Here is a 72,089-nt window from a genome sequence, read left to right on the forward strand (position 1 = left end):
GGGGTGAAAGTAAGATTTTCGTCCAGTATCAGACCCAAGTTTTTGTGAACGGTTTTAAAGTTTATTACGTTGCTATCAATATGTACATCGGTTAGTGAAGAACTAATTCCCCCAAGCAAATGTTTCTTACCGATTAACATTCCTACAGTTTTAGATGGATTTAGAATAAGAGAGTTGTTACTTGACCATTCAGATATGCGATGCAGATCTTCATTAATTAAGGCAGTTGTATTTGAAAGCTGATGTGGATAAAACGAATAATAAATTTGATTATCGTCTGCATAACTGTGGTACTGACCGTGGTGTACACATCTACCGAAGTCGAAAGTAAACAGGGAGAAGAGAAGTGGCCCTAAAATTGACCCTTGTGGAACTCCAGTAAATACTTGCATGGAAGACGACATACTTTCTCCACACACCTCTTGCAACGCAACATACTGACATCGACCGGTTAGGTAATTTTCAAACCACGCTACCGCGGATTCACTACTACCCAGGTATGATAGCTTAGACAACAGCACTTTATGGTTTAGTCCATCAAAAGCCTTCGAATAGTCCAACATCAGAAGTAACGTTATTTTTCCTTCATCCATCGCTCTAAGCATATCATCCGTAAGATCCAGCAAACACGAGAAGGTGCTGAAACTGGTAAAAGATCATTTTGCAAAAGATAACTTTGCAACTGCCTCAGTACAACACGCTCAATAATCTTTGATAGCATTGGCAAGATGCTTATTGGTCGAAAATCAGAAAATGTTTGGGGTGCTTCCACTTTAGGAATTGGGACGTATTTTAGCTTGCTTCCAGATCGAAGGAAAGGTATTTGTTGAAAAAGAAAAATTAATTATATGAGTTAGTGCGTCTAAGCAAAAAGGCAAGCATAACCGTATCATGTACGTGTTTATATTATCAGTTCCAGGGGAGTTAGATTTGATGGAATACGCGATACGTTCCACATCGTCCTTGGATACACACACAAGACTAAATGGATTTTTTACATTTGGATGAACTGACGTGGAAAATTCATTCATGGTTGGGAGGAATAGCTTTAATAAAATTAATAAAATATTTATTTAAATCTTCCGCGTTTCTCAAATTAATTGGTATAGTGTCAACCGGATCGTTACTGTGAACGCCTAGTGTTTTCAAATTTGACCAAAACTTTTTGGGGTTGTCCACATTTACCTTTAGCACATGCTCCATGTAAGCTCTCTTTTCCCTCCTTATAGAAGCAATAACAAAATTTCTTAGCGACTTATAAGCGATCCATTTACGATTAGATAATTGAAGATTGGCGTTAATATCTTTTTTCTATTTCGGTGTCACAATGATGATTTTGTACAACTGTTTTCGGCCGAAAACAGTTGTACAAAGACAGTGATTATAGTCGTTTTTTTTTGGTAACTCATCTCTTAAGTTGGCAGTTGCTAGTTAGTACAAGTAGGTACTTCGTTGGGTACTTCATTGTTTGAACTTCAAAATGTCAGTCTTACTACGCTGCCAACCTAAAACTTAACGGCATAAAAAGTGTTCCCAACATAAAACTTGTTAGTTCTAATGTTCCCTATAGTTTCTGATAATGATTTTTTTTAAATTAAACCACCGAAATAGAAAAAATAGTATGAAAAACGCGTGTTACAATGCTTTATTGTAATACTCCTATCTTGCGGACACTCGTGGCTACGCTTCGCGTCGCCACTCGTGCCACAAGATAGTCGTATTACAATAGGTCGCATTGTAACACTTGTCTTTCAATATACTATTAAGCTAGCTTTGTATTCCTTGAGGGCTTTATCCCGTAACGACATCATTACACGAATTACATCGGTGATCCAAAGCCACCGTTTTCTAGTTATTAAAGCAGTTCTAAATGGAGCAAATACATCAAATAACTCAGTGACACACAAATTGAAGTATTCTTCTTTAGAGTCAATATCCCCAAGGGCGTGACAGTATGCCCAGTCAACTTGCAAAGCAGCTCGTTCAAAATCAGCCATGTTCATGTTTTTGAAGTCTCTGAACGTTATATATTTAGGCTTATTTTCAGGAGACGGATAGTCAAGACATACAAATACAAGAGCATGGTCTGAAATTTATATATGTTAAATAAACAAATTAAAATTCAGAGGCGTTTTATTGTTAAAAAAACAAAACTTTATTAAAAAATTGATTCGGTCTTTGGTGTATTGTAGAATAGTTTGAATAGTATAGTATATTTTATAAAAGATGAATATTACCAAAAATTCCGGAATATTCTGGAAAGTTCCCAAATATTCGCAGCGATAAATAAATTTTACAACACTATCTACTACAATACAAATAAATGTTCAACATATATCCAAGATTAGTTACAATAATATATTACAGTTCAATAGTACATACCTACATACAGGGTGATTCCTATAGTACCTGCCACCGTTTGGGAGCGTATAGGGGGTGCCTAGGGGAGTATTTTGATATAGGACACTTGGGGTCGGAAATCTAAAATAAGGCCGCCAGAACCAAATTTATCTTCTGGAATTTCACGCCTGTATGTAGGCAACCCAACCGACCGACGTTTCGCGCGGAGCGATGCAGAACGAGTTAGCGCGAGGAAGCGACATGGGAGGGAAGGAGGGAAAACGACAGTCAAAAGCAATAACGTTTACAAGTGTTCAACGTGGCCACCGTTGTTCTCAATGCACTTCCTACATCTAGCCAACTATTATTATATACTATTGCCATAGTGTTTATTCACTTGATACGCGTCGTTGCAGACGGGATTTCGTGGGTTTAAACAAAATTCTGATCAAGTGTCAGCCACACATCGCCGCCTGAGATCGCCCCGTGTGCACCGCCGGCCGGTTGGGTTGCCTACCTACAGGCGCGAAATTCCAGAAGGTAAATTTGGCTCTGGCACCCTTATTTTAGATTTCCGACCCCAAATGTCCTATATCAAAATACTCCCCTACGCACCACCTACACGCTCCCAAACGGTGGCAGGTACTATAGGAATCACCCTATATATTTTAAAATATTATTTACAAATTTAACTTAATCTTGAAAATTCAAAATTGTTAATTTGAGGTAAGCAACTACGATTTTTTGAATAAACACGGAGAGGGGGCCGAATCCCCTCGTGCACAATTTCTGAGATTATTCTACAGCGTTACGGCAGAGTTCGTTAGCCCGAGATGGTTTGCTTTATAGACTCACTTAGACTCACCCGTGTGAGTGAGCATCTGAGCAATGTGTAAGCGACAAGAACTCCCCCGTGATTGACCCACAGTGTTCAATTACACACAAGCATGCATTTGCTTAACGCCATGCAGTCCGATTTATGTGGAACTCGCCTGACAATTTTTTGTTTTATTTCATACTTTGGTCAAACACTTTTACACTCTAAACTCGAAGTAGTTAGATTCATAACATTGGACAATAAGATAAATTCAAATGCATTCGCGGTTGTACATTACGCGAATGTTATTTTCACTTAAAAAAATTCTGAAGAAAACATTGTTAGTTATGAGGTTATGACAGTTTGATTAGCAACAGAAACTTTAAAATCAATGCAAATGATCGGAAGGTTGTTATAAAAATTTAACTAAATTAATTGCGACTAGAAAAAAATGCACGTAATGATCTTTTGAGTGCGAACTTTGACCTATGAGTCGCCGTGGCGCCCAAATTCAGTCTCAATACGCCAGCAATTATAAATGAATGGTTTTTGTGACCTCAGATGGAATTAATTTAAAATATTTACAAGGGATAATTACCGCCAAACTTGAAAACTAAATTAACATCACGAGTACAAAGTCGAAGTTTAAAATTATCGTCGCCTTGAAATGTGATACAAACAGAGAGATTATTTAAAAACTTAATATTCAAGGGGGGAAGGTGAGAAGCGCGCTAATTGTTTAAAGGGCAAAAAACAATTGCAGCTGGCGAACTAAAATGAGAGGATGAAGGTTCACTCACATTTAGGTTTGGACTTATCCATTAACATGAGGTGGTCGTGCTTATGCCACGCCATGGGCTCTTGGGACATCATAGATGAGGCCCCGCAACGGGCCGGGGCTCCGAAATTGTCACTGTAAGCACATCACTCACGAATAGCCGCCTTCCATGTTGTCGCAGGGTAAACAATCCGGCGTGCTCGGGGCACTAACCTCCGTGCGCTCAAGGCCAGCACTGGATGCTGATGCCTCGACAGACACTGCCACTTCCGCCCCGTGCTAGAAGGAGACGGAACGACAACAAACAGTCACCGTGCGTTCAATTAACGTCCGCTTCCGGTTATAAGCGAAGCACCGACTCAAAACAATGTCGCATCCTTCCGATCAAGGAAACGGGCACTCATTATTTTCATTAGGACCATAAATTGTCATGCAAGAGTATTCCGCGCGCGGTGGCAAAAGAACACAACGTATACCGTGCACCCCTCGTCTGACCGAAATGGACTAAACCGCGAGCTACCACAAGGCGCTGCCTCGGCGCTCGGGTCAAAAGCACACGAGCAAAATAATAACAATTGCGTGCGAGATTGCCGATTTGACACCGCAAATACGGCTTCAACTCACTCAAAAAACACCCGCCAATACTGAGCCACAGGGGAACATGGCGTCCTAAATACACTTTACATAGAAAATCTTTCTCGAACGCGCAAGCACTCACTTTACAATGTTTATAACCCCTATTATCTTCTCCACGTGTGTATTTCGACGCGTCCAACGTCAGTATTTGACACGGCACACTCTGACGCTTCGAAACGAAAACTCGACTCACTTCACAAACTATCGTTAAATTGGGGAAACACGTTTATAACGCAAGGTACAAACAACTATTCCGTAGAACGCCCTGCATACATAACAACATGGCAACTACTACTGGGCGCAGGCGATTGCCTCGTCAAGGCGTATCACGGCCAAAGCTGCGCGAACTGCACAAAATCTTTAACCGAACGTCCGCAAGAGGCGTCAGTTGTCGGGCAACAAAACGAATGAATTTTAAGGACGAAGGGGGTACGCCGCCGCTCGGCTCAGCAACAGCATCTGAAATGGCTATAAAATAAAATTTCGTTCTCCGACCGCCATAAAACTGTCCTCGCAAAAGTGAGTCCCATTGAAAATTTCTTCGCTCGCACCGCACACGTTTGGAGGGAATTTACGTAAATGACGTCCAATGATGCGCACTTATTAGCCGCCTACGCTCGCCATTATTATGACGTAGTAGACGCCGACGCTGCCGCACGTCACACGAATGACGTTTGATCGCCAGGTGTAATTATTCAAATTGACAAAACAATACTCTTATTATTATTAATTATAAATCGATTCGTTTAGTTCTCCCGCATTCGATAATTAAACCGCGCGATAGAGAACGAATCGATCCGTTAGGATACTTTTTTTTCGCTTAGTAACCGAAACGTAATTTGTTTATATCTTTACTTATGCATTAATGAGGTTAATTACACGGTATATAACTGCCGCCACTCATTTCGCTCGTGGCCGTAAGTAAAAATACTTGTTAAAAACGGAATTATTTAGGAAAGTTGAAATTGGGTAAATGAACTTGTGCCGCTGAGTTTTATACCGTCGTAAATGTCGGAATCGATGTTTCTTGTTATGTTTTATTACTTATCTTACATTGTTTAGTACTTTATCAAATTGCGAAATTTGAATATGCTTGTCGTTCGCGGTTATACGATGAAACGTACGCAATGCAATATGAGGCTATCGGATCTAAAAAGTAGTTATACGTATAAGTACAACAAACGAACAGCTTATAATCTAAATTTTTATTTGTGTGAAAAATATGAAGTCAGACAATTCAAGGTTATAATATGTACAAAGTGTTTCGTGCAAACCGCTACCTAAAACAAAGTATTCGGGCTGTCATTGATAATTTAAATCTGAAAATGTGCATACCAACATAGTTGCTTATTAGCTTAAAATTATTAGCTTAAAATGTTTCAATCACCTGCCAAATGATGTAAAAGACTTAGCATTTCCGAGTTTTAAACTGAAGGTTAAGAAATTCCTTAAGGAAAAGGCTTTCTACTCTGTTGAGGAATTCCTTAGGATTACTATACCTACCTTAATTTAATTAGTAATTAGATGTAGTTATCTTCAATGTATTGATGTTTGTTGTTTTTGACTAGTGCAAGTATTATTTTGTTTTGCAAAGCACGTAATATATTATTATTATTATCGGTGTATCTTGTGAGAACTCAGGTCTAGCCTGGTTAACTAATCGCACGGATTAAAATCAAGTAACGATTAGTGTCTGTGTCTGTGTCTGGTGAAGTTATGTAGGGTTCTAAAGAAAAAAAAAAAAATAAATAAAAAAAAAATAAAAAATAAAAAAAAATATTCACACACTCGCATTGGGAAATCTACGGATAGTATGTAATTCATACTTACCAACATAGCTATTAATGGCCACAATAGTCAACGCTATCAGGAAAGATTATTATTATTATGGTCGGTGTTTCTTGTGAGAACTCAGGTCTATTATTATTATTATTATTATTATTATTATTATTATTATTATTATAGTTTTTCTTGATCCATCGAAAGCAACAAGCAACAGGCTATCGGCAACGGGCAACACACAACATGCAACAAGCAATAGACTTAGACAACAAGCAACAGGAAACGACCAACGGGCGCCAGGCAACAAGCATCAAGCAATGGGCAACACGCAATAGGCAACACGTAACGGCCAACAGACAACAAGCAACACGCAACAAGCAACCGGCAACAGGCAACCAGTAACACACAACAACAGGTAACTAACAACAATCAATAGGCAATAAGCACCAGGTAATAAGCAACAGGCGACAAGCAACGGGAAACCGGCAACAAGAAATAGGCAACAGACAACAAGTAACAGGCAACAAGCATTCCGACGTAACGGTGACCATATATCCCGATGCATCCATTTCTAGTATTCAGTGCCATGTTGCCACTTGCTTAAGTAACCCATGTATCAACAAAGGATAGATAATTAACAGAATCATTATATACCTAAGAGCCAATGAGCTAGGAGTGAACAGTTGTCCGCGTATCAGCCTGAGGAATCTATAAATAGCCAAGACTAGACGTAGTTTCATTTATTTACATCGCTCCAGAAGAATCCTAATGGTCGGCTAGTAGGTATGAAATTATTAACGAGGGACCCAGCTCGTTCTTGTTTTCGGGCTTTCTGTTCGTCCGTCCTCCCGTCCTCCTGTGTACATGATAACTCGCGAACGAGTTCGAATTTTCCAATTCTGTTTTCAGTAATAGGTAGACAACGGTCAAGAGACTAACTGATAAAATTTTGGTCATTTGAACTTTCCGCCCGCCCTTCTGCATTTGTCGCTCTTTGTCTATATTGGCTTAAATAGTTTATTATATCAGGTAATGTAATCTATTCAAAAATTAGTATTGAGATTTGTTTCATATTTTGTATACATTATTCGGGCCCGAATCGCAACATTTCATTATACTGTTGTGGAAGTGGAATATGTGTGAGGGGTGGGTTGGCATAGCGTTTATATAGTAACGAAGTATTGCATATATAGGTAGTATACTGGATTCGAATCCCAGATAAAAGATCCTACGATCTACCGTTCGAAAGTTATCGTGCCGTACAGGCGGACGTACGAACAAACAGATTTCAAGAGGGACCTGTCGGGTCATTAATAAATACCGCATTTGAATTTAAGGCAGACAGATCGGAAAACCTTTTTGAACACCACACAATTTTTAACACCACCATGGCGCAAAAAGGGACAGACAGAATAAAAGTTGCTTTTTAAATATCCAACTTGAATATTTATTACTCAGTGGGTCATTTTAGAGACTGCATTATTATTATCTGTCAGATGTCCACTTTCACGATAGAATTCATAGCTTTGATTGTTCGCCTGACAAAAAAAGTTTCTTTGTTGATATACACTTTAACAATTTGAAACATTTAAGTATACCCTGTATGTACCTCCCTCATTTACTGATTTAATAATCTGAGAAAATTATACCCCAGACTATGATGCCGCTACAATAAGACGTTTATCTTTATCAATATCTGAGGGGACCTAAACACCAATAATTACCTAACGACTTTCTATAATTTACTATAGCACCACAAAGACTTTCTGCTGGAAATTGATACCTACCTATAGTTTTTACTTAGAATTTTTAGGAAATCGACAATTAATTACTGGCTCTTTTAACATATGGTTTATTCTCTCGAGCGTTGAAAAGGGGGAGAGTTTTACGTAGGGTTTGTTGAACTCCAAATTCATAAGCATGAACGCAGGCGTTCTGTGTTGTTATCAATCACACGGGTAAAGAACGATAGTATTTATTTCAAATAATAAAAGATGATTTTAATACAGTAGCTACCAAAAATTGTACGTCGACCCCCAGTAAATATTTAAATAAATGAATAGTACAAACATGTGGCTGACATTGGACCAATGGGAACGTCTTTTGAACTGGAACCAAAATGGTTTACAAAATGGTGACTATTTGAAACTGACAATCATAAGATTACATGAATCTCTTTGACGAACTGAAGGCATTTTTTATTGCACCCCTGCATTCAATTTTAACAACAAAAATTTTCAATTTAAAAAATAGAAATTTGAGAATGAAGCGAAACATTAGGGACAAATATAATTATTTTGGTGTGTAGATGCTTAGAAAAACGTGGCAGGAGCGGTTTAGTACAACTAAGATGCGCATGTGCTTTAATTTATTAACGAGCTCCTAACGAGTTTTTAATTTTGCGGTGTCTGTCCGTCCCTTAGCACGATATCTCGATAACGAATGAACCGATTACGATAAAATTTAGTACATAGATTCTTTATCAAATTTGTAGATCGGAGTTGGTGAATTGGCAATTTAGCCCAAAAAATAAGGAAGGCCCTTTTGACATCTCCGTGAGTTATGAACCGAATTGCATGAAATTCAATATGCGTATAGCTTTAGCCATAGAAAATGCAATTCCAAAAATTGAGCCTAATCGATCCCTTTTGGAATAAAAGCAAATTTAACGCCAGTTGCAAAATTTGGTTTTACGCATGCGCAGTGCCAACTTTCCTATTTATGGAGGCATTTAAATAAAATTTGATACATAGGCACTTGGAATAAAACCAAATTTGACGCCTGTTTCAAAATTTCATTTTGCGCATGCGCAGTGCCAACTTTCCTATTTATGGAGGACTTAAATGAAATTTGATACATAACCAGTTGGAATAAAAGCAAATATAATATAAGACCAGTTTGAAAATTTGGTTTTGCGCATGCGCAGTGCCAACTTTCTTATTTCTGGAGGGATTTAAATGAAATTTGGTGCATCCACTTGGAATAAAAGCAAAATTAACACTAGTTTCAAAATTTGGTTTTGCGCATGCTTAGTGCCAACTTTCTTATTTATGGAGACATTCAAATGAAATTTGATACATAGCAACTTGGAATAAAAGCAAATGTAGCGCCATTTTCCAAATTTGGTTAGGTGTAGGAAGTGCATTGACAATGTTCTTATTTATGGAAGCAATTAAATGAAATTTCATACATATATACTTTAAATAAAAGTAAAACTAACATCAGGTTTACAATTTGGTTTTGCACATGCTACAGCCATACCCAGGAACTCGTTTTCTATATTTGTTTAGTTCATTATTATTGCAATTGATAATAAATCTATATCTTTCATCCCTTAAATAAAAGACAAACAATTATCGTATCACTTCAATTTCTCAGAAATAATTTTCAAATTTCGACGTTTCTCTTCAATAAACTCAGCAGGGGCGGTTTTTAATCCAACTGAGGAGTGTACCTATGTGTTAATTCTTCAAATATTGTGATTTATAATAAATCTACACCTTGCGCAAGAGCAGTGATTTTATTTTTTCCAAGACATTTTCTGACCAAACCCATTCAAAAATACTTAGACTCTACCATGAATTATTACTTAGATCCGCCACATGAAGAACTTGATTTATGTTAGTCTACTGGGAAATAGATACCAAAAAATTATTAAAACTCCCGCCAATTTCTTTGACCTATATACCACATGTAACAAGCCTATTGAAAATGGGTCAAATCCAATGACCCCGACACCCCGTAGGCTCAAGCCTCCCTGTCTCTGGCAACCGCTTGAACCTATTCGGGGCACACCTTGCACAGTTGACATATATATACACTGTGTCCGAGATAAGGATGTCTACCATGGGGATCTCAGAAACCATAGAAGATACGACGGTGGCTAAATTAGAGAAAAGTTGCGCAATTAAACAGTTAAAAAAATATATTAAAGAAAACGAGAAAATTCCGATTACTTCCGAAGATATGCCAAAATATCCGAAATTTGCCGATTTCGTTTGTATTTTTTTCTGACGTTATTTGAGCAGATACAGAAAAAAAAAACAATTTCTCATTGCCACTTTTTGGACTCTACGAGGCACCGTTGAGACTTTCAATACAACGTTTTGTTTGGGAGAAATCATCATCAACGTTATTTTTGTATATGCGCCATAAAAAAAGTGCAAGTGTATTGAGTAGTATTTTTTATTACGAATACAACGATATACTGCCTGCACACACAAAAAAACCAAAGTTGGAAACTGTCAGTTTCAACAGGATGGTGCACCCGCGTACAACGTCCTAATCGGGAGAGAATACCTATTGGAGAAGTTCTCCATTCTCCAGGAAATTTCTCCTATAGACATTCTCACACGATTAGAGCATTGTGCGCGGGTGCACCATCCTGTTGAAACCAACAATTTCCAACTTTTGTTTTTGTGTGTGCGACGTAGGTACATCGTTGTATTCGTTACAAAAAATGGTACTCCATACAGTATGTACATTTTTATTTTACGGGCCGTATAAGAAAAGTTAAGTTGATGACGATTTCTTCGAAACGAAACGATGTATTGAAAATCCTCAACAGTGTCCTGTAGACCGGAAAAAGTGGCAATGAGAAAGTGTTTTTAGTTTTTCTGTATCTCCTCAAATAACATAAAAAAATAAAAACGAAATTGGCAAATTTCAGTTTGTCTGGTATATCTTCGGAAGTAATCGGAATTTTCCGGTTTTCTTGCGCAACTAATTTAACTATCTTCGTATCTTTTATGGTTTCCGAGTTCCCCATGGTAGACATCCTTATCTTGAACACAGTATATACCGCATGTTTATTAAAGATTGGTCAAATCCAATGACCCCGCTTTAGGGGTTATTTTTATGTCCGGATTTCTATATTTCTTCCACTTGCATTTGATTATTCTGTTTTATCACCTAAAAGAATTTCCTTCATTAACCGCCGAGATGGATTTCATCAATCGGATTTTTCCATAAATATTGTACATTTTGTACAGATCTAATGGTAAATTATAAAGCGGTAGAACAAAACGATGGAAGCTTTATAAGGGAGTCGCTGGTGTCCGTTCGTGAACACGATAACTGTCAAATGCTTGTACCAATTTGGTTCAAACTTTACACAGTTGACCTGCCACACCGCTCTGCCGTTTTTCTAGATTTGCTTTTCACGCGGTTTATTATTTTTCGAATCAAAAGGGATGGTAAAAAACGGGAGATTAAAACACAGTAGTTTTTGTTCATTGGAATTATGAACAGGTTCTTATTTTTAACTAATTGTACCCGCTGAAAGAAAATACATTCTATGATTTCAGTAAATAAACAATTGAGAAAGAGGGAGGCAAGACTACTGAAAAGTATAAACGCTACACTCCCACCATTCATTAATAAAAGTTTTATTCAACAGTGGACAGGAACGAACTTCATAATTTTGCTGCGATTGTAAATGAACTTATGACCGTAGCAGTGATTTATTACTTAAAATACGGATGGCTAACGTAACGAACATTAATTAATTTCCATTTTAAAAACAAATACACATACTTACCGCAACTCGTTACAAAATGGAGCTAAGTGGGAGAGTATCTTCGGGAGGCGAATATTCTGGGGCGAATCTTATCTTTCCGTGGAGTATTCCAAGGGAGAACTCCCCTGCAGGCGAGTTTCCTCACCGAAAGTCATTGTAGGAAAATTTTATGAGTGGGGAGGGAGGCAAATATTCTTTTACAATATATTGCTATGTGCAATGGCAAACGGTTATTAAGCCAGCCACAAAATTGTTCATTGACAAACAAAATAACATTTATTCGGGCTACAACCAAATTGACAAAGCTGAAAAAAAGAGGCTCTCAGGGTCTGCTTACAGATACCACGCATGCAAGCGATCGATAGACAATTAATTAAAGAAATACTTTTTTAAAATAATCCAATAATAATGGTCGTTTCTGGCACAGAAAGAGCTAAATAAATACTTACTGACAGCTTCATAAGCTTTACTTCTTTTTTACTAAATTTAATCTTGATAACACGAACTGGATTTGGATGATTAAATTTGTGTCTTCTTGAATGGTGGAAAGAAAAATCTTACTTTAGCAAATACTGGGAGAACCTCGTAGAAAGGCCTTACGGCTTGATTGACACACACTTATTATTTTTATTATTATTTTTCTGGATGCATAAAGGGCTTTAAACTTCTCACGAACTCGATTAATTCAGTTGATGACGTCGTCCAACGTCCAATTAAAACCCCCCAATTAAATACTGATCGCCTAAATCTTACAGGCGGGAATACACAAAAGTCCCAAATCAACTAATTTTCTTCAATGAACGCACGCCACTATCAAAAAGACGAACGCCATCTTAATATTCTACAACGGTAACAATGGGCTTTAACTCATACCCACTGCATAAACGGCCAACTAGCTCAGGGTTAGACAAAATTAAAGGTTTAAAATCTTCCAGCTTCCACAGAGGTCGATCCGTTTAGCGTACATAATCTTCGGTACTTCGTTGCACTTACCATAGGGTTGAGCGCCACTCAACTTCTTTAAATACTTTACATTTCCTGTATAAAACTGGAAAAATACAAGGGAAATAACGGTGAAATCAAAGTAACAAAAGAAATACTGGTTTTCTTCAATAGGGATCCGGTTCCAATGTAAACAGAGAAGAGTACGATATTTCACTCCAATTTGCTTTTTTTCAAACCATTATTAAAAAATCCCACAACCCCCTATATGTTTAAAAAAATTTGGAATTTTTTAATGGACTTACATACTGGGGAAGGGTTGATTGTCGCAATGCATGCGGACGTTGACGGTGGTATATCCTAAATTAGGTATATAGTCCCTATAATAGCCTCTTAACAGGTTGAATGGGATCGTCAACTTGCACAAATTCCGGATTTAGATTTGTCATCCACCAATCCGCGGGTTTAGCCGTTTAAGTAGAAATCGGTAATTTATAATCGCAGATAAGCGTATTCATTTAGGTGAATCTAAATGAGTGAAATGACTTGCATTCGAGGCTATACAAATACGTCATATCAATGGCAGATTTTTTACCAATATCACCTTACATATTGGATAAAGAAACACGATTAAACATTCTATCTACAGCTAATTTATTTTACGACTTCGTGCATCGTCCTGTATGGTTGAATAAAAACTGGAAACCTCTCCCAAACGGTACAAGAATATTGCAAACAAAATATGCAAGTCTGCTAAAAAGGAGGGACATATAATAGAGATGGGTAGTAAATAGGCATTCGGAATTCAGTATCGCGGTTCGCACATATATCATACTGATGCTTTATATCACACATTACTTGGGCCTCGTTTGCATCCCTTACTTAATTTTAATAATAAATAGAAAGAGGTTACGCAATTTGTCGATAAATCTTGCGCGACTTTTGAAGTTGTTATTAAACACTTAAAATCTCTTTTTTTTCGCTTTTTAAAAACGTTGTAGGGGTTTCATAAAAATTCCGAATACGCCCGCCTGAAAATCAATAAAATTTAAGATTATTTTTGCATCTCCGCATGATATGACATTTTCCGAATAAGTTCTCATTATCTCACGTACAAGTTTCGCAGCGTTTTCATTTGGGCGTATCAATTTTACAGTTTTATTCGGCTTATGTATGCTTTATGTATTTGATTTTAAGCAAATTTCAAGATTTCTACAGTTTATTAGACCTACATAGGTCTACATAGCAAGGAAAAGATCCAGTACAAAGTCAAGATTAACACTGAGAAAAATGTCTAATCCGTTTTATTTAGAAGATTAAATTAAAACATACCTACCTACTTCACCGATTTGTAGCAAATAAAGGGTGATTTGATGGTAAACTATTTCTACGTGCGTTTGTAATTTCACAATTTATGTTCAACTTTGGAAAATATAACGAAATCGGTAGGTATATGTGCGCGCTTCTTAAATGAAATTTTACGAACGCGGATTAATTACAATAAAAGCACCTATATACCCACATGTGGTCTATCTATCTATTTTTGGGCATTTACACAAAAAATGGCAAACGCCTTCATTCGCTTTATTATAAAAGATGCTTGAAAAGTTGTTGTGCGTACCAATATAGAAAAATTAAAAACAAAATATTGTCATGAATAACAGTCACTAATAGCAAATCGTTAAAGACATTAGAAATTAATATATATTGTGAGGGAACGAGATAGTAGAAACAGCATCAGAAGCGAAACTGGGGGGAGAGTCATGCAAGGTTACACGTTTGCGCCGATGATTCCTATAAACTACGCATCACGTGTTAAATACACAGTTAAGGAATGTATGCATACAATTTGGGTTCTTATTGATTAAACAGTAAGTGTCAATATCTTCTTCGAGATCTCCATGTAACGGACATTACAGTTACATCTACTCCATCCTCCCTCTGGTTAATCCTCATACATCTGAATTAAATCGGGGCTGGTTCTTGATATGTAAGTATATTACAGTAAACCTCTCCTGGCCTCTTAAGGAAAAAGGTAAAGGGATAAATAACAAGATAATCTAGTATGAAACGGTTCTTATTTTCTTTAGGCTTTCTTTGGTGCAATAAAGTACATAATACATAATTAATTAATACAAGAAATGAAAGCGAAATTCAAGAACAAGAGATAATCACTTTTATTGAGTGGCGTCGAATTCAGCTTCCATTTCTCACATTAATTGGAGTAGTTTCATTTTTTCTGACAATTCAATTAATAAGAATTCATCACTTAGGTACTTGCAATCAAATTTAAGGCTATATGATTGAAATTGAGATACAGAGTGTCCAAGATAAGATTTATACGGTAAATTCGAGTTCAGCCACTAACGTTCGTTGAAAAATCATCGTGGTTCACCTATTTGAGACAGTTTGAAGCGGCTGCCGCTACAAATAAGTGGAAGAGAAGGCAACTTCCCTGATAGTTAATTGTTACGTTGAGATGCTTTGGATATTTTTCGTACGGTTCCAGAACACCAGCAACAGGATTTTCCACAAATTGCATACAGATGGCACTGTATTCGGAAAAACGAATAGATCGTAAAATCTGAGTTAGTCCGAAAGAACAAGCCAACATCGTCACACGTCATACAACAACTTGAGCAAGCTTTTGTGTTGGGGGACTTGATCGGAAAACTCGTTTACGATAGTCCTCAAGAATGCAGTAAGTATTTCAAGTGCACAGAAAGGCTTTACAGCGTCGTCCAAAAATCTGACACCAGTACACACCAAGATGTGTTTGCTTCAGAGAAAGGACTTGTAGGTCGAACCAATATGCCAACATATAAAATAAAAGTGGAAGATGCCCAACCCCTATTAAGCAACATCTGAGAAGGTTATGGTCATTTAAGCTCATGACGCCCCCGCAACGTTCGAGAGATTAATGGAACTGGTGTTGAGAGATTTGTCCTGGAACGCGTGGCTTGTGTATTTGGATGATGGAATCTGCCGAACATTCGAGAAACAACACCTCAAAAACGTTGATGACGTACTATGAGGTCGCACGGTGCGAACCTCCAACATAGTACAAAAAAGTATAACTTTTTTCAAAAAGTGGTCCATTTTAAATAACTCAATGCCTTTACATTGTCGTATGACCCATCTTAAAAAAACACTCTGTATAGTGTTAAATGAGAGTAGATATGTGTTAAATGAGAGTAGATATGTGTTAAATAAATATAGGAATTTTAGATATTGTAGTGGGGCATGCTGTCACGCAATGTATGATTTAATTTACGGGTGCTTCGACTGACCAAGCTTGGTTACCTGCTACTGTCTGAAGATATAGTTCTCATTCTCAAACACGTCAATAAGGAGACTTAAACCCAAATACCTACACAATTAGTACATGGACAATCTTCCGGCTTACGTGCTTATATACTAAAGAAATGTCCAATATTATCCTGCACAAACGTTAATTTGCGAACAATGATTTTTCTACATGTTTGGAAGAGTGAGCCCAGTTCATAAAAAAAGTAGGCATGAAAATAAAGGTTTCGTGACGATTTTGGGTAAAATAAATTGTATCTCTCTGCTCTCTCCCAACATAATTGAATGCAGTGTAGCGACTGGCGAGTTACGGAAAATCTCATTACTTTTTTTGTGGTACTGCGCTACGGTCTAATGCACATTTTTCAACTTAAGTTGGAAGACGCTATTATGGCCACTTTCTTCGTTCGAGGCCGTAACTACTCCTACCGTTTTTGAGATATTTTTAGTTCATTCTTTTTGCATTCGGTAGTTAATAGCTTTGGCACATCATTCAAGAAAAATCTTGACGATTGATTTACGCATGCGCATCAATGTCAGCCTTTTCATTTAGATATTTTTTGAAATTTTAAACACCGATGCTGCTATAGTAAAGACAAGCATATTGCATAAATCAGATGTGCGCATGCGCAAACTACGAAATTTTCTTATTTATGGAGATTTTTCTTTAACATTTTAACCATAGAAGCATCTTGTAACGAAAAGCATATTACATGTTGCAAAAATCAGATGCGCAATGTTAACTTCCTTATTTATGGGGATATTTGTTTGAAATCTTAAAGCAGATTCATCTAGTAAAGAAAAGCAAATTGTAAAAATATTAGTCAATAAACCGATACAACAAAATATCGAAGGATCCTCAGTATTACAATCACTTTTAAGGACAATTTATTTTAATCTTACAAAATACATTTTATATAGTTAATAAAAAAGCATCAAATTCATATCTTGTTCATTGAGATTATGCTCTTAATCTTGTTCCCAGCGATATCACTGCAAGAATAACGATTTTGATTAAAATCTATGTGGTCGCCAAAAATGCATCAAATTTATGTTTTGGGCATTGAGAAAATGCTCTTAATCTTGTTCCCAATGATCTTGGTGCATGAATAACCATTTTGACGTTTTCATCAAAATCCACGAGGTCGTCAAACATGCATCAAATTCATGTGTTGGTCTTTGAGATGATGTTCTTGGTCTTTTTCTCGACGATCTCAGTGCAAGAATAACGATTTTGACATGTTTTGTTCAAAATCCATGTGGTCGTCAAAATGCATCAAATTTATGTCTTGGGCTATGCTCTTAGTTCTTTCCCAACGATCTTGGTGCATAAATAACGATTTAAACATATTTTGATCAAAATCCAAGTGGCCACAGAAAAATACCTTAACATCTTTGAATCACACACATGCGGTTATGAAATGTGGACGTGATGTGTTCTTTCAGCATCAAGATAATGCCTTTGAAAGATTTTAAAACTCCAAATCCATGCGTAAAAAATAATTTTGGGTACATTTTGCTCTAAAACTTTTGACCTCTACCACAGAGAAGAGTTATATTGAATTGCTACACATCTAAGAGTCATGGGGAATAATCTAGCGAAAGTTCGAACTCGATACATGACCTAGCAAATGAAATATGTTGATTTCTATTATATTGAGCCCGCAGTTTTTCCTGTTCCCGATTCACTCGAAGCCCTATAACTTTTATTCCTGTTGAACCAGCTTCATGAAACTCGATAGCGTCCGTCCTTAATGTCCAAAGTAGCCCTACGCCAAATTTCAACACAATCGGTCACTTTTCAAAAGAGTTATAGCGGACACGGACGACAATACAAAACTATCAAGATCAGAACTTTTGAAATTGTTATAGGTAAGTAGTAGGCACAGGTACCTCCGAGGGTACATCCTACCTACATCGATCACATTATCAATATTTGCCGCTGTACCTATACAATGTGGAATTATTCCTACAATAACGACACATGTTGATATATTTTGCAGTAACCTTTTAAAAGCTAAAAGAAATGTACCTTCTTATACTGTCCTGAATAATGAATATTATATATTATGAGTAGTGTAGTAAAACATTTACTTAAACCATAGAATTTAACCTTTACATATATTAGGTACGTATGTAATATTACTTTGCAGTTGGCATTGGCTGTTGGGTAATAAATTATTATTATTGTTAATTTCGTCGCGGAAACTGCAAAATGCATTACCTTGATGCCCAAGGCCAATAGTATATGCTTTTTTTCTTCTTGGTCATTTTTGTTGAGAACGCAAGATACTTATTTTTGTATGAAAAATGCGCTATTGCCACCGCACATGGGCGTAGACTAATTAACTTGTTTTAGAAATGAACCGGAAAAAATGTACTATATGGGCCAACTAGCGGAGCAATATGGTCACTAAGTTTTAAGATTGCTTCCCTACCATGTATTTTTACAATTTGAGTTAATATCGCAAAAATTAGTTAGTTAGAAACAGTTATCCTTCAAATGTAAAAAAATTTAATTAAACATTAAGGGAATATACTTAATAAATGTTTGCTTAGTATGAGTACGAATAACATGATACAGCAGTATGTAACCTAAAAATAATAGAAAAAATGGCGTATTTTCGAGAGCTGCGTTGCTCGCACAGGTCTTTGGATGTAGAAAACTTGGATTTTTGACATCCATACTTAGGCTAACAATTTAAAAAAATATATAGAAATGACACATCTGATGCAAGGTATTATGATAATTTGACTGGACTATAAGGTACCATTTCGATCTTGGCAGTCGCGACTGGGCAGCATCACCATGGTCGCGGAGCACTCCGCACTGCTCAATAGGGATTTGTATGCGGGGTTTTCTGATCCAGGCTACTGGGTCGCGCCGCCGGTTCGCGATTTTAGCAACAATAATGTGTTGTATACGATTTAGCAATGGTGTGCAGCAATCACGTCATGTTGTAGTGCAAAGGAATTTATAATGAACAGTGTGGGAATTATTGGAGATATGTTTTTAGTATCAACATCGTCATACACCTAGTTAGGAAAGCCGTTAACCTTATTGTACCTACCCTTATGGTGGGTTTATACCATCACTATCATTAGTTCACTATCAAAAATCATTAAGAAATAGCCAATAGAAGCAGTTTATTGTGCGCTGCTAACCAACGAAACCATCCTGTAATACCATAGTACAGGGGTGGCCAAACATTTTACAACAAGAAACATTTTTTTTTTGAAATTTGCGAGAGCCGCACTTCCCATGATTGAGGAGGGGGGGGGGGGTCTAGGGTTTAACAAAAGATTTATTTATCATTCTTTGTGGTTAGGTTGGAATAGCAGTTTCAGGTGCTGATTTGATAGTTGCAACCGTTTTAATACAATTTATAGTCGAGTACAACGCTTCAACATGATAACCTGATCCACACATCGACTATTAATCCCAGATCCACGAGCTTTGTTCCTTTTAATATATTTTTTGAAAGTGGAAAACTCTTGTTAATTAGGTACACCAACTTCAAATGGATTTAATAGAAAAGCAATGGCGGGTTCCAATTGTTTTGTGAGTGATCCGCAGTACAGACTTGAAAGAGCCACACTTTGGCCATACCGTTGCCATAGTATAAGCCCACCATGAATGTACCTACACAGGAATATTTACTAATATACCTACCTAGCATTGCAACCCATGTTATTGAGCAGCTTTGTTTGAAAAGTGCCCCAAACCTTAGTTTGGCGGATCTCCTCAAAAGTTGTATTGGAACTGGCACCATCCCTCAGTAAGCACATTAGACATACTCTAGCAACATTTTTCCAAATAACACATGCCTAAACGATTATAGTCCTTTTATATGTCAAACAAATTTATCGTAATTAGACACTGAGTTTACACTTAGATTAACCATATAACGGTCACTAAACTTTTTTTTATTCTACTGTGTAGGTAATACAAGCTACGAACGCGTTTCCTTGCTGTCATTATGTGGGCGAATAGTTAATTATATATAATACGAGTATAAAACTTGTTAATCTATTTATTATATGTATATCTATATTACATAGAAAGCTTACCGTAATACGGACCCCCTTTGACTATATAGCTACTCATCAAATTTCACAATCGCACGTTTTTTTTTTAAATTTAAGTAAGGTTTCATTTTAAAAACAACCGCAAACCAACCAGAACCACCCCAAGCCTTTAAGTTAAAAAACACACTGAAAGTCACAAGAAAACGCGCTTCGGAATTAATTACATAAAAACTTTCAATCAATTATTTATATGTTTTGCGAACGTAATTTATATAGACTAGAAATTTTTATTTATATTGCGTTGTCACTTGGAAGCCGCTTACTCTCGACTCTATTCTTTTTCTTAATGTTCCACAAACTTTAAATTAACGCGCCACTCTCACGCCATATTACCATACATATTTTAGGTTAAACACTATAACTAAAATAATTATATCTCTATTATTTATATTTACAAGAGGCACGTTTCCTATAACATATAAATATCTCGGCTTTTAAATTTGAATAACCATCTTGTTTGTTCAAATTTAATTATAAATAATTTAAAATAATTACTGTATTGTTAAGAAATTAATAACAAACTTTTATTAAAATAAATTATCACTACAAATTATATTGTAAGATTATTACCTATAATTAACCCTCTAAAATTATTTTTTTTACAAAATACTCATTTTACATTATAGAAAATATGACCCCCAATAAAACTAATCGTGGAAATTGAGAGCAACTTATTTAAACATATCTCTGCACATTTAATAAACTCACGCAACACTATAATGAAGTAGCGCTAGCATACGTTTAACCTTTGATCCTGCCCCCGAACCCCAAAATCTAATCACTTCTTCTCTTACCAAATTTGAGCTTTATATGTATAATTATATCAAAGCTGATCGCAATATTCCGATACTTACCTAATATCCGTTTAGTAACCTAGCATTTTAAAAAGAAATTCAAAACAACGAGGATTAAGCAATAATTTTGGGACACTTCATATTTAATCAATTGGTCCCTTTACCATTGCCTACCTATTGCTGAAAACAGAATTGGAAAATTCGAAACCGTTAGTGAGTTGTCGTGTCCACAGACGGACGGACTGAAAGTCCAAAATCATAAACTCGCTTTTTGTCGCTCGTTAATAATCTATACAAAGGTAAAAAAATCGCCTAAAAAAACTAGAAGAGGGCACCCTAACAATAAAACATTCACTAGTAAAATACCCCCTTCCAGCACTTGTTAAAACGGTTTTTATCGTATATTTATGGGACAGCTGATGTCACACATCCTTTAACTAAACTGCGTTCCCATTAAATGGCATTGTTGGCCAATATGATTCGTTACTTCTAAAAAATACAAATCACCCCTTAATTTAGTATAACCGCGGAGAACTCTAAAACAAATGTCCCCCAACTTACCATTTTCTCCTGTTCTTTTTCAACTTTCTTGATAATTTGCGATATATACCGTTGACGCTCCTCGTTCGCATTACCTGCCAAGTATAAGTTTTTTTTGTGATGCGAGCTGAAGACACCACCTTTTTTTTACCAATGCAACAGCCGTATTGCACTGAAAAATAACTTCTACGGACGCATAAACTTATACTTATATATCTCGCATAGGGCGGTAGCAAAATTGGTCCTTTGAACCGAATCAAAACACATCGAGTAAAACACTTGAAACTATGAGTTTTTTGAAATTTTTTTAGAAAATAAAACAATAACTTTGATGAGCGGTAAAGGGCACTGAAAAACACTTAAAAAATACCGGCCCACTCCCTCTACAACTAAAAAATCTTAATACAAAGCATTACACCGGTCATTTTACTTGTAATTTATTTTAACGCACGAACCAGTTACATCCCTAGCTACAGAACACCATAAGTGGAATTGTAAGCTTCAAGGAAGACCCGTGCACTGCTTGAAACCAGTACGAAACGCAACTTTCGATGTCAAAAGCCAATGCTATACGTATAATTTGTGAGCCAACCAAGACAAGGCGTTTGAATCGCGCGATTTGTTAGTATAGGTACGTGATCCTACCGTTTGTAATCGTACCTTGTCGAAATTGACACCTGGAACCTCATCAATACTTATACCCATTGTAGTTATTTAGTAAACGTAATATATCTACTTTATCGTGGATGATCTAAACTAAACTTCAGAAAAAAATAAATTAAACAAATATAGCAAACGAGCTCCTGGGTATGGCTATTGTAGTATGGTGAAAGAAAACTTTATTTCTACTTGTTACATTAATCAACTGCACTTTTACAATACATAGCATTCCGCTGTCGAGCGCGGACTGCCGCTGTCAAAAACCCTTCGCTTCTTCCCTGTCACTCCGCAGTGGCGTACATACCACAGCTATAGCATGTGCAAAACCAAATTTTAAACCTGATGTTAGTTTTGCTTTTATTTAAAGTGTATATGTATGAAATTTCATTTGAAGTCCTCCATAAATAAGCTGCGCATGCGCAAAACCAAATTTGGAAACTGATGTTAAATTTTCTTTTATTCCAAGTGGTTATGTACCAAATTTCATTTAAATCCCCCTATAAATCAGAAAGTTGGCACTGCGCATGCGCAAAACGAAATTTTGAAACTGGCGTAAAATTTGGTTTTATTCGAAGTGCCTATGTATCAAATTTTATTTAATTGCCTCCATAAATAAGGAAGTTGGCACTGCGCATGCGCAAAACCAAATTTTGAAACTGGTGTTAAATTTACTTTTATTCCAACCAAGGGCTATGTATCAAATTTTATTTAAATCCCTCCATAAATAAGAAAGTTGGCACTGCGCATGCGCAAAACCAAATTTTGAAACTGGCGTTAAATTTGCTTTTATTCCAAGTGGCTATGTATCAAATTTCATTTAAATACCTTCATAAATAAGAAAGTTTGCAATTCGGTCTGTAAATGGTCGAGATGCGCAAAGGGCACTGTGAATGCTGATCGATTAGGTTCAACTTTTGGAATTGCGTCTTATATGGCTAAAGCTATGCCCATATTGAATTTCATGCAATTAGGTTTATAACTAACGGAGGGCCTACTTTATTTTTTGGTCTACATTGCCAATTCACGAACTACGATCTACAAATTTGATAAAGAATCCACCTGCAAAATTTCATCGTAATCCATTCGTTTATGAGTTATCGTGCTAACGGACGGACGGACAGACACAACAAAATTATAAACTCGCTAGGAGCTCGTTAATAAGAATCCGAACAATGGGAAGAGAACCCGAATCCAAAGAATTCCAACAAACTGAAAATGGTAAAAATCGGAAGAAGCTGAAAAATCCAAAGACTCCGAAGAATTCAAAGAATCTCATGGACCCGGGGAATTTAAACAACAGAATTCGAATAAATGGTAGAAAGGACAAAAACTTGAAGGAATAAGAACTGAAACAATTTGAATAACTTTGAATAAATTAAACAAACAGTGCTATTTATTAAAAAGTAGACATAGACATACTGGGTGGTGCCTAGCGCGACGCAGCATAGGGATTTCAATGGTAATTTCTTTATATTCAATTACTAGCTCCCCAAATTATTTTAGAGCAAAAGTCTAAATACAAAACCGTAGAAATCGACATAATAAAAAAATTACATTTTTATAAATCAGTGATGCATTACCATGCTGCGTTGCGCTAGGCACCACCCTGTATACGTGTATTGTTTTTCCCTATGTCTACTTTTAAATGACAAAATCTCTTCTGAAGGGCGTCTGATTTTATGCAACTAAAATAACTTCTTAAAACAAATAAAGATCTGACCGTCATAATATTAATTAATTTGAGTGTTGTTGCTTTGGCTCACAGAAAATAAATTCCTTACGCTTCTTAAACTGATACCGCCACTAGACCAATTGATAATATCAACGTTTTCTTCAGTTCAAACGCCAATATTCAAATTAATTACTTAATATCACTGCCAGATCTTTGTGTTTTAAGAAGTTATTTTAGTTGCATAAAAGTAGGCGCGCTTCAGAAGAGATTTAAAAGTAGACATAGGGAAAATCAATACACATAAATCCCTATGTCTACTTCTTAATAAATAGCACTGTATATTTAGTTTTTGGAAAACTGCGATCAACTATATTTATATAAAAATAAATGTGTCGCCGAAATGTATATATGCGCATAACGTCAGAACGACTGCACCAAATGCGATCATTCCTTTTTGTTGTGTTTGTTATTGTCAGGGCAAGGTTTGTATTTCAAAAATTGTACCTCTCTTTACCGTAATTTTAAATCGCAATAGAACTATGGATGGTGCCAAATCGTGATCTACTACGATTCTAGAAGAATCCATACCGTCGACTTCCGGCGAGAGGCCAAAAAAATTAGACGGTCAAATGTATCACTTAGGTACCTATGCCCGCGAATTCTGATGTAGTAAAACACTTTCCGATTTTCCCACGGAAACGGGAACAAGATAGCCTATACATGCAAAGTGTAAACTACACTAGACCCACCCCTGTAACTCTTGTAGAATTGGCAATATCGATATAAAATAAAACTAATTGACACGCTGTGTATATTTTTATACTTTTACATTCCACAGACAATTTTACACCCATTCTTTTCGATACGTATGCTACGGTGTTGGGCAAAAAAATAATTAGCCGATATATTAACATACAAAAAAAAGTTTATTCAATTAAAAATTAGCAAATGAAAGTAGTCATTTGAAAAATATATACAGGGCGTTTAAAAATACCTGTGGTTCAAGTTCAAAAAATTAACTAGGTATATATAAAACTAATTCTAATAATTGTTTCAAAACCTTGTTATTGGATAAATTGGGAACACTGAATTTTTGTACTAATGCCGAGTCAATGAAGAACGATTTTGGTCCTATGCGAACCCAGATTAAAAAATAAAATTAAATTAATTTCTTTACCAACCTTATATAAATTCCCAAAAAGGGCGTATCAGGTGTAAAATTGTCTGTACGATCCAAAGATGCAAAAATGTACAAGGTGATGTGACCATACCGGAATCGAGTATTCGGTTTTTACTTAAATCACCCACGGTTTACAAGCTGTCCCACGAACCACGATGAATGCCGGGCTATCTACATCTCGAAAAAATCGATAAGATCTAAGATATTTTCAAGTTGGTCACACTTCCGGTTATACCCCAAGGTACCTATACGCGAATTAACTACAATTATTAATTTAATTAATAAAGGGTATATTTCGTTTTTGTCAGACTATAAGAAAGACCCGGGATTAGGGACAGAACGAAAATAAATAGCGGGTTATATATATATATATATATATATATATATATACGATACTTTTAAGTGGACGATTTATTGGTGTTAATTGCACCTGCACAAACAAGACTAATTAGGGTCTAGCGGTTATTCCTTTTGAATTGCGGTACACTATGAGACCACCAGTTCCGTAATTTTACATTTGGATGTCACTTAATTCACATACAGGGTGTCTCATTTGTCTCGAGACAGTCGATCATTGTGGAAACTATCCGGAATATTAAAAAGTGATTTATATAAGTCTTCTAATACCGGAAAATAATAAAGTTTTGTGGGAAACGTTTTTTCTCTACACTTCCAAAAGCGCGATTTTTGGTTTGAGTTGGGACGCTGTTCTGTCAAGAATTTGGCACATTTTTTTATTTTTAGATGGTATATATAATTCTATATATATTTCGTGTATAATGTCCTATACCTAAATTTATTATTATTATTATTAAAGTCGTTTTGGACATATTTTAGTTTTTAGTTAAAAAATAACCTAAACAATTGTCAATGTTTTCTGTACGCGAGCTGTTATTCTCTGTTGATATTTTGACTATAAATAAATACAGAGAATGCAAATATGTACGGTTTTAAAAATTAATTTTCATAATGTTCCTCCTTTTGACCTTTTCGAGATATAGATAGACGGCAATCGTTGTAGGACACCTTCGTACCTAGCTATTTATTGGTTCATAGTTCAAAGTTTCCTACCTCATTTTAAAAAAAAATGATTCACGCAGATAAATCGAAGCAGGTGCAAGTAATCCGCACATAGGGTAGAATGGTGGATGCAAACAACGTACAATACTAAAAAAATCGAAAAATACACCGTAAAGTTTATTGAATACATTATACTTTACACATAAGTCTGCGATCAAAAGAATAATAATGTACAATCAAAACTTCGTTACGCTATTTATTCATTGCGTCAATACTAAAACAATAGCTAAATAACACAAACTTTATTAAAGTACGATTTTACTAAGCTATAATCCAGCACTATTCACAAACAGCACTAGCCACAAAACGCCCCCAATTAAAAATGTCTAAGATCATATGGAGACATTTGTAAAATTTAAGACCAATGAATGCGCCGTGTTGCACTTCCGTTCAACACCCCTTAAAAATGTCACATTAAACTATTTGCATACGTTCTACCTTAAAGTTAAACAGCTACATCTACAACAAATAATAGCAAAGTATAATACGAAATGAGAACTGTAAGTTAAATAATTTACAGCTACAGCTTTTATAAAGGTGTAGGTAATTTAATAATTATGGTAAAGTAAGAATAAGGTTATTACGATTACAAAATCTAAAGCGAAAGATAAATTGATGGCTTTGGTTGGGATTTTAGTTCAGACAGGGTTGGGGTAGGCTGACTGTGCCCTTAGACTTGGTATTGATCTTTATTCTGACCCGTCTGAGTGCAAGGAGGGCGTATTGTGATCCCCAATAAAAGATATGCGCCACAAATATAATTTGCATCAAATATGCGTAACCCATCGCTGAAAAAATAGCTTACAAGACTAAAAATGATCACTGCGCATAATCCCAACAAAATACGAAAACTAAATTTCATGTTGACTATATTGTACAAATTTATTTATAATCCAAATTACTACATACTAAATGTAACGGAAAATACAGGATATATCATTTTAACAGTAACAATTCACGCATTACCCCACTTTAATATTTCCGTGCGACATACGGATTCGGTAATAAAACGCGTTTATTTGGAGAAACAGGATTGGGGATCGGATTGTTTGGAAAAGTATTAGTATTACGAGGTGGTTCAAAAAACACGGGTCCCCCTTGATTTACACCTCTAATCGGGGCGGGAGGATTAGCATTTCTGTGTTTAAAAAGCCCTTCATCGAAAGGGCGAGATCTGTTCTCAAACATTGGCGTGCTCGGTGCACGAACGGGGTTGTTAAACATGTTATTATTTCCGAACGTTGGTCCACCGCCGACCGGGCGTTTATCGAAACCAAATAGCTGACGACCGAAATTGTCGTTCGTTTGTGAGGCGGGGCGGTTGAATTCGTTATTAGGGCGATACGTTGGTTTTTCGGGCGAAGTATCAGACAATCGCGAGTGATCTTCGCCCGATAACGTATTTCTCATAAGTTGCGCTGGCGTTAAGTGAGCTAAAGATTGGTTTTTCAAATTATCTGGAGCTGGCACTCTAACCCCCATGCGTAAGAGATCGTCTTCCGCAATTTGAGTGCCCACACTTACAGAATTAAGTTCACATTGCACCTCCTTATTAACAAACGTGCGCGATTTACGAACTTCACAAACTTGACACTTAAGATCGGTTTGACACATCTTATTCAACACAGCGCTTTTGGTCGTTGGACCAATTATATCGTGATTAGATTTAAAAGTGGGACTATTGACTGTTTGTCTCGTTGGTTCCGGGACTACGCGCGATGGAGAAGGTGTTGGCGTAACGTGAGGCAGAGTTTCCACGACGCCGACACTCATCAGTAGTTTGCTAATGGTGCTCTGCATCGTTGATTTCTCTTCGCCACTTTTGGACGGCGTGGTAAACGAAAACCGCACTATCGGAATTCTTCTTAATGGAGACATCAGTTTCCCTTCTTGAGGTTTTTCTTGTTCCTTTTGCGCTTTTTTGAGGAAAAATCTACCACTAAGTTGCAATTCATTCCCAAGGATCTTTATAGCGTCTTGACATAACGATATGACTGCAAGTCATTAGGATAATTTAATATTTGGATTTTTAGGTAAGGACAGCTTTTCTCAACTCTGAACATGTTAAAAAACCTTATCTCGCCATAATCTTACAAGCTATTCCATTTGAAAAAATATAATTAATTTTAAAGATAAGATTCTTCCTTAACAATAGAACTGTATAGTACTACCCAAGTATCTATCTTAAAATTAGTATTATATAGTTTATAGTCGACAAGGTTTAACTGACAGGTATTTTGCGCAACCACAAGCTAGCCGTCAGTGAAACAGTAAATAGTAAAACATCTGTAATTCTGTGCTAAAGGAATTACATCGATGCTCGCCTGCTAACGCCATCTTTTATTACATAATGGCTATAGCATATTATGAAGAATAGACCCACCAAGAGAAGACCATATAAATGTTTTCATTAATAAAAACTACTTGCATATAGAAAATAAGCGCTGGCTAAAAATATACATAAAAAATAAAGAAATCGCACATGTAACAAAAAAGATAACACAATATCCTCAACATATCGTATAGTAGAAGACAAAATATATATTTGTTAACAAAAATAAGGTAGAAACTTTGATGAAATTAACATTCAAAAATAAAACAATTTGCATTTAAAAGTAATAAAGCTGGCCAAGGCGTATTTTTCAGAAGTAAGTGGCGATTAATGGCTTTTATCAAAATCAGATACAACACAATATTAACATTTTATAAACCTTTCTCCACAAATAAGATAGTTCTGCACATGCGCAAATGTCTTTCATAGTATGTGTACTTAATACTTATATCCTTTTACAAGGTCCAAGTGCTGAAAAATACTATGCACGAATGTACCCCCATTTAAAATCTTTTAAAGCGATTATAGAGTTTATAGACACACAGTAATCGCTTGCGTAGAGGTTTAAAAAAAAATTCTATTAATATTAATAATAAATGCCTTTATTTTAATAATATCTACATCTGTAATAGATAATTGCGAGGTTCAGCATTGGACGACACTTTCTCCACTTCCACCTAACTACGAAAACACACTACACAAAACGAAAAAGATAACGCGATGTAACAATTACTTATACACACAATATGCGACACAGTAGAACGTATAAAGAAAAGGAATAGTCTGTAAGAATAAATGAAAACTACATATCTGGAAAACAAACGAAGAATGACTTTAACTCATATATAATAGTGATTCATTAATGTTTGCTTGAATACCCTCTTAAAAGGATTTAAGTGAAGCGATTTAAGGGAAGACGATTATAAACAAAAGCAATCTGATAACTGAACGATCTTTTACAAAGGGCCGTTCTATGTTTAATAATTTACAGGTTTTGAAGACCTTTGAAATATGGTAGTTAAACCTTAAAACCTGAATTCTTCACATGCGGAAGAACCAAATACGATTGATCATGATTTGTTAGGATTAACAAAGGGTGAGAAAAAATGAATGCATTATGGCCTTCACGAATCTAATCACAAGCTATAAGAACCGGTTTTTCATCAAACGTAAGATGAATAAGCAGATCGGCGTATTTATGATAATTACAAAACTTTAAACAAGAGAAAAGTCGGGAGAAATATACAGGGTGAGTTTCTGCATTTTCACTACGAGGATCTCGTATACCGTACGAGATACAAAGTCGCTTTACTGGGCAACGTTATGCAGAATTATATGCTGGGTCTGTTTTCCCCTTCCAAGTTTCTTGTAGCTTTAAAAATAGCGAAGTTATGGCCCGAAAATGAAAAAAAAGACGCATTTTCCATGAATTGATCAGTGCTTCCCGATAGGTCATGTAAGACTATTTGGGAAAATAAGGTAAGGCATAAATATTCTTATACAAAAGAAAGTTGACATTGGGCAATTTGCGCATGTGTACATATGATTTTTACAATATGCTTGCTTTTATTAGAAAACATCTGTGGTTAAAATTTCAAACAAATATCTCTATAAGTACGGAAGTCTTGCATGCGCACATTAATGGCCAAGATTTTTCTTGGTTGAGAGAGAGGCCAGAGCTATAAGCTACAGAATGCAAAAAGAACGAAGTAAATATCTTGAAAACTGTACTTAAGGCTTCGGACGGAGGGATGGAGAAAATCACCCCTTCCAACATGAGTTGAAAAATGCGCTAAAATATCGAAAAATGTCAGTTTCGAGAATACGATATGAGATATGAGAAATTTGAACCGAACTTGAAAAGGGGATCGGGAAGAGGGCTTTAGATGGTAGAAATCATTTTTCTGTTGGGACCTTTCATTAAAATACCATATAGGATTCCCCCTCCTCCCTCCGATTTCACAAATGTCACCCAACACCCCTTTTACTTTATTGTTACTAAAAACCATGTATTTGACTTTTCTCTCAAAGAAATTGAGTGCTAAATAAAAAATTTCAATATGGCGGCAAGATCGTAATCGAAAATAGAGAAATAAATTATTAGATGATCTGATATGAATGCAAGATTGGCTGTCCCATATAACTGTTATGCACATTTTACTTCTCAAAGGATCATCTCAGGAAATAATGCATGCCTCCGTTCACCTTAAAAAAAAAGAAGTTGATGAGCGTTTAGCTCACCTTCAAGGTATAGGCCAGATATTGCATAAATTTTCAAGACTAGGAGAATTCCGCTAAAAGTAGTTAAAAAACGCGAACGTAGGTGCGGACGGAGTGGCAAACAATAGCCATTTACTTTCAATAAGGCGCATCAGCATATGTGCCCGCATACTTAACAGAGACAGAGATATATTTTGCACCGTAAGTAGAACACCGCACATGACCAATAACATTTTAACACACAAGACTACCAAGCATTTAAAATGTGTCCAATGTGACTATGCAACCAATGATGAATCTAACTATAAAATACATTTAGTAATATACAAGCAGAGTTGGACTGGGTCAAGCATAGAGTGACCCAGTGACCCAGTTAGATTACTGACCCAGTGACCCGGTGATCCAGTTGACCCGGTGACCCAGCTTGACCCGGTGACCCAGTTTGACCCGGTGACCCAGCTGGACCCATCTTTACTCAGTGACCCATCTTGACCCGGTGCCCCAGTAATTAAATTATTGTTAGGTATCATCCAAAACAATTTCAAGTAACTTTTAATTTAAAAAAAAACTTCCTCAATAATATTCGCCAACAAGCACGTAGCCCAATTTCATTCAAGAGAACTAATACCTAAAAAAATCAAATGCATTTGTTTATAGTTTGTAGTCAAGTAGCCAATGAAAGTATTTAGAGAAAAGATTTATTTGGATCAAGCTAACTAGTAGAAGAAAATTAAATGTGAATGAACACCTGTAAGCAAACTGGTAAGCCCTGAAACAAAGAAATGACGGAGGGAACTGTTTAGAAATAACATTATTCTAATACAATTCGGGACATGGACAGTTTTTTACGGCAGTATTAAAGCAAACATCACAGAAATGGCAGTTGTCAAGCAATCGAGTATTATTTTCAACAAACCAGCATTTCATTTATTTCATAATCTGTGCACTTGAACCGAGGGCACTGACTTAATTGCGTTGTTCGATCAAACTAGGTTACTGGGTCGAATTGGGTCCTCGGGTGAAATTGGGTCGCTGGGTCACTGGGTCAAACTGGGTCATTAGGTCAAACTGAAAAGAGTATGACGTGACCCAGCGACCCAGTTTAATTCAGTGACCCAGGTGACCCAGTTGACCCGGTGACCCAGTCCAACTCTGTATACAAGGTCATCAACGATTTAAGGTAAGCCTAATGCGATTTCGTTACCAAACATAAATCCAGTCCTAATGCACATCTTAACATCTAATATTTGTTAAGATATGAACCTACCAAGGATTTAAAATGTGACCGATGTGATGTCACAAAGAAAAAATCTAATTTTAAAACACATTTGTTAACAAACATTTTGCTACAAAAAAATAGTACTCAATTTTTGGAGTGCCTACTTCTCATAGCTAGGTTCTATTTGCGGCACAAGAATCAGAGACCACGATTTCACCTCTAGGAAACTTTTGGGCGTCTAAAGTCGACTACCCCTCGAAGACGCGCGCGTTGCAAAAGGTAGTTAATTTCACCCCTAAAAAAAAAACAAAATGGCGTCACGCAGGAGTTGTGCGCGTTAATAAGATCTTTCAGATAACACCAATTTGAAAAGAATCGGAACCAAAACTGTAAAAGATAGGAAAAAAACTGAAAAATCACCATGTTAATATAACACGCTCGGGGATGGCGCCCAGATGTCGCCGACCCCACTGTAGCCTCGTCTCTAAAGTTGTTAATTATACGGCCCTGGTAGGTGTGTATATGTAAACTCCTCATATTTCTAAAAGCGTTCTTCTACGGCCCCGCATTTGCTGCCAGCCAGTCAGCTGACCAAATTCAGATTTAAAAGCTTCGTTTTTACAAGTAAATTTGTCAAAAATGCGCTAAAAAGGACGATTAATGGGCGGTTTCACAAACGATGATTAAGGTTAATCACTGATTAAAAATATTAAAATGAGAAACATCTGAGCTTATAATCAAAGGTGGCTAAACATACTAATATTTTTAACCACTGATTACACTTAATCATCGTTTGTGAAACAGGGCATTAAACTCACAATGCTCTTAAACTAAATGTTTTAATTAAAGGTTCTAAAACGCTCGTGGAAACCTGTGGATACTATTAAAGACTAATGGACTAATCTGTTTTACGCACATAAGGCTCATGAAGACAGTTCTTAAAGGGCCAGCTCTCAACGTGCGGGGAAAAGCTTGAAGGTTATTCAGGATTTGTAAAGACTCAACAGATTTTGAAGGGAATTAAAGGCTCTATAAGTGTTGGAGACACCTTTGGAGACTGATATAAATTTTAAAGATTTATAAAGACTCCAAACCTTTTAACAGCTTCTGGGCAAGCTCTGAAGGGTTTAGAAGGTGCTCACAATTATTTAAGCGTTTTAAATACTCTTAAAGCCACAGAGACTATCTCAAGATAGGTCTCGAAAAGGTTCCAATAAATGACTGTTGGGGACTAATAAGGCTAAATGCCTCTAGAAGGCTTTTGGATATAGGTATTTGGAAGCTCTTTAAGCTTTGCGTACGCTTACATGCCATCAGACTCTAGGAAAGACTTCCAAAAACACTACAAGAGCTTTAAGAAAGTTCTTAGAGGCTCTCAGATCACATTTTTAAAAATCACGCTTGGCATCACATCATAGCATTTGCCGCAGCTTTCAGGAGTTTTCATTTGATAGCTCTGGTATCTGAATAACAAAAGCGATTACGTAATTCTAAATGTAAATGTCCAAAGTGTTATTATTGATAGACTTCAACAAAATTATTGAACAGAAAGAAAAAAATCCTTTAACCGGCGTTTTCACCAACAAGCAGTTTAAACTACTAAGTACATTTAAACACATTATAAATATTCATATAAAATAATATATACACAAATTAACAATTACTTAAACTATTAATTATAACTAGAATTAAACTTGAGACATTAAATATTTCATCCACAGTACAAAAACCCACCCGTGTAAAAATAGAGAAAAGAACACACATTCTTATATAAAATTGGCGTTTATATTGATAAGATTCATAAACATAATTCAGAAGCCGAGAAGAGCTGTCCATAAAGATGTACGAAGTGTAACACATATGCCGATAAAATTGATTAACATATCAAGATAGAGAAAAAAATATCAAAAAGAAACTTACCCTTTATCTTCTTTTGCACATTGACTGGTTCTGTAGAATCTAAATAGGAAATATGATAAATTTGTATAAATAACATTAGAATAGGTTTACCTGCGTGCTTTGCAGACATACTTAAAAAGTCAGACAAACTTATCTTCTTGTCTTCGAATAGCTAAAACAAAAAAATTAACGAACGTGAAAACGTTAACAATAAAATACGCATTACTTTATGGATGGCTTCCTTTTCCTTTTGCACGTTGACATTTATATTGTTGGACGTATCGAAGGTGGTATTATTAAAATTGTTTGCGGGAATCTGAGAAGTCGATCGTTCGACTTGCATAGATGGGGCAACAGGCTGTGAAATCATATGATTACCTACAGCGGGCGGCATGCCTTGAAGTGGATGAGGATAATGCATGGGATTTAGGGGAAATTGCTGACCAATAAAGAAATGGTGGTCATACTGAGCAGCAGGGTCCATGTGTTGAGGAAAGTATGGAGCAGGCGCTCGTATTGGCGCTGGGACTGGTCCTGGAGGCGGGACAGGTGGAACTGGGTGATAAGTGTGTGGGGGTTGCTGTTTTGGAGGTTGAGCAATTATTTCTTTCACTTTGTTGTAGTACTTCTTTTTCTCCGACTTAGCCAATTTTGTGGCCAATTCCTCTAGAAAATCTCTTGTGTTGCTACTCGAACGCTTAGACCAGGATGTGTGTTTTTCTCGATTTCTATTGGATGAAGGTTCCGGACTTAACTCAAAGCTGAGACTTCTCGATCGTCGTCTGTATCTGTCGGCCGAATAGTCTCTTCTACTTCTACGTTCCAAACTTCGCCTTCGTTTCGACAGGGGAGATCTAGAATACCTCAGGGGTGACCTGGATTTACGCCAATGTGGGCTTCTCGTATATTGATAAGTACGCTTAGAGCCATACAGTCTTGAGGTTCTATCTACACGCTTCTGGGGTGAATCTGATCTTTGCTTCTCACGATTGGCGGCTTTAGATTTAGACTCTGCCTTCGGATCAACAGGTTTAAGATCATTTAAATCGACCTCCAATTCGGTACCTGGAGCAGGGTTGAGATGATTCAAATGAGTGGTTTAAATCAAGGGATTTTTATTTAAAAAATCGCCAGATTTACTTATATAAGGTACTAACACTATTGCCAAAATTAAAATTTCTTAATCAAACATAACATAAAATAGTGAATGGGTTATCCCAGTTAGAGACCGTGCAGATGGTTTTGTTGGTTTGTATCAACCGATCTGAATGACTCGCTCTTGGAGAAAGTTTTTTACATGTAAGTAGGTTATATATAATTTAATTTCTACAATGCAAAGGGTTAAGTGGAAGAGCAGGGCTAATGGATTTCCCGTTAGCATCTGAACTTCGCCCTTTTAAATTGCGCACTTGTACATTTTATTATTAAGATATTCTTGTTACCTTATATGATTAGCGTGATTTAATAAACGACATGATTATTATTATTATTATTATTAACATTTGGTCAGTCTAGACGATCTAGATCTAGAAGAATTTACTGCACATCAATACCGCCCATAATAATGACTATGTCAAAAGACATCTCTACAGACTTTAAAAGACCCAAGGAATGGAGGTTTCTAGAAAATATCTTTCTAATGATCTAAGAAGTCCCAAAAAGAGTTTAGTAGTGTATGAAATCCAAAAAATTTTTTTAAGATGCATGAATGTCCGGTTTTCTGTGTCAGTAAATATTCCTTAAACCTCAGGCAACTATGAAGATAAATAAAAAAAACAAATTGCGCATGCGCAACCCTTCTTTTGTGTTTGCGCAATCCCAATTTGTTTATTTGTTAAGATATTTAAAAGAAATTTTGTATGTAGGCACTTCAAATAAAAGTAAAACAAACGCCGATTCAAAAAATCATTTCCAAATGTCTATAATGACTCCTGTAATCACTAACAGATTGACATTAATCAAAAGTTTTATATAACAATTGAAATTTTATATTAAAATACGATTTCAGGTAAAATTTAATACAAAACTTGTCAGTAAAATGACATTACCTGACTCGGACGTTAAAGTACTCGGCGGGGCCTCGCACTTCAATGTTTCCTCGCCAGTAATGTATCATTTCCCCGACTTGTGTAAATAACTATTACAATAACTTATCACAATGTGGCACGAATAAATTTAAACTAAATCTACGCTGATGATTTCTTATTCTTATTGCACGTAGATCCCCATTAGCCAAAATATGTTAATTATGATAATTGAAAATCCAAGTGATACATGAAATAACAGCAGAAATGTTATAATGCTATTCAACATTGTCCAAACATGTGCAGAAACATGTAAACAGTAAGTGGTGGATACTATTACAGATTAAATTTATTCATGCCACAATTTCGTTTTATTATTAGTTATTAAAATAAAAATTAATTTTCATTTCTTTTCCAAGCTCTTGTGTGATCGCAGGGATTTCTATTCAGTTTTTCAAATTTAATTTTCTAAAAGGGTTCCATCACCAAAAAAACTCTTCTATGGTTTCCGAGATCCCCATCATAGACATTCTTATCTTGGACACAGTGTACATTACACCACACGGCTAAAGTCATAACTCATAAATACAACTTAAAAATAAACCCAAGAGCAAATCAAATTTCTTTTCGCTTTCTTTTGTTTTTTCGAATATTCACAAAATAACATTTCTATCGCATTTCTACAAAGGTTAAGAAAATTACTGGAAAACTACCCAACCATATACTGATAAAAAACCGACATATAATGCGAAAATACAGGGTCCTGCAAAAGTGCGCCTGTCTTTCGTAGCTCATACCTGGGAAAAAATATCAAAAAACCTTTTGTGGAAACGTCAACTATAGAACGTTTCGCATCTACAGAAATTACTTTTGCGTGTACAGGGTGTCCCATTTTTACGGTGTCAATACACAGCGGATTTTTTTAAATAGAACACCCTGTATATTTTCAGTTAATTCGATGTCATTTTTTAACACGTTTTTTAACCTCTGCATGAAAATCTATTCACTATTTGGTTTTTTCCCAATGCTACCAAATTAAATTATTAATTTTCATATTTCAAAGTGCAAACTTTTTTTTAATGGAACTATCACTATTTTATTTCTCTATTCGATAGTCTTTTTTGTGCTCTTCAATTTATATAAGGGATGTCCTGTGCAAAAACCCCGTAGTTTTTAAGTTATTCAATAATTTTCACCAAAATAATTACACATTAATTATTAACATGCTCATAAAAAGGAGTAGGCGAAGATAATAAAAAACCAAAGAATGCCAGACAGCAAACAAGTGCCATAAATTTATGATTTGCTGCCAGTGTACTCCCTCGTGTACTCCTTATTTCATAGTAAAAGAATATTATTTAAAAAAAGTATAAATTGTGAAGCGCATTTTTTTAACCGAAATAGCTTTTGTTTTGACATCACCAATGGATATATTTCTTGCAGACGTCTCAATCGCCCTTTGTGAGTATCCTCTTCCGACAATCCATTCTTGAGGTATAAGGGAATATACCCGATTACGATAAGAGGTCAAGGAGGAGGGCTGTGGTTGTGTGGTTGGTAGAAATCAATTCCTTTCGTTGAGACCTTTCATTGGAGTACCACTAGTTCCACTCCCCTCCACCCTGTACTTTGATAAGAGGACAGAAAGAGGGCAGTAGTTGGTAGAAAACGGTTCCTTTCGTTGAGACCTTTAATTAGAATACAGTGAGAGATAACATTAAATTTTAACCCCCCCCCCCCCCCGTTGCTCACTGATCTCGAAAAAGAGTCGCACGGGAAAGTTTAGTTTGTAGCAAACCAATTTATTTCGATGAGACCTTTCATTAGAATACCATGACGGGTAGGAACATGTGTTTACCCCCCCCCCCCCCATTTCCTAAAGTTTAACTTAAGACCGGACAAAACGCAAACAATACCACATTTTTTTAATTCTTAAAAAATGCGCTAGACTAGTTAATTTTTTTCTAAATTCACCTTTTTAGTTACCTCGTTTTATATTACTAAGAAATAGGGAGTACACTTACAGTAGATAGTTTATTTGTGACACTTGCTTACTTTTTGGCATTCTTTTGTTTTTTATTATCATGGTTTATAAACATGTAATTGATTAATGCGTTTTTTGTAATCCCTCCCCCTACCATCCGAATTACTATTTTTTCTTTTGCTTTTGTCTTGAATATATGTGCTGGTTTTTTTTTGATAATAGTAATTCAAGTGTGTGTGTGGGGGGGGGGGGTCAAGTTAATGGAGCACAATGGCTGGTTTAAGATTTTATGCTTTTAAACAAATTTGAGAAACTTCCACAATAATGTATAGCCCCTCTCCGTAAGTTTAGATTTACGCTTCCTCATTTTCTGTAAAATTGGGGAAGAATTTTTTATTATACTGTGGAAAGACTACAGAATTTACACGAAGAGGCCAAACTCGGGTCAACATAAAGCTAAGTTCTAAATTTTTTTAGGCTGTGAATTTAAATTTAAATGTTAAACCTCAAATTCAGAGTCTTAACTACATCTACATGTGGTTGTTCCAAGCCTTCGTAAATTTAGCCGATTTAAAACAAAATACTAACCTGGAGGAACCAAACCTGTTTCCACAACTTTCAGCTTTTCTGAAATGGATTTCTCCTCCTCTTTTTTGGCACATGTATCTTTATCCTTCTGAATGTCTCGTTTAGTTTTCGCCGGGTCTCTTCTATGATCAACGTTCGACTCGTCACAGTCGGAATCCTTTTCGCCTTTGCCCGTATACCTTTCCCTTGATCGTTTATCTCTGGACCGGCGCTCTCTAGACCTTCCCCTTCGCCTGTACTCCTCCCTGTATCTTCTGCTACGAAATATAGAACCACTTCGCGACCTGCGCCGCCTAGAACGCGAATCTCTCCTTCGAGACCTGCTTCTACTTTTGCTTCTCGATTTCTTCGTCCTACCTTCTTTCTTCTCGCATTCGTCATCCCAAATATCGACGACGTCCAGGCCGTCCATAAAATCGTTATTCAAGAAGTCATCGAAGAAGTCCGAGGGTACATCTTCGTCCTCGACAAAATCACTTTTCTTAGGGGTGCTTTTGTTCTTTTCATTTGGGGGCGACGAATTCGTTTTTTTCACGGCGCTCTCATCGTCACTATCCGATTGAACCAAATTTATTATACCTTCTTCAGTTGTCATGGTCATAACCTTTTTAAAATCAAAATAGAAATAAAAAATAAGTTAACAAAGAATTAATTAATTAACATTACAAAATGTAATTATAGCCACTATGATTACTAATACTAATTCAAACACATCATATGAACATTCGTAAATTAGTAGTAATTTTAAGAATAGAATATTTTTCAATTTGTGAAATACACAACACAAATGACAACCATGATTAGTGATCACCTGACCAAAAAGCGGTTGCGCTTGCGCAGAGTTGTGCACGCAAAGCGGCAAACATCAAGCTTGTGGTTGCATTCGAAATTTCGATGAATCGACTATTCACTTTCACCATCCTGGAAATCTTTTGAACTGCCATATTTTTTTATAGGGAATCCTTGAGCCTAACCGTCAGTCTACCTTTCCTTGTTCCTTCAGAAATTTTATTATTGTTATCGGCTTATGAATTTAGAGTGTTGATATGTCTAGGTAGGTACCATACATTACTACATATTATAAAGCATCACCAAATGAAATAAGAAATTGATCAAAGTCCTCGTGTGAGATCGATAGGACTTTAGCAGTGCATTTTTGTGTGGCAGATCAGTATTCCATTAGCCAGTTTTGACTCTACCATCAAATCAATAAGATCTTGTTGAAGGCTACCATATTCCCTTTATCGGTAGCCGCTTCCGACATCCCGTGCACACGTAATTCGCGTTTGAACTTTTGAAGTTTTGACTCCACCATCAGTAAGATCTCGTCGGGGGTTACCATATTCCCCTTTGTCGGTAACCACCTCCGACGTCCTACTCACCCGCAATTCGGGTTTAAAGTTTTGACTCCACCATCAGTAAGATCTGATCGGGGGCTACCACATATATACCCTTTGCCACTACCCAGTTCCGACGTCCAGTTCACTCGTAATTCGCATTTTGGTGGATTTCGATAAAACCTCGCCACAAAATAGTACTCAATTTTTGGGCACTTCTCATAGCTTGGCGACCCGAGAAAGAGAGACCACGATTAGAGCTCTAAGAATCTTTAGGGCGCCTTGCAAAAGGTGGCTAATTTCGCCCCTAGGAAAAAAAAATTCCGCCACGCCAAAACTGTAGAAGATGAAGAAGACAGGAAAAAACTGAAAAATCTTTAGGTTAGTATTACACGCTCGAGGATAGCGCCCCCCCCCCCATCATGTAACCTCGTCCCTAACTTTGGAGAACCTTAAATATGTTTGTGCAGGAAGATCCAGCGGCCCGTTCACTTAACTATACCCATTAGCCCAAAAATAATTGACCAATTTCTGTGCTCTGTTGTGCATCTTTACTGAAGCTCCCAAATCAGCAGATGCTGTTTGCTTTATGGAAATTATCCCAGAGCGTTAATGACTATTATGCAATCAAAAATGAGTTGCTGTTCAGCCACCTTTGGAATTTTTGTTGGAAATCGTACTTAACTTGAACTTTCAAAGGCGACTAGACCGCCAATAATTTTTGATCGCCCATGACTCCTGAGTTATGGGATTTGAATAACATTTCAAATGGAACGATTGTTTCCAAAGCCTTCCACGCCTAATAACGCCACTCAAAAAATTCCTTAGACTTTAAAGATTAGCGAATCGCAATCAAAGAGCACTCACTTATCTCGAATGGTACCGTTTAAGATATATGAATTTTGGAATGGACCTTTGCATCTCCAAATGTTTAGAGAAAAATTGACGTATGTCAAAAACCGTGTTAGCAAATCTTAAATGCGTTGAATTCGGAATAAAATGGCGCATTTACAAAAAAATAGAAAATGGTATGTTTCTATTTTTTATAAAACCGCAATGGCGATAACTTCCGGTATTTACGGAAGGAGTGCCATTAAAAAAATATGCCCCCTTGACCATGCAAAGGTACACCACAAATCACAAATTAGATTGATAGCAAACTTTTTATAATTATGATTTAACATTCCATCTCTGATAAGAGTGCGCGTAATTTAAATTCTCATAGCAGCCTACAGGGATATATTATTGCCTTTCCTGTTAAATGTAATTAATTGGATCTATGTAAATAAGTAATTTGACTGGGTTATGGCAGAGATCCTTTAAATTATAATATACAGGGTGATTCCTATAGTACCTGCCACCGTTTGGGAGCGTATAGGGGGTGCCTAGGGGAGTATTTTGATATAGGACACTTGGGGTCGGAAATCTAAAATAAGGGCGCCAGAACCAAATTATCTTCTGGAATTTCACGCCTGTATGTAGGCAACCCAACCGACCGACGTTTCGCGCGGAGCGATGCAGAGCGAGTTAGCGCGAGGAAGCGACATGGGAGGGAAGGAGGGAAGACGACAGTCAAAAGTAATAACGTTTACAAGTGTTCAACGTGGCCACCGTTGTTCTCAATGCACTTCCTACATCTAGCCAACTATTATTATACTATTGCCATAGTGTTTATTCACTTGATACGCGTCGTTGCAGACGGGATTTCGTGGGTTTAAACAAAATTCTGATCAAGTGTCAGCCACACATCGCCGCCTGAGATCGCTCCGTGTGCACCGCCGGCCGGTTGGGTTGCCTACCTACAGGCGCGAAATTCCAGAAGGTAAATTTGGCTCTGGCACCCTTATTTTAGATTTCCGACCCCAAGTGTCCTATATCAAAATACTCCCCTACGCACCACCTACACGCTCCCAAACGGTGGCAGGTACTATAGGAATCACCCTGTATATAATTTTCTGGCGGTTTGTACTTGGGCGATAAACTACCTGGATAGTTCACAAACCAACCAACAGTTGTAGCTATTTTAGCGAAACGATAATTTTCCATCAAAATAGCCATACGTTTGGATAGTTTACTAGCTAGTGTATAAACTAAAGTGAACACTTTATCCGTAACATATAAAACACTGGTTCTACAACTGAGCTAATCAGATGTTTGATGAATTTTCGGTGTTACCTTCAGATTAGAATTCAGAATCTCAATAATCATTTAAGATGAACATTATAACAAATCGTGGTAAAATCATTATTTAGATACACTTAATTTAACACACATGGTCATATAAAATGATCTGTTAGCTCAAGTGGCCTTTAGATATGATGCGAATTTAATAAACGTGGCCTATGCGTTTATCATCACTATAAGGTTATAAAATTGTAAATTGCATGTTCAATCACCTATAATGGCTATATTGAGGTAGGTACTATTATAGGAAGTTGGCGTTTTAGTACAGTGAATATTGAAGTAAATTATAAGGTATTAAAAGTAATGGGAAGCTATTATTGTATACGTTATAAAATAGGAGACGTAGATTATGAATTCAAACATCCAAGGGGAGCAATATTTAGTAATATTGCACTAAATCTGGGTCGGTCACAGCAACACTGTGCAACATTTCCATTTTTATCTGATGATCCAATGACGATTTAGCGTTCTAACAACAATTTTGACATCGTTTAGTTCACACTGAACTTGCTCAAGGACTACAGAGGGTTCCAATGTATAGTTCCTTTAAGAAAAAAAAGGCTGTTAGATCCATACTTATGTCTTTTGTATTATGCGTCCATTTCCTTATGGAAACAAGGAATTGTTAAATAAATTTTACCGTATAATTTATGACAAGCTCGCATTTGCTAGGAAAATTGTAATCTCAGTCCCACACTACGTTTGTCTGCATATCGATTTATTACAACGTGTTGTTTGTCACCGTTAAAGAAAAGTGAACAGAGTCATTATGCATATATTCGTCATCAATATCCATCCATAAATCCCGTTTTATAGAAAGCTATAAAGTCGAATCCATCATCGACCATAACAGAATATTCGTGAAAGTGACACTTACACGGAATCATTGTGAATGAAAAATGCTACTGTGACGATTAAAAAAATATCTACCTTGCCATAAAGTGGTAAAATTGAAAAATGAAACGTTCTATTTTGGAGCATTGGGCACTAATAATACCTATTTTTAGTTTGTAATTCGAAGACTAAGTAACTATGTAGTAGCGTTTGTCTCTTGTAACGGTTAGTTACATAATTTTGAATTAATTGTTTTAAAATTTATGAAATAATGAGTTACACCGACTAGCTTTAATCGAATGGGAACTTTTAACAATTACCTTCCGCTTACTTGTGTTATTACAACTAATTTTTTTCGTATTTCTTTACGAATAAAAGCTACATACATCCAACCTCCCCCAATATAGGGAATATATCACCAATTTTTTATAAAAAAACCAAAAATTTCAGTATATTTATTCCCAAAATAAATTTTATAACTGGTTTGAAGGACTTCACGCCCCCGATACTAAACACCTCTTTTATAAACTCAGCGTGTTGTATTTATGTTAGAGTAGGCATCTGTCATGAGAGTTTTTTGAAATGTAATTGTTATTATAAAATGTGTTCTAAGCATTTCTTGTAATTATTCGTAACAAGATACAACATGGCGCAGTCGGGGCAGTTAGTTTATTAAACTGAGCAAAGTTTTCAAGAAGTATAGGTTCCGAAACATCAAATAAGTGTATTGTTGAACAGCTGAACCTAATTATAAGAAGAAAAACCGAAATGGTGAAAGTGAAAACTGGCGTAAATTTAGAAAAAATTTTGAAATTTACCTGAAAGCTTCCGATAAGTCAACAAAGGACGATGAAACAAAAATAGCCATTCTATTAAATATAATTGGTGAAGATGCTGTTGAAGTATACAACACCTTTACATTGTCTGAAACTGACATAGTGTCATTTCCAGCAGTATTAAAAGCTTTCGATGACCATTGTAGTCCCAAGAAAAATATCGTGTTTGAGCGTTTTAAATTTTATAGTAGAGTGCAGCAAGAAGGAGAAGGGTTTGATCAGTTCTTAACTGATATCAAGAAATTATCGAATGCTTGCGAATTTGGATTATTAAGTGATGAGAAGGTCCGAGACAGAATTGTTTTAGGGATTTATGACAAGGTCATGCAGGAAAGATTGTTACGGGTAGAGGATCTTGATTTGGCAAGGGCTGTGAATTTATGTCGAGCTGCAGAAATTTCAAAATCTCAGGCTAGAAATTTGCAAGGGGCTTCAGTCGAAGTTGAGGTCATTAAGAAAAAGTCAGCAAACCGAAATTATAAGTCTGTTTCCAAAACCAGTGGTGACAGGTTTGAATGTAGAAGATGTCAGACTGTTCATGGCGTTCGTGAATGTCCTGCCTTTGGGAGAAGCTGCAATAAATGTGGACAGTTAAATCATTTTGCAGTTTCCTGTCAAGTAAAAAATGTGAAGGTGCTACAAGAACAGAATGAGCAACCTGACGAATTGGTGTTCACCATTAACAGCATTGGGGTAAGAAATCAGAACAAAAAGGTTTTGTCAATTAAGTCATGGTTTCAAAATGTGAACGTTGGTGATCATGTGCCTATTAAATTTAAACTAGACACTGGTGCAGATGTGAATGTCCTGTCGCGTAAAATGTTAAGTGAAGTAGGTGTTCCAGAGTCTCAGTTACAAAATACATAATTTTGGAGGCATTTGGTGGTACTGTCTTAAAACCTCTAGGCATTGTTCCACTAAAAGTTCAGTGTAACCGTTGAATTTACTGATAACTTCATAATTGTAGACAAAATTGTTTCTCCGTTATTAGGACTTGAGTCTTGTATTAAGTTAAATCTTATTGCACGCAAAGTAGATGCCTTGGGTAAGTTTATGACTAAGGATGAATTTATTAAGAATAATCTAGAATTATTTCAAGGTCTGGGTAAGTTTAGGAATAAATGTGAAATCCAAACAATGAAGCCATACCGGTCATTAACCCTCCTAGAAGGGTACCATTTGCTATTCGCGACAAATTAAAGGAAACCTTGATATCCTAGAAAATAGAAAAATTATTTCAAAAGTTGATAAACCGTCTGGTTGGGTTAATAATATCGTGATTGTTGAAAAGAAGGATGGCTCCTTAAGACTTTGTTTGGATCCTCGTGATTTAAATTTAGAAATTAAAAGACCTGCATATGTCCTTATTCCAACTCTTCAAGATATAATTGGAAACCTTAAAGGAAAAAAGTTTTTACAGTGCTCGATTTAAAGGAAGGTTTTTGGCATGTAGAACTTACTGAAAAGTCTAGTGATCTTTGTACATTTGCTACGCATTTTGGTTGTTACAAATTTAATCGTTTGCCTTTTGGGCTTAATATGGCGCCAGAATATTTTCAAGCCATTAATGAAAGAATCTTTGGAAACTTGATCGAATTTTAAATTCCGTGATCATAGAGCTACTGCAAATGGAGTTAAATTTAATCCTAGCAAGGTTCAATTTAAGCAACCCTCAGTTAATTATTTTGGTCATATCTTTTCGGAGGATGGAATGTCAGTTGATCCAAATACAATAGCAGCAATTAAAGGATTAAAAGATCCCACAAATGTAAAAGAACTGCAAAGTATTTTAGGAATGATAAATTATTTGCGACAGTTTATACCGAACTTAGCCGATATAACTTCTCCATTGCGTGAATTATTAAAACAAAAAGTTGAATTTAAATGGTTAACTGCACACTCGGTTGTACTAGATAAAATAAAAAACATAATTTCTAATGCTCCAGTGTTAGCTAACTTGGATTCATTAAAAAAAATCACCATACAAGCCGATGCATCCAAAGATGGCCTGGGGTGCTGTCTTCTTCAGGATGACAAACCAATTTCATTTGCTTCTCGTAATTTGAGTTCTAGTGAGAAAAATTATTCCCAAATAGAGAAGGAGCTTCTCGCTATTGTTTTTGCAGTAAACAAGTTTCATATCTTCATTTATGGTCGCGAAATAAAGGTAAATACTGATCACAAACCTTTGGTAACTCTGATGAATAAAAAAATTGGAGATATTGCCTCATCGCGTTTGCAAAGAATGAGAATAAAATTACAGTGTTAAATTTCTTACCAGGAAAATATATGTTTATTGCCGACTTGCTTTCACGATTTTACCTAAATTTTCCAGAGAGCGAAGGTGATGATCAATGGATTTCTGAAACTGTTCATACTTTAAGCAAAAATTTAAGTATTTCAGATGCTAAAAAGTTGGAATTTATACAGGCTACTGCCAATGATCCAGTTTTGTCAAAGGTAATGTTCTATATTATAAATGGCTGGCCTAAACGTAATGAACTAATGGACGGTTCAATTAAATACTATTATAAGTTTCAAGCAGAATTATCTGTCGAAGATGGCTTGTTATTTATAAACCACCGATTAATAGTCCCGGATAAACTTAGATTCTATATTTTACGGCTTCTTCATGAGCCTCATTTTGGTACTGTTAAGACCAAACAACGTGCTAGACAAATTGTATTTTGGCCAGGCATGTCAAGCAACATACAGAATATGATATCTAATTGTTATGTTTGTGAACGTTACCAAAATGCTAAACAAAGGGATTTATTGATTCCACATGAGATACCAAATATACCATTTTATAAAATAGCTTGTGATATAATGGATTATGCAGGTAATAGCTATCTTATTGTACAAGATTATTTCTCGAAATGGCTCGAGATCATTCTATTAAAAAACAAAACCTCATCAGAAATTATTAAACACCTCAAAATATTGTTCGCGAGGTTTGGTATTCCCAACACAGTAATTTGTGACAGTATGTCTTTTTCTTCCTTTGAATGCAAGAACTTTTCCAAAGAGTGGAATTTCCAGTTTTGCACAAGTTCTCCTAAATATCCACGCAGTAATGGTCAAGCAGAACGTGCAGTTCAAACTGCTAAACTAATGTTCAAGAAATGTTCTCACGACAATATTGATATCCACCTCGCATTATTGGAGTTTAGAAATACTCCCGTTTCGGGTATTGGAATATCGCCAAGTCAAATGCTCATGAATAGACTAACCAGAACCAAGCTTCCTATTCACACACAATTACTAAAACCCGCAAATCCTAAGGATGCACATAAAAAACTTTTAGCCAAACAGGAAAATTTTAAACGAAACCACGATAAAAGTGCCAACAATTTTAACCAAAATTTGAAAGCAGGTGATAATGTTCTTATAAAAGATCAGTTTTGGGAAAAAGGACAAGTAGTTGGTAATCATTCCACTCCTAGATCTTTTAATGTAATTAATAATAAGAACAATGTTGTTAGAAGAAACTTTAGCCAACTAAAACCAACTAATACAAAATTTGAAATTAACAACTCATCAAACTGCTCAAATGATCATGATCAAAGTCAAAATATGGATTGTTCTTCTGATAACACCACTGATAATAACTTAGAAACTATTAACAATCAAACCACCATTGAAATTGATTCTACAAATGACCTAATTCCTGATTCTAATATTAAACAAACTGTTACACACAGTGGTCGGATTGTTAAATTACCGACTAACTTTAAAGATTATTTTATGTAATCTCATAATAATGTTTTGTTTTAGTTTGTTTTGATTTGTTTGTTTTAGAAAAAAAAAAGGAAGATGTTGTATTTATGTCGGAGTAGGCATCTGTCATGAGAGTTTTTTGAAATGTAATTTTTATTATAAAATGTGTTCTAAGCATTTCTTGTAATTATTCGTAACAAGATACAACACAGCGTAGTTAAAATTCCAAATACAATCTCAATTCTATGAGTTCGATTGCGTAATAAAATAATACTTCATTCCCTAGGTGACGCATTTAATTTGGGAAAAATTTCATTGAACTTTAAAAACAAACATAAAAATTGAACAGAGAGCTCGCACACTATTGCGATCAAAGCTGGAACTCTCCTCTTTTTTCCTGTCCAGTAGTTCATCTTTAATATCGTCCAGATCACAACTTTGGTGGGAATTTCGTATTTTAACGCTCAAAGAGGGGTTCGATGCTATACCTAGACATAGACTGGTCGATAGCACCACGCAAAAGCTCTTTTACCCTTGGTCTAAATCTAAAATTTTCTTCTAAAGGGAATTCTAAGTTATTGTTGGGCGTCTAAACTCTAAAGGTAACACCGCACTAGGCGGATCGGCACTGCAACGGAGCGACGCGACTCTACGATACATTTATATGGGTGTCGCATTTTAACTGCACTCAAGATCGAGCGGTTTGCGAACAAATGAACTAAATAATTTCCCGTCATCTGCCAACGAATTTTTAGTCTATCATACATGTTAAATTAAAATGGCCCCGCACAATAATAAAAATTTCAGTGACAAAGTGCTCATTAACCGTAAATCGACACCTGTCAACATTTTACCAACCGAGATACTGCTGTACATATTTTCATTTTTGAGCAACATAGAAATTCTAGATATCGCACGGCATGTCTGCAGAAGGTGGAACCTTTTAACTCCAAAACCGACCCTGGATGTAAAAAGGTTAAGAATAGCAGATTCGAAATCGCAGAATACGCGGCAGATTTGTGATATAATCAACTCGTCTCCTAAACTAAAAGACGTCACAATATCGTGCCGATCGGGTTTATCTCGTATACTTAAAACGGTAAGTTCGAATGTTTTCACGTTCTATACATCTATATAGATAGGAAAAGCGAGCAAAGATCTGCGGAAACTCAAAATAATTAATGGCGGCTTTTGCGAGCGCAGCAAATGCAGTGCGGGTGTAAACAAAATCGTGAAGAAGTGTAAAAAACTACACCGCATCGGTATACTAGCCAATCGGTGAGCTTTCAATTTCTGTTGCACTATTTCATTGTACCTTTAGATACTATCTACGTAGATCGTTTAAATTGTCCGTAAAACAAAAAACGGGCAGGCTGTGGTCGTATAAGTCAACAATGGACATACGGAATATTGAACTTAATCAAATCCCAACCTTATTGCTAGGCTTAAGAAGATATTCATTAGAAATTCCAATACCTTCGAGTAGTTCCGTCGTGGAGGAGTACTTGAGGACACCCTATCCAGGATATCAAGTCGCGGTCCACAGGGAATCGCATTTGGAACATTTTTTAAGCTTGGTGAACAATCACACTTCTCTACATGAAACTGATGTACTTTTACAAGTTCTTTAAATAAACATTTTCTTCAAGTGAAAATGGTGAAGAGAACCCACTTTAATATTTCCTCTTTATATTATTATACCAAATTTTCTCGGTAAATCCATTGAAAAATAGTGAGAGGTGCAACTTGACCAATTTATAAGAGGCTTCGTAAAGAGTATCCTATTCTCCCCAGTTATAGTGCTCAACATGGATGTATAATGGCCGTTTGCACCGACAAAATTAATTAAAATGCATGACAACCATTGTTGCAATAATCGTTACCATGGATTTTAACTACACTTAAGCTAAGCTCCGCTTAAATGTGTCGGTGCAAACGGCCATAAATCCCAATGGAATATTGGTGTTGAGCTTTTACAGAATTCAAGGTAATTTGGATGTTACATCTTCAATAATTAGTAATTACGGTCGATTTTCATTCGTACACAATTCCATTTTGAGGGGTTGATTACGAAATTCTTATCCTTCATATAGGAAATTGCGAGGAAAATGTAGGAAATGGACGAAATTAACGGAAATTCTGGGAAAATATTAGGAAATTTTGGGGAAATGGGAAGAAATTTCAAAGCAAATATTAGGAAATTCTAGGGAAATAATATGAAATTTTGAGGCAATAAAAGGTTTCTGTAGGGAAGTAACGTTGCTCATTTTACATTAATCTGGAGAAATGTTATGTAAATTGGGAAAAATTTAAGGCGATGAAGGAAATCTTTGTCCCCAAAAAATAATGATCAAAGCTCTGTTACAGAGATCAAAGAGCTATCTGTTTAATTTAGTTTTTCGTGTATTGCAGTTGTTTAATGTAAAGCAATTATTGTTTTAATATGATTAATACACTCCATTAATATACGACCAATCAGCTTGGTGATTGTTTCAAATTCTAACCAATTAGACGATTTTTTAAGTGATTAAAAGCTAGGTAACTTTTTATCAGCGATAGGGATGCCTTAAATATATAGTGGTTGTGAAATTTACTGTCTGGTATTAATCTCTCTAAAGTACACTCGATCTTTGTTTTAAATCAGGATAATTTTATTTTTAATGCACTCAAATTTTGTTGCCTCCTGGAAAAAACTCTCGATCAAAAGCATAAGATAAAATCGCTCCAGCTAAAGTTGTCGCGATTTTATAACATTTTTGAAATCGGAAAAAAATTTTCTACAAAATGACACAAAAAGTAAAAATGATTTCTATAAGAAAAAACAAAGTTGATGATTGTTGACTGGAGACGGTACGTCAAACTTGCCCTTTAAAATACCATCTTGTAGAGATAATAATGTGTCATTTATTTTGAAATATCTTTTTAAATACTTTCGGTATGAAATTAAAATGATTTTGCAAAATTTCGTTTTTTTCCGGATATCTCCGAAAGTAATCAAAATTGTTTCAGTTTAAAAACTGCATTTCGTTAATAATAATAATAATAATAACTTTATTGTCCTTACAGAAAATTCAAATACAGGACAAAGTTTAAACAAATAAAGTAAGTGGAATAGCGAGTATACTTCAAATTTAACTAAAATTAATACACCTACGTTTAATTAATTAACCTTGCCATGTATGTAACAAAATCAAAATTCGCAATTTAACATCACCTCACAAAAAATTAGAAAAGAATAAATGAAAAAAGAAAATGACAAAGGAAAACAGAAAATACCGGGTTAAGCCGGGTTGCCAAATTTAAACTACTTCTATCTCTTACGGTTCCCGAGATCCCCATGGTGGCTGTCGAATTTGAATCAGCTTGTATCATTTTCTAATAACTTTCCTTTCATTCTCCAAAAATGTTCTGCTTATTTCTTCAGAATGTCCTGGAGTATCGTCCAAATTGCCTTAAGTTATTCGAAAATGTTTCATCCAAAATTTACTATTTTTCTGCTAAATCCTCTTGCACGCTTTTCTCAAAATTGCTTCTAATTTTTTCATAGCTTCCTGATTCTTAAATTCCCCGAATTTTTATACAAAAGTACCATTTATTAAACATCTAAGTCTCACTATTTCGCCAGGATTTCCTCGGATAGAATTTCCATAAAGTGTTTTTTATATTTTGCAGACAAAAGTCGTTCGTATAAGTCCAGAATAAAAATGTTACGGCAGCACTTGGTTTGTGAATTTGTTTGGATATGGGAAACTTCAGCGAGTGAGATGGAAATATGGAACACAATCTTATATTACAATTGCGCCTCTTTACTCTTTTTCACTCAACGGTAAAGTACAAAGCTCTTATGAAATCATAAGTGATAAATAAATCTTAAAAAATCATTTAATTAGCAAACAAAAATTGCTTGACCAGAACTAAAATCGTTTGCCAGGGTTTTGGAATGAAAAAGGTAAACAGGATAATAATAAAAGACAAAGTTTTGGAATAGTGTATTATGGAGTTAAGACCAAGGGGCTAAAGTCTGTGGTTTATAATCCTAAGGGATTAGGTCGGACTTTAGTCCTGTGTTATTTACACTATTTTTTGTGCTCCTATAATCAGCAACAGTAATTTCAATGTTAAAGTGTTAAAGAAAGAAAAAATTTGATTTTATAATCAATATACCTTTTCGTGTCAAACTGTGCCCATATAATAATAAATGTAAGATTTTCGTTGAAAACTACGGCGCAGAAATGATCGTTTATCGTGGAGCATATTTGTTGCTGTAAAAGTTGTAGGTAAGTTTTGCCGCTGTCAAAGTGACTATTGTACTGCAGCTTATGTGCACTTTCACTTTGAAAAAATAAAAGTGCACTTTTGCGGCGGTATTCACGCGATTCTGAAGAGGATTTTATTTACATGAAAATGTTTCAAATCATTCAGACAGAACCGTGCACTGTGCAGGATTACCGCCGTTTCTGAAGAAAGCCTTATGCATTCATGAGAGCTTATGAAAGTGGACATGCTAAATCTGTCATAATGACACCGTCGTAGATTCCAGAAATAAAATATCAATTTGGTCATAGAACACTAGATGAATTAAGAATGGGTAAGAATTCATATTTGATGATAGTTTAAATGTGTAAAGATCACACCATGCTTTTCATTAAATACAAAAACTTCTTATGATGAAAAGATCTTTGTCATGTGGACTCCTAAATTGCGATGGATGTTAGAAAAGAGAAAAATTGAGAACAAATTTAATGTTTGTAACCTTTTACGTAAACTATTAAAACAGTTAGTATTGTATTGTTATCTGTTAGTTTTCTTAGTAAGTGATTTTAGTTTTTAATTAAATGTGTTGATATTTACCTACCCATGTGGAAAATGAAATGTTTGAACAATACAGTGGTAATGCTCTTTTAAATGACCAATTTTTTTTTACACTACCTATACCTACTTATTTAACCAAAAGTCTTCTTTTTCATATAAAACCGCGAAATGTTATAAATAATCATTTCTTCATTGGTAGACAGTTAGCTTTACTTATGATCTTAGGATTAAGTGGTGGAACAGCCGCCTAAATTTGCCAAAAATGAACTTCGTTACGTTGGACAATACTTTTTCTTGTTTCTTTTATTATTTAATGTAAATTCTGGTGGAAGTATATTGAATAAATGACTTATTATTCAATGGTCTACAAAATGCACAATACGTAGAGCTTCTTCCTCAACAATTGCCAGAATGAAAGTGGGTCATGTTCGGTTTCTAGCACACATTTTTGTATATTTTAACACCCAACTTACTTACTTACTAGCATAGATCTTCCAATTAAACCTTTCAGAATAGTCGAATTGTTGTCATCTTAGATCACATTTTCTGTGGCTGTTACTCAATAGCGTTACACTAGACCAATAAGAACGACCGCACAACGTGAAAATAATTGTGTATCATTTCCAGCCTGTATCCAAAATGACATAGTTACATGGGCCTTTAAAAGTTCTGTGCACTTCTCAGAAACATAAAGAATGCCGAATGGTCTTCATTATAAGTCGTTGCGCAACTTGATCGTGAACTGTAGCAAACATTTTGAGCCTTGAGGCCCAGAATAACAGATCGCAATTATTCTAAATGTAAATAAAAATAATGAGCTTTTTCGGCGCCCCAAGCAATGTCTCGATTTAAATTAGATCCATCTTCCTTAGTTATACATTCGTTCGACCTGTACATTTACTAAACGCAAGTAAGACAGAATTCGCGTTTGGAAAATAGCACGAAGCACAAAAGAAAATATCAAGTTCACCCTGTTTACACGTTCTAAAATAAACATATTCGCTAATTATAGAAAGAGAAATTTTATTGTTGGCTTTTCCTCCAATGGTTCAGCTAATATTGAAATTTCTCATACGGCACAGTTTTTACTAATAAACTACCTGATTAGATCATTAATGATCACAATCAGATGTTTCTATTATTTAAAGAATTTTAACCGGCGGAGTCATTAAAACTTGATTCTTTCTTATAATGAGTGTGGTTTTCACTTTAATGTATTTCACTTTCAATCTCGTTACAACAGCCCGGAGTTGTTTATACTAAAACTTCCTTTAAATAATCAAACTAATAAAATAATAAACGCTTACATAATAGAACTAGAAAACCCACTGTACGTGAGGGCAATAATAAATGGCGGTGATTGAAAAAGATTTGTTATGATAGAAGATTAGTTAACCGTGAACGGTTGGATTATAATCCGTGAGTGCTCTTCGTATAACATTTCAAGATGAACTACTAGAAAAAAGAAAGGCGTTAATTCTGTTAGTTACAGTTGAGAAGGTGTGCGCTCACAGATTAATGAATATTACAATACTTTTACTATTATATTTGTTTCCGTGTGACCGACAAGTTTGACCTGTCACCTTTGTACTTTCACTGAAATATTACAATTTCGTACTGTGCACACTTATGGCAAATTTCTTGTTCCTTTTACAGACGTTTATCTCCCTATTTTGCTTAATTTGGGACAAAGAGCGAATTTTCATTTCTCAGTTTCACTTATGCAATTAAAAAGACAATACATCTTTTCTTCTCGCGAAGTTCCCATGCGTTACTTAACACCAGGAACGCTAAAATATGCTAATCCGTACAAAAGGGTAATTTCGCCGAAAGTAATTAACGTCGATATGATCGATGCAACTAAGCCCACTTGAAAATTTTTACTAACAAGTTGACGAAACGAGTAAAAGGTTAACAGTTTTTGGTAAATGTACGAAATTAATTAGGATTATGGTGCGTGTAACTGTTGAAGGATCTAGTTTTTATAAAATTTATGACCAACCTAATTTAAATACATACCCACTTGCGAAAATGTAATCGTAAACGGCGTATTCCTACTTTTAGATAAATTAATTACAGTACGTTTGTGACTGCAATAAGTTAACATCGTCTTCTTGTTAGAAACTTTAAGTGTTTTGTAATTTGAATGATTGATTTTGCCTCGTGAATGGAAAGTCAGAGAAACCTTCCCAAAAATTTTACGGAAAACTGGTTGCTATTCAAAACCTTGTGATGTTGTGCTAGATAGAAAATATTTTATCTCCTTAAACGGTAAATTTAAAATATGGAACGATTCTTCACAGAAAATATTGCAATCTAAGTCCATACATTGGTTTTGGGTTAAGTAATTCAGAATGATTTTCTGGTAAAAACACCTCAGAAGTAGAAAAGCAAACAAAGTTCATGGTCATAATGCTGCATTGCACCGGAATCTACAATCCAAAACATTGGGGGATCCACAGATTTGACGATATCCGATTGGCTAACAACCGCAGGCCCTTCCGAGCTCTTCTCAGACTTGAGCTTCTTAGAATTCTTACAGATCCTGCAATTTATCCATCAAAACTCGGGAAACTTTCATGACAAATAACCCTGACGATAGTAACCAAGTTCTCCTAGTAAAACTTCTTCAAAAGATACAGAAATCTTAAAGATACAGTTAAAGGGCCTCGAGGCCGCAGTACAGGGACCAAACTAGGAGACCATCTTTCAATCTTGCATTTTGTGATAACTTTATGAAACTTCCAGAGGATGTTCTAGACACCCTAAGGTTGAATTTCAGCTATGCCGCCACCCCCGCATCCCCGGACGGCACTTGCTTTAGCGGGTTTCTTAAGCGCAAGGTAGCATTTCAATACCCGTCCATAAAATGGGTCAAAATTGTATGTCCAGGGTTTGTTTTGTATTTTCTTACATCTAGGAAGATTGAAGGGAATTGTCAAATACCCAGGGAGAATTTATTTAGGGTATTTAACGTGGTTTGTCTATTTTTAAGGCGCTTTTAACAGTGCGGACTAGGGAATGCAATCCCGCAGCAAAATCTCAATCCCGGTATTTGCGGGATTGTTAGATGTTAATCCCGCGGGATCCCGGTATTTGCGGGATCTAGCAAAACTTTAAATAAATTGGCAAATAAGCAATTCTGTGCGGTTAACTTCTGTATTAAAATAAATCGCTAATATTTAACAAAAACGTACCTTCGGCCTAACTTAGAACTCAAAAAAACCTTACCTGTAAAGCAAAAAAAGTCTTCTAAAGTGCCTCAAAAATCATAATACATTTTTAACGAAAAAAGTTTAACAATTATTTAAAAAATAATTCGCCGTTATCAGTTTCATCAGTTCCGCAAATCCCGCGGGATCCCGCTCCATTTATGTGCGGGATTAATCCCGCAAAAATGCTGCGGGATCCCGCAATCCCGGTATTGCATTCCCTAGTTTCTAGTCTATAACTTTTGATTGAGAAGTCTGATCGAAAAAGTACGAATTGTTTTGGATTCTACGCACCAAAATTAATAAGAAAAAGTGTTTTCCCGAGAAATTTTTGTGCAGTCGATTTTTGGTAAGAAGGGAAGGTTGTACACTGCTTTTTCATCATTTAAATCATTAAGATGCAAGGAAGAGGAACACAATTTCATTTTAAAATTGAAGAATAAATAAAAATAACAGCTGGCCTTTCATATTTATTGTGGACTAAAAATCAGAAAAAAAAGCTTTAAAAAACGGAAACACGGATGTCAGTAAATTCGAAATACCAGGCATTTTTGAGCGCATATGAGGCAGCCCGTGAGTCGACGAGCTGAGATGTGTGTTGTTGGCCGTGGAGGTCATATTTATTATAATTTCAGTTTAATAGTTCCCTTTATTGTTATCGTTTTGACTAAAAGTATTCAAGTAGCTTTTTCTCGTATTTTTAGTCGTAGAAACCGGCTGCATATAGTCAGCCCACAATTGTTGTAACACCCTGTATATCTGATAGCTAACAATGTGAACAATTGAACGGTAAGATGAAATAGGGGTCCGTAATGGCATTCCATCGTTTAATTAATTTAATTATCAAAATTGGAAACCTATAAAAATATTTGTGATTCTTTATGTAATGATTACATTTCAGGGCCAGCCAGGACACGGCTTCCTATAATTACCAGGCTCCGCTGTAAGAACTGGAAACGCCGAATCAATACAGAACATTTGGCCTACCATCACTACTGTTGTGTTACTGAATGATTTTCGGAAATTTGCATACAGTCACATACCTAACCATTTTCTTTCATGTCGTTAACATAATTGTTATTGCAGTTCGCTACACAACATTTAGGAGGCATCTAGAATTAATTTTAAAACCATTAGACTCACTTTACATAAATTTACACTAATCATAAAATAATAACGTGACATGGTACACTGTGTAGCTTTATTTTTGAAGAAAAAGTGTTTTAAAACAAGAGCGTTTAATTTGTAGGTCAGATAATTGTTAACTTTGCAAATAAGGGTATTTTCAATTTAAACTGACTTGAATCTCCACAAGACCACTATTTGAATAACACAATTTTCAGTTTCGATAATAAAACAGGATAACATACCATAAACACGCCCCTAAACTGACACTGGCATAAAATCATAGGGGTGTCAAATTTCAAGGATTTTCAAGAACCAGCACTGTACTGCTGAAACCATTACATATAGTCACTTTAATGATTTCTATAGAAAACACCTTTTCAAGTTTAATTTGGTACGAAAGAAAACCAATTTGAGATTTAACAATTTCGAAATGGAATGTTGAAATTATAATTCAGATTTTAAGGCTAATAAATATTGTTACATGATTATTATTATTATTTTTGTAAAATTTTTAAATTTCTGGGCGAACTTGGACGCGTTGGTTGTTAATTTAGTACAATGGCTTGAATAATGAACCAGTCCAGCCGATTACAGTGTGATGAGTAAAGTGGGATCTTTTGGAATAAAATAAAAATGTAACAGATGTCATATATTTTTTCTCCAGCTTGATCTACCAGAAAAGTCGTGTGAATCAAGATGATAATGTTGACATAATTTAAGGCAATTAAGATGTAGACCAGCGATTCTTTTATTGGAACCACTGGAAAGCATTTTTCAGTAACTTTCCATCGATGTGTCACATGTATGAGGTTGCCATTTAGGATTTTTGAGGAGGGGGGCTGAGGAGTTAAGGGGGGTGGGGGTTGTCACTCATAACGTCATTCTGGTTCACCCTCGAAACGGTTTTGCGCGATTTTCAATATCTTCTTTAGTTTGGATGATATGGCCGACTGTTTTAAAATTGACACCCCCTATAAGGGCATTACATAACTGTTGTATGTACTCAACTCGCTAACAATAAATAAAAAATATTTAGTTTAGCGTGTAGTTCATTTAACTGGGTTCCTCAATGGCATTAACAATAGGATTAAGTCATCAGACCCAGAAAATAGGGGGTCGCGATTACAAAAAGGTTGAGAATCGCTGATGTAGACTGTAGGACAAAGAATCAATTTAATAATATCCATACATTTACTATATTTATTTTATTTATTTATTTATTGTCCATCTTGTTCTGGACCCTCAACAGGCTTTCACTCAATTACAGAGTGACCCTCATAATGCTTTTTGGAGGTGCAGTATTATTTCATATCCGACCTTAATTAACTAAATTATATAGTACCTGGGGCGGGCCGAAAAAGGCGAAGATTTTTTGTTGTTGAAATCACGTTTGTCATAGTAAAAAAAAATTGCAAGAAGGGTAGACAAATACAACATAGCAAGTGTATATAACAATATTCCCGCGTATACAGGGTGTCCCTAAAAGGTCTGTACAACGCGCTACCATGGGTTCTTGGTATCAAAATAGGACGATTTAACCCAACTTACCTCTATCCAAAAGTGCTTCGGTAAGGCGCTATCTACCGCCAAAGATTTTAAAAAAAAATCGTTATTTTTATTTTATCGGAAAATGGTTTTGCCGATTAAAATGAAATTCGGGATGTGAATGTCTAATGTAAAAAGGGTCTTTGTGATATCACCGTTTTGATTGTAGTTGCTATGTAGGTGGTAAAATACTGACCATCCACATCTGAAGAGGTCTAAAACTTTTTAACTACTATTTTGACAGTTCTGAATTTTTAGACACTGATAGACAGTTTACTTGCAAGCATTTTTTGTCTCTGTGAGTATACTCCCTAACGCATTGGCGACCATTTCCACGACAGTATCCAAACACTAATAGCATATCAGTTAACTCTGCGTTACTGTATTGAAAGGCCATATTACAATTTTAACAATGAAATTTTAAATCTTCAAGCAAAACGTAAATTGTTCAAGTTTAAGAAACAACAAACAAACGTTACGCCACTCTAAGGTTTCACAGCCATCTTCTGATTTTTTTTAGGAACAATCGCATGTATGGTGCATGCCATTTATCATGCCTAAATTTTTTTTTTTCGTAAACCATCACAGATAGCGATATTCATCAAGAGACAAAAAATGCTTGCAAGTAAACTGTCTATCAGTGTCAAAAATTCAGAACCGTCAAAATAGTAGTTAAAAAGTTTTAGACCTCTTCAGATGTGGATGGTCAGTACAACTACAATCAAAACGATGATCACAAAGACCCTTTTTACATTAGACATTCACATCCTGAATTTCATTTTAATCGGCAAAACCATTTTCCGATAAAATAAAAATAACGATTTTTTTTTTAATCTTTGGCGGTAGATAGCGCCTTACCGAGGCACTTTTGGATAGAGGTAAGTTGGGTTAAATCGTCCTATTTTGATACCAAGAACCCCTGGTAACGCATTGTACAGACCTTTTAGGGACACCCTGTATAAAAAGAAAAGAAAAAGGCGCATTTAAACGAAATTATTTTCATTTACTTCTACGCGAGCAAAACAATTGATTATTTTTCTTCCCCTTTTCCTTTTCTTTTTCTTTATTTAGAACCACGAATGTATTATTTATCTCTCTCTCCCTTTCAATATACATATTTTTAAGTTCATTCCACTAATTGTTTTATTTTCTTAGTTTAGGGTGGGGTTAAGTGGTAGAGCAGTTCTAGAGTGTCTCACCACAGAACTGAACTTCGCCCCGTTAGATTACGGAACATTAATTTCATTTAATTTTAATTATTTAGTTTATTATCTATTTGAATGTTTATGTTATGTTTATTTCCTTCTGTACTTCCAGTATCTAATAAATGTCACTTATTATTATTATTATTATTAACCTATTTTTTTCAAGATTTAGTCATATTTTTGATTTGTCATAGCAAAACACTGATAGGTATGACCTCACTTTTGACCCACAAACATTCTTCGCTTAATTTGTGACTCATTATTCAGGCAAAACCCTATTAAATTGTTCTTGAGTTCCAAATTAACCCAGAACTCACCACTAGGAAGTGGCTACATGTCGAGTACCATCCACCCTCCCGCGCTATCCTCCAAAAAAGATGCGAAATAATGACTTTTGTTCTCAAACGAAGGCAACATTTCATTCGACCTAATGAATCCATATTTAGTGTTCCCAAAAAACTTTGGAAGATGCTTCAGTCACTAGATTTACGCTCCTTTCCCCGGTTTATGTGTGACGAGGAAATTTAGGAAATGTAATTTTTCCTTAAGAAGCTTCAATAGCTCTTCCAGATTTAAGTGTTTAGTAATTGGAGGCTCTGTGATTGATTTATAATAATAATAGTTAATTGACCAACAGAAAAAAAACTTCCAATAACAGATCAAATTCTTGAGCAATAAAATAAGAACATTAGAAAAGAAATGTAAAAGTTTAAAGAGCTATGTTAAACCAGTGATAGTCGTACTGCTATGAAACCAATCTATTAGATCGATATAGTTAGCTGCTTCAAAGTTTATTGCAGGAACTCAAACATGTATATTTGTACTGCCCTCCTCCACCTCAGCCTGGGCGTACTTTTAGTTTTACAGCTAATTTTTCTATGTATCCTATATCTCTTATCAGTAAGCATTACTAGTAAAATGTTTTCGGGACGGGCAAAGTACCCATTTGATGCAGTTACCTTATCAATAACTTTTTTAACACATTCTGGGAAGCCCCTTGGCAGATATATCATCTTCCATATATGCTTAGCGCAATACTAACAAAAAGGCTCAAACGAAATTGTTGCATGTACTCTGACAACATACTCTGTTAGGATTTTAAGAGATTCTGACGGATGTTCTGTAAGAAATATCAAGGCGGAGTAGCCTGTTAGCTGTTGTCAACCACCTTGCGTGACTAATTTTTCCACGTAATTTTTTGGACAAGTTCTTGTCACATTTTCCATTCCGAGTAGCACTAATTATTTTGAAAACATATTGCTAATCGGTGCTTAAGATCCTTTTCGTCAACTTCTGGAAACCTCATATCAATCGGTTCAAAATCAGTAACAGGTTTCTTTTCACAGTCATTTAGTAATGATCCTACAGGACCAGAAAATGTGGCTGTCAATTTCTTGCAGCAAATGGCGTAGGGGTAGCTCATTGGTGTGCAATAAGCAAATTAGCCACTGGAGGGGTTTACCAATTTTTAATTCAATTGTGTGTGAATAAATGTGACTTTGGGAGAAATAATTTTTAGCGTCCCGGTGGCGCGGCTAAAAGTTAAAATATATCAACCAAATTTTTTGTGTCACAGGTGAACTAATTCCTATCCGTTTTCTACTGCGACAGATCCAAAATGTGACTTTGAAAAAAAAAAGCCCCGAGGCGCGGCTAGAAAAAATCAGTATACTTGTGTCTACCCTTTCTATGACAATTGAGATTTCAAAAATCATTTCTTTCGGCCCGCCCTATTATATAGTGCCAAATTGTTAAACAGTCTAAGGCCTGGTCTAAGGTAACTGCAAAAGGTACCATATGTATAATCAGTGGTAAAAGTATCTTGCAAAAACCATAACTTGAATTTTGTTTTAAAATGATCTAAAATTTTGACCTCCATTATTGTCGAACTCGAAGTGTCGGCATTGAGTCTGCCACCATCAGAAATGAAGTGCTGAAGGTCAAATCAAAGCTTACGGTGTAAGAGACCTAAACGTGCAATGTAACGTTTTTTGTCATCATACCTCTCCGACTATTAGAAATATCTCCATATTTATACAGGCTACCGTTTAGTTACCATATTAGTAGTATAAATTTCGCATTTCTTATGGGAATGATTCTCGAAAATGTTGCTTAAGTTGTTCCTCTAGACTGCCTAAATTTGGAACATGTAACTAGTGATAGAAGTGGAAAAGAAAACATCAAAGTGAAATTAGGTGTGAAGGATGGCCAAGTCTGGCGCACAATGATACATCTGATGTAGAGTGTGAAATGCATATAATTGGGCGAAATTGTGCGATTTTATCACTAAGGAAAGGTACAAAAACTATACGCAAAAGCTACTTATGCAATAAACAAAATTTTTAGAGGAGCGTAGCTCTAAACGATACCTACAATATTTACGCGAGCATTCGATTTAACGTTAACAAATCGGTAGATCGAATGTAGGTAATTAAGTTCCTTGTATTCTTTTCACGTAAATGTCAATGCAAACCATTTGCTAATTACAAACAGAAACACGAACGAGACATGATAACTTTCTATCTATTAAAGTAGCCTAAAACTAAAATGTTCCTTCCGCAAAGACCGGAGGCTTTGGAGCTATATTCAAAGCCGGGGGGGTAAAATGGCAAAAGTTGATTAATGGTGCAGATACAATCGATGATTTTTTAAATCGATCCATTTTCGATATCTGCGCGCCCGCGGCCAGCGTAAAGGTTATCATGACTAGGAAACTAATTAAGGAAAAAATCTGCGTGACTCCTCTAAACTGGGCCCTAAATGCAACAACATTATACAACCAGTCGGCATTCTAAAATAACGTCGGGTCTTTCTTAATCCGATAAAAATGCATTACAACATGACGATGCGATGTCTTCTCAAAGTTGCGCAACTTGCTGTACTTCCATAGTAACTAACTGCTGTTAATTTAGTTCATCTTGTCTAAATTGAAATTATTGTACTCTAAATGAGATTTAAAATGTCTATCGCAATCGTCTCTTCCTTCCTTTAAGTAGTGTGAGAATTTAACGCATTCGACCTGAAGCAATAGTTGATATACTTCCATCCCCAATTTCGCTGCCGCCAATAAATACGGCAAGGCGACATTATTCCATTGTTTTGTGAAGATTAGGAAAGTTACAAATTAAAAGCCTCGAAAAATAACACCGGCTTTCATTATACTGTAATTATAACGTTAACACAATTTTTTCTACTCCATTGCGAATTTACATTAGCGTTACTTCACATTGGTTTTATTGCATTGTAAGATTACGCACTGCTTCATTGTACTTCGGTTACAAACGGTACTAAAATTAGTTTAAGAAGAAAGTGTAGTACGTCAAAAGATTAGGGATCAGAAAATCCTAGTTGATATTTAATTTTGTGTGCTCTCTCTCACTCGCGCAGATTTTTGAAGACGTTTTGCAATATTCCTCTATTGGAAGCAAACGGTAACAAGCGATCGATATCAGATAATTACAACAGAACAGGTCGTAAAAATGTAACGTAAATGTCGAGCACAATGTCCAGTATTCGTTTAGTTAATTACGAAACTACCCTTTCTTGTTATAAAAGATGCCGATGGAGAAAACCTATAACAATCGTAAACTATGATGTAACGATACGTATTTCGCACAATATCCTGTTAAATTGAGAACGATCTGACAATATCGTTACGTATCTCGGGGGAAGCAGCAAAAGGATATTTCGCATTATAGAGCAGAATCTTCTCAATTAGAGCTCAGACGCCGCAAATCAACACTCAAAAAAATATCGACAGTTAAAGTAAACAAATATATTTGTTAACCAACAGTTTACTTAAACGTTAGTACAGTTAAATAGAATTTAGTTTAATTCTATAAATTTGGTTTGTTTCATTTACCAATAAAACATTGTCATATTAATTCTGTACAATCTACCCGAAATGTAGTCATTTCTGTTTCAAAAATTGTTAAATAACAATTACTTTATATTTTTACAAATGGTTATTGTAGTTCAACAACATATTCTGTTAAAATGTTGTGATAATTGTCAAATTATTTGGTGAAAATTGTGAAGTAACAGCCATGTTGTAAACCTCTACAATTGTTTGTGGTAATGTAACAACGAATTTGATAAATCGTTTTACATCAATAGTTGTATTATTTAGAAACCATAGTCACTTTACCACGTCATAAGTAAATTCTAACTACGAAATTGTTCATCAACAATATAAAATGAAATATAAACGGCGACTTTGTTTGAGTTAACGTTGCAGTTCGTTTCATAGTAACTGCATAATCGTGATAAATTCGCGAAGATCGCATTACGCATTGTATGTAGCTAATGTAACCCAGCATTTTCATTTTGAATGCTCGTCAGTCATACGGTACGCTATGGAAAATATTGGAAGTGTATTTGGTACATTGTACAACATTGATAATAATTCTAGTTCTAACATCGACACTTTGACATTGTTTGATGAGGGTGCTAATGTTAATGGGAGTGCGGGTGAAGAAGGCGACTTATTCAATTTATTACAAAGCTGGGGGTTCTCAAGCCTTTGCCAGGAGTTTTTAGGTAAGTATTTTTATCATTATTTATGAATGTATTCACCACCTTGGAATGTACATATTACAGTTATTTCTCTTTTTCTTACACACAAAACAAATTCGCGATGGAACGCAACGTTGTTTAATCATTTTGTTAAAGAATTATATTATTTTAAACAGTTAAAACAATTGTTCCACATGGAACTTCATTATTTTGGGAAATTATTGTTACAGATCAGGATATAACCATTGAACGCCTAAAACTGCTAACTGAAGCGGATTTGAATGAACTATTTAAAGAGAAAAAATTAGGTATAAAAGTAGAGTTTCGGCATCGCCTTACCAGATGGAAAATTGAAAACGTAAGTTTTGTAAATGTCAACATTTATGTGTACAAACTATTTGTTAATAGAACATACCCAACGATTTTCCTTGTAACTCAAATAGTTACACAAATTTATGGATAAATACTGACACTGACGCAGCCAACTCGTCATCTGAATCATCGGTGGAATCTACATTTGGCAGAACTTTTGTATGATTTGCTCATGTAGTGTTATATCATATAATTTACATAACATTTGCAGCAATTGGAGAATGCCCTAAAGAATTTCCCTAATGGTAACTATGTGTTCTTAGTATTCGAGAAAAATAAAAAACTCAATGACGCAGCTCGTAAAATAATGGTAGATGCTATTACAGCGTGGCATATTGAAAATAATGTAAAACTGAGAAGAGAAGGATTCGAAAGGATATCCGAAGAAATAGAGCAAAGATTTCATGATGATAAGGTATTTTGTACTATTTGGTGTGGTACTAACATTATCAAATAATTCATTTTAGTTTATCTACTATAAGAAAAGGGGACTAAAACAAATTCCATCGGGACGATTGTATGACAAATATTACAATCACACAAAACGCCTCAAAAAAATTGGTTTAATCCAACAATCTCCAATCACTCCTCGAACAAGTACTGTCGCAAACATCGAAAATATTGGTGTAATTGATGATCAGAATATAACGGACGATGGTATGTAGTTAGATACAGGTGTAATACAATTACTTGAAAACTTATATTTTATGGCACTAGAAATTTTGAATTTAACTGCTTGGCTTCGGATAAATAATTCCCCTTGGACGGACGTTCAAGAAAATTGGCGAAAGACTTTTACAAGGAGAAGAAGTGAGATTTTGAAAGAAACAGAAGAAACACGAATTACGTCTATTTTAGCGAACTGGCCTCTTTTAAAAAATTCTCATGGCTTCAATTTGGTATGTTTTTTTTATTATTATAATTACATACAGTATACTTACTACCTCCTGCTTAACAGTAGGTTGTAATTATTATTATATATAAATTTACTCCACTTTTTAGATTGAACAAGATTTTTTTTCGATATACCAGGACAAAACTTATGGACTAATAAGGAATTGGATATATTTTAAAAATAAAATCATTCCAATTTATAACACTAAAATTAAAGACAAGCAAAATTTAACGTTAATGAAATATTTAAATAGTCTAAATCACACTGAAGGTAATTTCCTAATCTTGTTTATTACAATAATGTAACAAATTGTCTTTCAGAAATTATTGACGTAATTGTAGCACTGCTTCTTCATGCTGTGTTACCGCCCACAATAAAGCATGTAAAGAAAAATCAACAGAACAAGAAATTGATCATTAAAGCAACCATAAAAGACTCACAAAATTCGATCTTTCTGCACACGCGGACCATTAATGACTTTGACAACAAAATCGAAGAATTAAAATCAACTCTACTAGAAAGAGGAGAAACACTTCAACCTATAATAGTAGCAGTAGGTGACGATTTAATACATATTAATAGTTATTATGTTTTCTATGATGATATAAAGTATAAATTTGATAATTGTTTAGCCGCTCTTGATTCGTGTTTTAAAATATTTCATGTGTTAAATTTGAAGTATCCAAGATGTGGTCAAAATACGTGGATCTTTATCCAAAAATATTTTTTTGATATTCACTTGCCGGAAGATAATCCGTGCTCAAATTTACTTTGTTTGCTTAACGATTTAAAAAATTAATTTTTATTTTACTATTAACATGCCTCAGTGTTACAAATGTAAGCAAAACGCAGGGAGTGTTTCTAATCAATTTGATGGAGTGGATGAACTTATCAAACATTTTAAACTTTTTCATAGTTTTACACCGTATGGCAACTTTTACTGCCTTGACTGTTGTCATACTTATCAATCTTTAAAAGCATTCAAAAGACACTTTAAAGGTAATAATAAATCATGTATAAATAAATCGTCAGATACAATAAATCGATTAGAAAAATCATATAGTCAACATGAAAATAACACGGATTCTTCTGTAGGTAACTCGGAAAGAGAAAATGTTCGATATGACTTAGCATCAGCTTTAAAGAACATTGAAGCCACTGCTTTAATATTTGTTACTAAACTTTACAGTAAATCAAATTATGCCCGAAAAGATGTCGACCAACTTATTAACGACATTACTAACAATTTGTTGGGTACGATTATTACTGAACTGAGTAACATTTTTAATACGACGAATAATAATAATGGTGAAATAGATAAACTTCTGGCTTTCTGCCTGGATCCGTTTTGCAATTTTAATACTTATCACAAGTACACAAAAAGTCTTCAAAATCGGGACCTCTATCGAGAACCAAAAATTTTTGAAACCAATAATGAAGTTGATCATATAATTCTCAATAGTACACCCTGTTTAGATTCTAAATCAAGCAAAGGCGCTTTAATGCCACTACAGTTTCAATTTCAAAAATTTTTTGAGTTGCCAAACGTATTGAAAGACACTATTGAAAACATGACAAACCTTGCACAAAAATCTACAATACATAATATAATAAATGGAGAAATTTGGAAACAAAAAAAGGCAAAATTTGAAAATAAGACTTTGATTCCATACATTCTGTATTTTGATGATTTTGAAATAAATAATGCGCTTGGTTCACATGCTGGCAGTCAGTCAATTGCTGCATTTTATTACAGTTTCCCAACACTACCACAGCACCATGTTTCATCATTAGAAAATATTTTTACAGCTCTGTTATTTAAATCTACTGATAAGTGTTACGGAAACGATGCAACCCTGAATTTACTAATTAAAGAAATACAGTTACTAGAAAAAGATGGCTTAATGGTACATGGTCATCAGATTCATTATATTTTGATGGCTATTGTTGGAGACAATTTGGGGCTGAATTCCATATTAGGGTTTACGAAAAGTTTCAGCGCTAATTTTCCATGCAGATTTTGTAAGTGTAATCAAAGTGAAATTAAATCCGACTGTCAAGAAAATCTTTCAAAATTTAGAACCATTGAAAATTATCAACAAGATATTTCGAATGAAATTGAAGTAAAAAATAGGGCTAAACAGAGTGGTATACGGGAAATTTCAATTTTCAATACCATTGATTCATTCCATGTCGTGAATAACTATGCCGTCGACATAATGCATGACCTCTTTGAAGGAGTCTGTCATTATGATGTATGCCAAATTCTAACCCACCTGATTGAAAAGGATCATCTATTTTCACTAAAAATATTGAATAGTCGAAAACAACTATTTAATTATGGTAAAACAGAAATTGGAAACATTTCCCCTCCTATAAAAATAAATCATTTAACTAACTTAAAGCTGCATATGTCGGCCAGGGAGATGTGGACATTTTGTCACTTCCTTCCTCTTATCATCGGTGATTTAGTTCCCATTAATAACAAATACTGGAAATTATTACGTCTTTTATTAGAAATGATTGATTTAATATTAATGACCGAATTTAATGACACAGATTTAAAATTAATGACATTGAAAATTGAACAACACCATCTGCAGTATGTGAAACTGTTTGGAAATACCCTAAAACCAAAATTTCATTTCCTTCTGCATTATCCAACAATTATAAAAAAAATAGGTCCTCTCAAGTATATCTGGTGTTTCCGTTTTGAATCAAAACACCGCGAGCTAAAAATGTACACAAATAATACGAATTCCCGTAAAAATATCCCTTATACCATTGGCATTAAATGTTCTTTAAAATTTTCTTATCGTTTGTTAAATAATAATGGTTTCAAGAATATTATAGCATATAATTCAAAATCCACTAAACAGCAAAATCTCCGGGATCAATTTTATTATAAAAATCTCAATTTAGATGCAGTCAATATTATAGGCGATGATATTATGACATTTAAAAAAGACATCATATATAAAGGAACTCAATATGCTATTGACTATTACTTGTTAACAAAAAAACTGCAGTTATATAGAATTGTGGATATTGTTCTTACAAGTAACGAAAATATATACTTCGTATGTTCACAGTACAAACTTGGAAATTTTTGCAATCATTTTCAATCATATTTGTTACCTACTACAGAATCCACTGACACTTTTTTTATGTTTTCTCCTTCTCATTTTGATTATTATTCACCACTTCACACTTATATGTCGCCAAATGGTAAAACCTATGTTCGGCCAAAATATTTTTAACACAACAAGAGCTCTTTAGTTCCTAATCATATTTAGCATTTATAATGAAGTGTATTTATGTTAATTTACATACTAATCTTATATTTAAGTATTCTATTTACCACAGTGGTAACTGTTTATTTGTATTTTGTATTTTCTGTGTACTTATAATGATTATTCCAAAATAAAGAGCAATTATTCTAGAAAAGTTTTTTTTGTAATCAGACAGACGGACAAAAAATGCATGGTCAAAGCAACTGCTAACTTTGTTATAATAGACCATTTAGTCAGTTAATTAACTAAAGTATAGTTGAAACACAGTGTCATCGTTACACAACTACAAAATTGTTGAAAAAACGAGAACATTGTTAATGAACCCAAATATTAGTTCCTCAAGCACTTTTTACAGTATACCTACAAATGTTCTTGTCAAGTACCAGTATAATTGGTACGATAACTTTGTTTGCAGTCATTTCAACAGTCAATATGATAACAGTATGTTAACCATTTTGAAGCAGTAAAATATACCAAAGTAGATGTATGACGCCTTTTTATATGCTCTTTTTGGTTAATTTTACCTCTCTTTTTCTTTGAGTGAAAGCAAAATTACACAAACAAGTAAGGTGGCTATGAAACAGAAGCATTAATGGCAACTTTTCTTGAGATGTTTGTGAAATATTAGAATTTCAGTTACTTTTTAATGTTAATTAGTGTTTTACAAAAATATTACACTCATAATTTTTAAATATAAAGGAAAGTTCCGGAAATAGTAAGAAGACTTAAATGTGCATAAATTTTTAAAAAATGTTCCGCGCCACTTTACTTACCATAGAGCAGGGTTGTAACAGATATTTATTTGGGTATCTAATTCAAATACAGATGCATTAAAAAAATTATATCTAGATACATTTTTAGATACTTTTGTCTCAGTGTATCTAGATACAGATACAGATACTTTGTATTTTGTATCTAGGTAACATATACCTAGTGGAAAAAAAGAAGTCTAGAGGGTCCTGGAATTAAATTTAAAACAAAATAAAAAAGCTCGTACTAGGAAGCTAAAAAGTTGTTGACAGTCTTACATCTTTTATGTCTAATGTGGTCTGCCAAAATTTTAACGAAATAAAAATAACCGTTTTGCCAAAAAAAAATATTTTAGCTTTTTGTTTTTGACACTTTTTTCACAGTTTTTTTGTCATAAAACCTGACAGAAGGTCTTACGAAGAATTTATTAAAATAAATTATTTAAAAAAAATTTGATGCCGTCATTTTAAAAATCCGACCCGAACATAGGCAATTAACATGGGAAAAATGTTTTTTGTAGATTGTGCTCCCCATGTTAACTTAAACGGCTTATAATGACACGTGACACCAATCGAAAGAAAGATGGTTTTCTCATCTAATGACATACGAATTCATTTTCGGTTGAAATTTCCCACTATTTCATCAAAAATTTGGAAATAAATGCAATTACCAAAATCATGTAAGCTATGACTATTAGTAATACAAAAAGTAGATTCAAATGTTATTCAATTCTTTAGAAAATTTCCATTTGAGTCATGGCTTAACATGATTTGCTAATTGCTAATTTTGTTGAATTTTTTATGAAATTATGAGAAATACACGTGAAAATGAACAAATTCGCATTTCATTAGATGAGAAAAAATCTTCTTTCGATTGCATGGGGTCATCATAAACCCTCGAAAGTCGGAAGTTAACCTACATGTGGAGCAGTTGAGCAACAATCTCCAAAAAACACTTAAATTGTTTAACATGTTAATTGTTTATGTTCGGTTTTGAAATATTCACCAGGTATGTGCCTGAATTCAAAATTTAAGCGCCGGCGTGGTTTAGTTTCTCTGGAAAATATAGATTCGAAAAACGGTCAAATTTTGAGAAGAAAAGGTTATAATAGTGAAATGGGTAAAGTTAAGGGTATGCTATGTTACATAAAAAAATGAAAAAGTGCTCTACAGTACTTTTCAATTTCTAAATAAAATATGGGGTGTTCCATTTGAAAAAATACGGATGTTTGATACGCTAGTGAAATACAGCACGCCAGTAGTGACCAGAAATATTTTAGAAACATTTTTTCCCGATATCTTTTATGGTAAAGGCATTACGATCCGAGGGGGATGTTACACCCTGTATAAAGTACCTACATATTATACAAAGGGTAGTTGCTTACTTTACAACTTACAAGCAAAAACATGCAATGAATTTGTGGAATTCGTAACTGTGATTTGACATTCCAGCCCGATAAATGTGCGTAATATTCGCAACGTGGCGGAAATGGGCCACTTTCATTTTTTTATTTATGTGATAAATCAATGCGGAACATAAAAAACACCAGTATACAAAATTTCACAATCCTAAACACAAAAACTTTTAAATTATTTAAAGATAAGTTTTTCGCGCGCTTGGAAATCATTTTTTATTATACCTGAATCACAATCTCCGTTTTAAACACTCAAATGCGTGCGAAAATAGTATATTAAAGAACAAGTTTCATAAGTAGCTGTTTTATCGCACGTGTCCAGTCTGGAAAACGAGCCGCGTAGCGGCGAGTTTTCCAAAGGACAAGTGCGATAAAACGGCTTATGAAACGAGTTATTTATACTACTTTTTCTATTTCGCGTGATTTCTATTGTAAAAAACTAAAAATAGTTCAACATTCTGTACTACTTCACATTAGTTGTAAATGTTAAGTTGGTAGCACTGGTTCGCTTTTTCAAATTGAAAATTTTGAAGTTTCAATTTTTGCGCAGATATAGCGAATTGCCATTTGGTACTGTAATTTTTGTGAAATAGAAATGGAAGAGCAGCACGAAATCATAACTTGCACGCCACCTGAATTGCGGGAAATAGCAAACAGTACCGTAGATAATTTGCTTCCGCAGAAATCGAAACTAAAATATGAAAAGGAATCCCTTAAATTTGACCAGTGGTGTAAAGAAAATAAAGCCCAACACATTTCGGAGAATGTTTTATTAGCATATTTTGAATTACAAACTCATTTGAAAAAGCCATCGTCATTATGGTCAATGTACTCGATGCTACGATCCTACCTAAATGTGCATAAAAATGTAGATATATCAAGATACGTCAAGTTACAAGCACTGCTAAAAAGATTTTCGCAAGGCTATGAGCCAAAAAAATCAAAAATTTTAGATTTAGAGCAAATTAATCGATTTATTCAGGAGGCTGACGACAAGCATTATTTAGATACAAAAGTAAGTAGAATTTTTTGTTCTAGTGGGTAGGTACTAGCTACAGGAGAATCTTGTTTGTATTCTCGTTGTAGGTTATTTTAATAATGGGCTACAGTGGGGCATGCAGACGCGAGGAGCTGACTAATATGGCACTGGGCGACATCCAATATAAAAATGATATTGTTGTCGGTGCCTAAAACAAAAACAAATGTAATGAGACAGTTTGTCATCACCGAGAAATTGTGGATTGATATTATAAAAAAATATAGCAGCATACGCCCAGTTAATACTTGCCATCAACGATTCTTTGTAACATACCGTAGTGGTCGCTGCATTACTACTTCGATCGGAATCAATACAATGGGCAAGACGCCACGAAAGATTGCAGAGTTTCTACAATTAGCCAATCCGGCACAATACACTGGGCACTGTTTCCGGCGTTCAAGTGTCTCACATTTAGCTAACAGCGGTAGTGACTTGGTCACCATTAAACGACATGGCGGGTGGAAGTCCTCCGCGGTTGCCGAAGGATATATTGAAACGTAGGTTCAACGAAAAGTGGAAGTTGCAGGAACTCTTGCCCAAGCAAGTAAATCATCCTCATCATTACATGGGATTCTTGCACAAGGATGTACATCAACAC

At 35.2% G+C, this 72,089-nt stretch overlaps 4 protein-coding genes across 4 annotated transcripts; 3 read left to right on the top strand and 1 right to left on the bottom strand.

The window, feature by feature from the left end:
* Positions 1-26,997: 26,997 nt before the first annotated feature.
* LOC116176053 lies at positions 26,998-39,205 on the bottom strand. Its single transcript, XM_031494506.1, has 5 exons — positions 38,401-39,205; positions 34,031-34,869; positions 33,916-33,976; positions 33,826-33,864; positions 26,998-28,128 (listed from the first exon to the last, which is right to left on the bottom strand). The coding sequence occupies exons 1-5, from the start codon at positions 38,999-39,001 to the stop codon at positions 27,107-27,109; spliced, it is 2,562 nt and encodes an 853-aa protein (XP_031350366.1). The 5' UTR covers positions 39,002-39,205; the 3' UTR covers positions 26,998-27,106.
* An 8,810-nt stretch (positions 39,206-48,015) lies between these two features.
* LOC116160132 lies at positions 48,016-48,954 on the top strand. The gene is made up of 3 exons (XM_031473269.1): positions 48,016-48,410; positions 48,450-48,589; positions 48,633-48,954. Exons 1-3 carry the CDS (start codon positions 48,090-48,092, stop codon positions 48,940-48,942), a joined length of 771 nt encoding a protein of 256 aa, XP_031329129.1. The 5' UTR covers positions 48,016-48,089; the 3' UTR covers positions 48,943-48,954.
* Positions 48,955-63,459: 14,505 nt separating this feature from the next.
* Positions 63,460-68,437, top strand: LOC116158747. Its single transcript, XM_031471578.1, has 9 exons — positions 63,460-63,561; positions 63,625-63,752; positions 63,959-64,086; positions 64,137-64,259; positions 64,312-64,515; positions 64,568-64,757; positions 64,818-64,999; positions 65,103-65,265; positions 65,316-68,437. The coding sequence occupies exons 5-9, from the start codon at positions 64,408-64,410 to the stop codon at positions 65,792-65,794; spliced, it is 1,122 nt and encodes a 373-aa protein (XP_031327438.1). The 5' UTR covers positions 63,460-63,561; positions 63,625-63,752; positions 63,959-64,086; positions 64,137-64,259; positions 64,312-64,407; the 3' UTR covers positions 65,795-68,437.
* A 2,499-nt stretch (positions 68,438-70,936) lies between these two features.
* LOC116160041 lies at positions 70,937-71,643 on the top strand. The gene is made up of 2 exons (XM_031473166.1): positions 70,937-71,467; positions 71,539-71,643. The coding sequence occupies exons 1-2, from the start codon at positions 71,048-71,050 to the stop codon at positions 71,641-71,643; spliced, it is 525 nt and encodes a 174-aa protein (XP_031329026.1). The 5' UTR covers positions 70,937-71,047.
* Positions 71,644-72,089: the final 446 nt, after the last annotated feature.

The sequence above is a fragment of the Photinus pyralis genome, unplaced genomic scaffold (assembly GCF_008802855.1).
Source record: "Photinus pyralis isolate 1611_PpyrPB1 unplaced genomic scaffold, Ppyr1.3 Ppyr1.4_LG1, whole genome shotgun sequence".
In the NCBI taxonomy this organism is placed as follows: domain Eukaryota; kingdom Metazoa; phylum Arthropoda; class Insecta; order Coleoptera; family Lampyridae; genus Photinus; species Photinus pyralis.

What these genes read in the sequence shown, in the direction of transcription:
- LOC116158747 (XM_031471578.1), top strand. Translation starts at nt 64,408, where the DNA reads ATGGTAGATGCTATTACAGCGTGGCATATTGAAAATAATGTAAAACTG. An exon ending in AAAGATTTCATGATGATAAG is followed by an intron (nt 64,516 to 64,567) that starts GTATTTTGTACT and finishes AATTCATTTTAG; the next exon opens with TTTATCTACTATAAGAAAAG. An exon ending in TAGTCTAAATCACACTGAAG is followed by an intron (nt 65,266 to 65,315) that starts GTAATTTCCTAA and finishes ATTGTCTTTCAG; the next exon opens with AAATTATTGACGTAATTGTA.
- LOC116160132 (XM_031473269.1), top strand. Translation starts at nt 48,090, where the DNA reads ATGGCCCCGCACAATAATAAAAATTTCAGTGACAAAGTGCTCATTAAC. An exon ending in TATCTCGTATACTTAAAACG is followed by an intron (nt 48,411 to 48,449) that starts GTAAGTTCGAAT and finishes ACATCTATATAG; the next exon opens with ATAGGAAAAGCGAGCAAAGA. An exon ending in ATCGGTATACTAGCCAATCG is followed by an intron (nt 48,590 to 48,632) that starts GTGAGCTTTCAA and finishes TTGTACCTTTAG; the next exon opens with ATACTATCTACGTAGATCGT.
- LOC116176053 (XM_031494506.1), bottom strand. Translation starts at nt 39,001, where the DNA reads ATGACCATGACAACTGAAGAAGGTATAATAAATTTGGTTCAATCGGAT. An exon ending in AACAGGTTTGGTTCCTCCAG is followed by an intron (nt 34,870 to 38,400) that starts GTTAGTATTTTG and finishes ACCCTGCTCCAG; the next exon opens with GTACCGAATTGGAGGTCGAT. An exon ending in TATGTCTGCAAAGCACGCAG is followed by an intron (nt 33,865 to 33,915) that starts GTAAACCTATTC and finishes TTTCCTATTTAG; the next exon opens with ATTCTACAGAACCAGTCAAT.
- LOC116160041 (XM_031473166.1), top strand. Translation starts at nt 71,048, where the DNA reads ATGGAAGAGCAGCACGAAATCATAACTTGCACGCCACCTGAATTGCGG. An exon ending in AGCATTATTTAGATACAAAA is followed by an intron (nt 71,468 to 71,538) that starts GTAAGTAGAATT and finishes TTCTCGTTGTAG; the next exon opens with GTTATTTTAATAATGGGCTA.